Source organism: Sorghum bicolor, chromosome 4 (genome assembly GCF_000003195.3).
Source record: "Sorghum bicolor cultivar BTx623 chromosome 4, Sorghum_bicolor_NCBIv3, whole genome shotgun sequence".
NCBI classification, from domain to species: Eukaryota; Viridiplantae; Streptophyta; class Magnoliopsida; order Poales; family Poaceae; genus Sorghum; species Sorghum bicolor.
In genome coordinates, this window is record NC_012873.2 from 47,063,592 (window position 1) to 47,135,680 (window position 72,089).

At 42.2% G+C, this 72,089-nt stretch overlaps 1 protein-coding gene and 1 long non-coding RNA gene across 4 annotated transcripts; both read right to left on the bottom strand.

Moving 5' to 3' along the window:
- LOC8056049 (protein ROS1) lies at positions 12,718 to 28,729 on the bottom strand. Of its 3 annotated transcripts, none has more exons than XM_021460038.1 (18): positions 28,384 to 28,729; positions 22,860 to 25,667; positions 22,348 to 22,438; positions 20,820 to 22,257; positions 20,607 to 20,686; positions 20,144 to 20,228; positions 19,970 to 20,061; positions 19,812 to 19,880; positions 19,701 to 19,737; positions 19,531 to 19,613; positions 18,043 to 18,489; positions 17,879 to 17,915; positions 17,738 to 17,795; positions 17,535 to 17,674; positions 17,364 to 17,429; positions 17,150 to 17,264; positions 16,063 to 16,101; positions 12,718 to 13,311 (listed from the first exon to the last, which is right to left on the bottom strand). In XM_021460038.1, exons 2-18 carry the CDS (start codon positions 25,597 to 25,599, stop codon positions 13,184 to 13,186), a joined length of 5,745 nt encoding a protein of 1,914 aa, XP_021315713.1. In that variant the 5' UTR covers positions 25,600 to 25,667; positions 28,384 to 28,729; the 3' UTR covers positions 12,718 to 13,183. The 3 variants fall into 3 exon arrangements, with proteins under 3 accessions (XP_021315713.1, XP_021315715.1, XP_021315714.1); XM_021460040.1 differs by having other exon boundaries at positions 28,343 to 28,729; XM_021460039.1 differs by having other exon boundaries at positions 28,327 to 28,729.
- Positions 54,209 to 56,721, bottom strand: LOC110435149. The gene is made up of 3 exons (XR_002452827.1): positions 56,571 to 56,721; positions 55,820 to 55,888; positions 54,209 to 54,439 (listed from the first exon to the last, which is right to left on the bottom strand). It is a non-coding gene; the product is annotated as an uncharacterized LOC110435149 (long non-coding RNA).

Here is a 72,089-nt window from a genome sequence, read left to right on the forward strand (position 1 = left end):
GGGGAGTCCTTTCCCCTCCTCTCCTCTCCAGCCACAAGGATAAATAGGAGACTCTCATCTCTTTGGTACAAGAAGAAGAGAGAACACACTCAGATCACAGTTTCGTTGCAAAGTTGGAATTCTCATCTCGTAACTCCGCGCGCACTGAGGAGCGAGAGGGCAGGTGCCTCCGAAACCCTTGCCGTTCAAGACCTTGCTCGGAGGATCGGCAATTAGGTTTTTGGTGAGCGTCTACGTGACTGCCCAACTCCATTGCTGTTGTTCATCTTCTTCCCAGAGGTCTCTTGGTGTTGCCGGTCGCCGTCTTCTCCTTTCCGGTGATTGGTTCGTCGTCTTCACCTTCGTCTCTACTCCATGGCGATCAAGGAAGGACAAGGTTCTGGAAATCTGAATGCGCGATTCTCAGGGTATGATCTGTTCGTCTTCCCTCAGTTTTACGTCGCTCTATTTCTGTTTGTTTCCGTAGCTCTGTCGTGTAGGTTCAGTGGTTGTGCCATACCTATTTCCGTAAGTCTATTTAGTTATTTCGGAAGATATCTGTTGTCTGTTCCTATTATGTTTAAGTTCTGTATATATGCCTCTGTTCTACAGTTCTGTTGTTTCGCTAGTATCTGTTTTTCTGTTTCAGTACATATGTTTATCTGTTTCGATAGCTATATCATGTTTGGTGCTGTTACACAGAGTTATATACCATGTCATGTTTTGATGTTTGATATGCTTTATGGATCATATTTACATGTCATAATTATTATTCATGTCATGTTTATATTTATCAATAATATCATATATTTCATCATCATACTGTTAATTTATGGAATTAAAATGACATAAAATTGTCTAATATTCTAACAATCCAAAAACCTAAATATAGGTATTTTTCTTCAGAGGTTTTGCTGCCGTGTTGAAACCTGATCCTTGTTCTGTAAAGCTAATATGGAATTGTGGCTAACCGCTATGTCATGTTATCATGCCGTTGAGGGCAAGCCTGGTAATTTACCTCCTGCGGATGAGGCTAAGTTTAAGGCTGATGACAACCTCTTTCGAGGTGCAGTGACTAGCGCACTTGATCCAAAATTCTAGAAAAGCTACATAATTCTTCCAAGTGGGAAAGAATTATGGGATGCTCTTGTGGCTAAGTTTAGAGTTACTGACGCTGGTACTGAGCTGTATCTTATGGAGCAGTTGTATGACTACAAGATGGTTGAGAACCGTTCTGTAGTGGAACAAGCTCATGAGATTCAGGCACTGGCTAAGGAACTTGAACTTTTCCCTTGTCCCCTGCCTGACAAGTTTGTAGCTGGCGATATTATCGCCAAGTTACCACCTTCTTGGAAGGAATTTTCTACTTCTCTCAAACACAAGAGGCAAGAGTTCAATGTTGAGGAACTCATTGGTACTCTTGATGTTGATGAGAGGGCGAGAGCAAAAGATAATGGGCAAGGTGTTGAACCTTCTACTACCAATGTGGTGCAGAAGAAATTCCACAAGTTTAACAAGAAGAAAAACCAGAAAAAGAAAGAGAACAATCATAAGCCCAATCAGTCCACTCAATTCAAGAAAACTACCAATAATAACAAGAAGAAGGGAGGATGCTTTGTTTGTGGCAGTGAGGAACACTGGGCAAGTGAGTGCCCAGATCGCAAGTTCTTCCAAGGGAAGAAATCAGCTAATGTTGTAACCACTAAGACTGTAGGAACATCTGGGTATGGTAATTCTTTGCCATATGTTCTTTCAGTTTGTAATTCACCTGAGTGGTGGATCGATAGTGGTGTAAATATACATGTGTGTGCTGATGTTTCCTTGTTTGCCACTTACCAGGTCGGGAGGTCTGACGCCTTGTTGATGGGAAATGGGTTGCGTGCTCATGTTCTTGGTGTTGGTACGGTCATTTTGAAGTTTACTTCGGGGATGATGCTGCCATTGAAGGGCGTGCAGCATGTGCCCTCTATCAAGAAAAATCTTGTTAGTGCTTCTATGCTATGTCGAGATGGTTATAGAGTTGTCCCTGAATCGAACAAATGTGTTGTGTCGAAACATGGATCCTTTGTTGGTAAAGGATATGATTGTGGAGGTTTGTTCCACTTATCTCTACATGATGTGTGTAATAAGCTAGTGAATTCTGTTGATATTTCTGATGAGTTGGATTTATGGCATTCACGGTTTTGTCACGCAAGTTATGGCTGTCTTATGTGGTTAGCGAATCTGAATTTAATTTCTAAATTTAACTTAGTCAGTAAATCTAAGTGTCATGTATGCGTTGAATCAAAACAACCCTGCAAGCCTCATAAGGCTGCTGAGGCGAGGAACTTGGCACCTCTAGAACTTATTCATTCCGATTTGTGCGAAATGAATGGTATTTTGACTAAAGGCGGTAAAAGATACCTTATCACATTTATAGATGACTCCACTAGATTTTGCTATGTGTATCTCTTAAAAACAAAAGATGAAGTGCTCCATTATTTTAAGGCCTATAAAGCTGAAGTTGAAAACCAACTAGAGAGAAAAATAAAACATTTAAGGTCTGATAGAGGTGGAGAATATTTCTCAAATGATTTTGAAGAATTTTGTGTGGAATACGGTATTATTCATGAGAGGACATTGCCATTCTCACCACAATCCAATGGGATTGCTGAAAGGAAAAACCACACTTTAACAAGTTGGTGAATGCCATGTTAAATACAGCGGGATTATCCAAGGAATGGTGGGGTGAGGAAATTTTGACCGCGTGTCATGTCCTAAATAGAGTTCCTACTAAAAACAAAGAGATCACTACATTCAAGGAATGGGAAAAGAAGAGAATAAATCTTTCATATTTACGCACCTAGGGTTGTTTGGCAAAGGTGAATGTGCCAATCAACAAGAAGCGTAAATTAGGACCTAAAACTGTTGATTGTGTTTTCCTTGGTTATGCTTTCCACAGCGTTGGATATAGGTTCTTAATTATAAAATCTGATGTGCCTGATATGTATGTTGATACTATCATGGAATCGAGAGATGCTACATTTTTTGAGAATGAGTTTCCCATGAAAAAAACACCTAGTAAAAAAAGTCATGAGACTATAATACCCTATGAGCAAGAATTGTCTATTCCTATAGATCATGCTGAGGAGACTCACATGCACATCCCTGAGGTGGATGACACTATAGTCACTCGAAAGAGCAAGAGATAGAGGATTGCAAAATCCTTTGGTGATGACTTTATAGTATACCTTGTGGAAGACACGCCAACCACTATTGTTGAGGCATATTCCTCTCCTGATGCCAACTTATGGAAGGAGACAGTAAGGAGTGAGATGGAATCTATTATGTCCAATGGAACATGGGAGGTCATTGACCGTCCCTATGGCTATCAACCTATAGGCTGCAAATGGATCTTCAAAAAAAAGCTTAGGCCTGATGGTACAATTGAGAGGTACAAGGCAAGGGTGGTGGCCAAAGGATATACCCAAAAAGAGGGGGAAGATTTCTTTGACACCTATTCACCGATCGCTCGATTGACTACAATTCGCACTTTGATTGTCGTGGCAGCTTCATACGGTCTTATCAGTCATCAGATGGATGTTAAGACGGCTTTCCTTAATGGAGAGTTAGATGAGGAGATCTATATGGATCAGCCAGAAGGGTTCATTGCGGATGGTCAAGAAAGCAAGGTGTGTAGGCTGTTAAAATCATTATATGGCCTAAAGCAAGCACCTAAGCAATGGCATGAAAAGTTTGATAGTACACTTATAACTGCTGGCTTTGTTGTGAATGAAGCTGACACTTGTGTGTATTATCGATATGGTGGGGGTGAGGCTGTAATGCTATGCCTTTATGTTGATGACATTTTGATCTTCGGATCTAATCTCAATGTGATTGAGGAAGTAAAGAAACTTGTATCGAGTAATTTCAATATGAAATATTTGGGAGAAGCTGATGTCATTCTTAACATCAAGCTTATTAGAGAAGGTGATAGTGGGGTAACTTTGTTACAATCCCATTATGTGGAAAATGTATTAAGTCGCTTTGGGTTTAGTGACTGTGATCTTGCTCCCACGCCTTATGACCCTAGTGTGCTATTGAGGAAAAATCGAAGAATAGCAAGGGATCAATTAACATACTCCCAGATCATTGGCTCGCTTATGTACCTTGCGAGTGCAATGAGACCTGATATTTCATATGCTGTGAGCAAGTTGAGTCAGTTCGTGTCAAAACCGGGCGATGATCACTGGCATGCTCTTGAGAGAGTGTTGTGTGACCTGAAAGGGACTATGTCCTACGGTATCACTATACCGGAAACCCTAGAGTGTTGGAAGGCTATTGTGATGCCAACTGGATCTCTGATGCTGATGAGCTTTATGCCACGAGCGGATATGTGTTCCTGCTTGGAGGTGGTGCTGTTTCCTAGAAGTCTTGCAAGCAGACTATCTTAACAAAGTCTACAATGGAAGCAGAACTCACAACGTTAGACACTGCTAGGGCTAAGGTCGAGTGGCTTCGTGAACTCCTGATAGATTTATCTATAGTTGAAAAACCGATACCGACTATCTCCATGAACTGTGACAACCAAACTATGATTACTAAAGTCAACAGTTCTAGGAATAACATGAACTCTACAAGGCATGTTAAGAGATGATTAAAATCTGTTAGAAAGTTAAAAACCTCCAGAGTTATAACGGTGGACTATGTCCATACGTCAAATAATCTGGCAGATCAATTCACTAAGGGACTGTCACGTAATATGATAGAAAGTGCATCGAGAGAGATGGGTATGAGACCCACAAGTTAATCTACTATAGTGGTGACCTGGTCTATGTGATCGGAGATCCCGTGAAGTAGAGTGGTGAAACAAGCTATGAGTAGATTGAGAGGAAAGTTCCCTTTTGAACCTATCTCTGATGTACAACTTTCCTTCTGTAAGGAAGGTTGGTATTTATTTTAATGTATTCCAAGAGTCTTATATAGATGAGATATTGCCTATATGCAGAGGATGGCTGCTGGTTCAAATACGTAACTTGTATTTCCAAGATATTTATTTTTTTAGTTTTTTTAGTAATAGATAAACAGAGTATATGGCGTCATCATAACATCATGGCTCCAGAGCAGAGCACACCGTGCATGACTGATGACTCGGCCGGCGATTCAGCACGGGGCCGCGCGGCCGCGAGCGCGCCGCGTGTCGGTGTCGGGCCATCTGGCATCACTATCCTGCTCCACACCGGTGCCGGAGAGTCCGCGTTTTGCGGAGCACAGCCGCCGCTCGTCCCATGCCCAGAGCCACATGACCGGCGTCGCGTCGAGCTCCAGCGCCATGGGCGGCGCGCTCCTCTATTGCATAGAATATCCATGACTTTTATTATGATTAAAAAAAAACACATATATATATATATACTGAACACAATTCAGTATCATTTTAGTATCCGTATTTTAGTACTGTTCAGTATTTTCGTGGTCCTCGGTGTAGTACACGAACGATGATACTGAACGCTGTTCAGTATTGCTCAGTATTTTTTCTCCTCAATTTTGACTAGCGGTATAGAATAATATTCTACACCTAGGGTGTAGAATAGCGCTTATATATATATATATATACGGTAGCGCTATTCTACACCCTAGTATTCTACACCGCAAGTCAAAACTGAGTAGAAAAAATACTGAGCAGTACTGAACAACCTTCAGTATCATCTCATACTACACTTAGGACCAAGAAATACTGAAACACGAATACTGAATGATTGTAGAATAGTATTCTACACCTAGGGTGTATATATATATATATATCCTAGGTGTAGAATACTATTCTACGTCGAACTGTTATACTGAGCAAAATTTACTATCGTTCAGTATTTATATTTCGGTAATGTTCAGTATTTCTTAGTCCTGGGTGTTGGACGGGATGATACTGAAGGTTCTCCAGTATTGCTCAGTATTTTTTCTACTCAATTTTGACTTGCGGTGCACCTAGGGTGTAGAATAGCGCTGTCGTGTATATATATATATATATATTTGAAAAGCATCTGGGCTCCTAATGAGTTTTTTGATTAATGACAGTGTTGATTACTGTGACTAACGTGTGTTTTGCAGAGGCAAAGTCATTAGTGTTAGGTCATGGTAACAGGTACTCGATGGACAAGGACGTTCATGTCTACTTAATAGTGGAAATCGTTTCGGTTTTCAAAGGATGGTTGGACATTGTCAAGACTAGACTAGGTCTAAGTGCCATATCTCTACTATAATTCACCTAACAAAATTATGCTTGATCCACCCAAAGAAATCGCCCCCGCTGAGAGCCTCAACACCATTGTGTACCCAAAAAAACGTATATAGAATTTTATCTCCATCAAAATCAATGTCTCAAAAACAATCAAAACTAAATCCAATGGCTGTAGAGAAAAGTTTGAAGCCCTACATCAAACTCAGCCTCTGGCACTCCTTCCCCTCACACGATGCCCGGCTCCCACGTCGTCTCACGTTCCAAGCCCTTTGGGTTCAATCATTTTTTTAATTTAAGGAGGCGCACGCCCCCAACCCTGCACACGAGAGCTCAATCCACTCCCCTCTGCATGCTCCCCGTCGTGCCTGCGCATTGTCCACGTGACACGCAAAGCAAGAAAAAATAAAATACTTCATATTTTTTTGAATTCCTATAGATTATGAACGGTATATTTGTTTTCTATTCCGTTTATACCGGTGTGTTCTACGTAATAAAATGAACATAACTAGACCCCATTTGTCTACGTTTTAGAAAAAAATTTAGTAATAATTTAAGTGTAAATATATGTTAGGAAATTAATATTAAAGTTGTTATTGAAAATATACTGAAGTTTTTATATAGTACTTCCTTCGTACTTAAAAAAAAGTCGTTTAGGACAACGACACGATCTCCAAAGCCTAACTTTGACTTCCTATTTTTATGAAAATATTTATCAAAAAGTGGTACATGTATATTTTTATGAAAGTATTTTTCAAGATAAATCTATTCATACGGTTTTCACATTTTCAAACTCAACAACTTAAAAGTTATTCATGGTTTATATTCTCAATATTTGACTCAAATCTTGTCTAAAATGTCTTTACGGAGGGAATATATGCATATCAATTGTTATCGTGGGATATAATAAAATTGTTATATAGTATTTGTAAACTACTAAAGAGAATAGTGGTCAAGATAAGTTGCTATTTAAAGGTGTAATTATTAAAAATAAGCATTATATATTGTCTATGTTTTAGAAAAAAAATAGTAATAATTTATGTGTAAATATGTGTTAGGAGATTAATATTAAAGTTGTAATATTAAAGTTGTTATTGAAAATATACTGAAGTTTTTATATAGTACTTTCTTCATACCTAAAAAGAGTCGTTTAGGACAATGACACGATCTCCAAAGCCTAACTTTGACTCCCTATTTCTATGAAAATATTTATAAAAAGTGGTACATGTATATTTTATGAAAGTATTTTTCGAGATAAATCTATTCATATGGTTTTCACATTTTCAAACTCAACAACTTGAAAGTTATTCATGGTTTATCTTCTCAATGTTTAACTCAAATCTTGTCCAAAATGACTTTAAGGAGGGAATATATGCATATCGATTGTTATCGAGGGATATAATAAAATTGTTATATAGTATTTGTAAACTACTAAAGAGAATAGTGGTCAAGATAAGTTGCTATTTAAAGGTGTAAATTATTAAAAATAAGCATTATATATTGTCTATGTTTTAGAAAAAAAATTTAGTAATAATTTATGTGTAAATATGTGTTAGGATATTAATATTAAAGTTGTAATATTAAAGTTGTTATTGAAAATATACTGAAGTTTTTATATAGTACTTTCTTCATACTAAAAAAAGTCATTTAGGACAACGACACGATCTCCAAAGCCTAACTTTGACTCCCTATTTTTATGAAAATATTTATCAAATATGTATATTTTATGAAAGTATTTTTCAAGATAAATTTATTCATATGGTTTTCACATTTTCAAACTCAACAACTTAAAAGTTATTCATGGTTTATATTCTCAATGTTTGACTCAAATCTTGTCCAAAATGACTTTACGGAGGGAATATATGCATATCGATTGTTATCGAGGGATATAATAAAATTGTTATATAGTATTTGTAAACTACTAAAGAGAATAGTGGTCAAGATAAGTAAATTATTAAAAATAAGCATTATATAAGCTGCCAACTAGGGATAAGTTATTATACAACACATTACAAAAGTCAGGAAACATGTTTGCTGTCAACTATACACATTTATTGAAAACAAGGTATCGGTACAAAAAAAGACAAGTTGTAACCTCAAGGTAAATTATTAGAACCAACATTGCGTAAGCTGCCAACTGGAGGCAAGTTATTATATAACTCACAAAATTGTAGCAAGTTATATAATAATTACAAAATTGTAGCAAGTTATATTTATTATGTATAACAAGTTTAATTATAAAAGTTATAGCAAGTTATATTTATTGTGTGTGGAAGTTTAATTACAAGTTGTAGCAAGTTATATTTATTGTGTGTGGCAAGTCTAATTACAAAGTTATATCAAGTTATATTTATTATGTGTGACAAGTTTAATTACAAAGTTTAGGTGTGTGCGTATGTGGGTTTGGTGGTGTGTGTGGTATTTTCTCTTTTTATTAATTATTAATTCATTTGCGTGATATTTTCTTTTTGTTTTCTTTATGTTAATTATTAAATCATTATTAAAAAAACAAATTATTATGTATATCTCCACAAAAATCATGGACAAGCCAAAACATTGGGCACTTAGTCTACCTCTGTCGATGTCGCCGGCTCTACCTTGCGCGTGGGCTCTTTCCCCGACATAGGCTGCCACGTCCGCCCGCCGCCGCGGCCCTTAACGCGTGCCTCCGGCGACGACACCTGCAGCCTCATCGACCGCCACCAAGGGCATGCACGAACTACAGCATTTGCGTGAACACCCTAGGTTTTGGAGCACATGTGCTTTGTAGAAGTCGGAGGGATTTTTTTTCTATGATGGCGGTGGCAGCGGCAAACTGTGTGGATGACAAGGCCGCCTGCGCCACCGTGGAATGCGTGAGGATCAAGAAGCTGGATCCCGTTGCCTACGGATGACGACCATGTCAGTGGCGGCGATCTGTGTGGATGGGAGGCCGCCTGCACCACCGTGGAATGCGCGAGGATCGATAGGATCCCGCTGCCTAAGAATGACGAGCATGGCAGGGGTCCTCCGCCTCCTCCATCTTCTGTCGGGGCTAGAGGTGTGCCTGCGGTCCCATGCACTTACCCTCCTCTCCTCCTCGTGGTACATTCTACCTTGACTCCACGCCGCCAAGCCCAACTGCTACTGATTTCTCTACCCCAAATTCACAAGCTTTTGATTCTTTTTTAGGGCAGATAGGATGGCTCATTGTCGGCGCGAGCCTCCACGCCAAAAGCTTGTGACCTACTAGCAAGGTGCTTTCGAAGAGGGGAATACAGGTGAGGCGTTGATGATGCTACATAAGTGGTTTTGAGTTTGGTGCTCTCTAGATCATTTTGGTTTATTTTAGTTAATTTGGTTCTTGCCACTTGCTGGACAATGAGGGATAAGGCTGTGTGAGTTCCAAATGACTTGTTATTATATGGTTGAGGCGAGACAATTTGACTTGATATGTATAATTATTTTTCAGATTATATACATGATCATATACAATTATGTGAAATTTGAACTATGAAAAAAATATTTGGTTATTTTCATGTGCATCTTTGAAATAAAGCCGTAGCGTTAGCACGGGCACTATACTAGTGGTGAAGAAGGGCACTTAGAGTAGTTTAGGACTTTGTTTTCCTTTAACCGTACTATTAAGAGGGGCTTTGATCTAGTAGCTTGACTTAGGCAAGGCTTTAGGTTTAGGTGTGGTGCACACTTGGTAAACCTAGCACTAGACAGCTCAGAGATAGTCCTTAGATCGAGAGGAACAAACTTCCTTTTGGAAAGATCGCGTTTCAACAAAGTTTGGGTGCCTAAGTAGGCACCAGACGCTATGTGAGTGCGTCCGGTGAGATTGACTCGAGTCAGAGTGACTGGATACCTAGGGTTAAGCACCGGACGCTAGCACCGGACTCACCGGGTAGCGTCCGGTCCTATACCTAGGGAGTCTAAAGAAGACCAGGGCACCGGACGCTAGCACCGGACTCACCAGGTAGCGTCCGGTCCTAAACTCATGGAGGGTGTAAGTTTCACCCTCACACCGGACGGTGTCACCGGACCCTCAGAAGTAGCGTTCGGTGCTGTGTCAGAAGAGAATACAGTTAGCCGTTGAGTGTCACCGGACGCTCGGTGCAGTGCGTCGGGTGCAACATCAAGAGCGTCCGGTGCTCCCGTTTTCAGTGTATAACGGTTGGCCGGCCTTTGGACTTGATGGGGAGTATTTATACTCCTCCACCTCGTCCATGGGAGGTCTCTTGCCTATTTGATCAGTTGAGAATCACCTTGTGGTGCAAGAGAGAAGCAAGAGCCTAGAGAGGATTGAGATTTGAGAGATTTCTTGTGAGAATCCTTCTCTAGTTGAGTTCCAAGAGTCAAGTGTGCATCCACCACTCTCTAGTGCCTTGTTTGGGTCAAGTGAGAGTTCTTTGCTTGTTACTCTTGGTGATCGCCATCACCTAGACGGTTCGATGGTGATTGGAGGCACGAAGACCGCCCAGAGTTCTTGTGGGTGGCTCGTGTCAAGCTTGTGAGCGGTTGTGGGCGATTTACCGCGATGGAGTGTCGAAGAATCAGCCCGTAGAGAGCACTTGGTCCTTGTGCGGACCAAGGGGGAGCAAGACCCTTGCGCGGGTGCTCCAACGAGGACTAGTGGAGAGTGGCGACTCTCCGATACCTCGGCAAAACATCGCCGAGCCCTTTCTTGCTCTCCTCCTTTACTTTCTAGCATTTTCTTTGTGCAATTACATTGAACTTTTACTTCCTAGAATTGCCATGCTAGAATAGGATTGGAACTAGGTTGCAAAACTCTTTTACTCGGTAGCTCTCTAGATCACACTAGGCACAAGGGGTTGAATTGGAGTTTATAGGTTGCTTAAATTTTTAGAGAAGCCCAATTCACCCCCCCTCTTGGGCATCTTGATCCTTTCATATATATTCTACACCTAGGGTGTAGAATAGCGCTATGTAGCCTATAAACCCAGTAGAATAACTAGTGGCAGCAGTCCATGAACTCATTAGAAAGAGACCCTATCGACGGCATTTTATACTACCTATTTCTCTCAACATGCAAATTATCCAACTAAACAACCCACTATCACACAATTAAATATCCACTAATCCATGCAAAGTGTCCGCATCAGCAAATCACTATATTTCTCTCAACATGCAAACTATGCAACTAAGCAATGTACTATCATATACAACTAAAATCCACTAGCCATACAATTGTAATATCCACACCAACAAGACACATATAAGTATTTTATTTATCCACATCATCATGTGTACCACATAATCCACTATTCCGAATTCTCGCAACAACGCATGGGGTATTTTCCTAGTTTCTTTGGCAGTGACGGCGACGGTCAGTGGTCTTTGCAGGCTCCCCTTTGGCTCTAGCATCCAGGCGTCCGGCCCTCCCCCTCGGCGCCTCTCTCATATACGGCTTGAAGCAACAGCAAGGTGAACACAAAGACCCCACATCCATTTTTGATTCTTCAAAGTAAGATTTGAAGGTTTCGTTGTTTTTTTGTTGCGTTATGATTTTTTTGAAGAAATGTTGCATTATGTTCTTGTAACATAGATAAAGAACTTATATATACTTTGTTATTACCAGGGATGACATCAGGCTCACTTGCCTAATGCCTTGTTACTAGGGTAAACAAATATTTTACCTAGCATATATTTTAAGAAAATTATATATACTACTTGATCTGTGTACCCGAATCAATTTTGTACTATTTTTGTCTCCTATTACTATTGCACAAAGGAATACCGAGCCGTGAAATCGTGGCTCCGCCACTGTCAAGCGATATCGCGTCATCTCTGGACAAAGCAGCTCCTCGACTTCCTCCTCACCGAGACGCACGCTGCGCTGCGCATGAACGGTCGCCTTGAAATTGCTTTAACAGTTTGTTTGTCCCCCGCGCGCTGGCGGGCGAGGAGCTCACACCGCGTCCCCCGTGCCTCGATCTGCCGAGTCCGGCGCGAAAGGCCGCCGCGGCCTGCTAGACTGCTAGGCCCGAGAGGCCTCCGCGAGCTCCTGGGTAGGAGACGAGCCACGAGCAGTATAGAGGGGTATTTTGGTACTTTTAAAATAGAGTACTCTTTAAAATAAATCTGACATGGTCAACATAGCCAATTGACTTATGGATGCACCAAATAGACGGTAGTGCCATTTATGAAAGAAAATTTCAGCTCGGTGTCAGAGAAGGAAGTTCAAATTTTCTAGTGCTAAATATGAAAGACTGATTTGTTTCAGTGCTAAATACATAATTGTCTCTAGTTATATTTAGTCCAACCTTGTTCATTTCAAACTTAATCCATTGGAAATACCTCAACTTCTCTTCATTGCAAACCTGGTCACATTTTGGGGTGCTAAGAGAATTCCATCCACAAGTACATTTTTCCACCTAACAGCCCTTCACGAGCATGAGTCTAAAAAAAGAAAAAGAAAGAAATGGTTCCACATTATTTTGATATAGTCACTGTCAGATCCCCACAAGTAAGAAAAAAAACGGTAGTTTTCCATCTCAAAATAAAAGGGGAAAATAAAATAGTCTATGAACAGCATGAATTGAAAAGGCTTTTCCTTTGTTTTGAAACAATCAAATAACAGCTGATGAGGCTTACACTGTTTATACTATGATCAAAGAACATGTATGACCATTGTACAGATAGGTCCATCTTCCTGTTGTACAACAACTGATTCCACTCACAGAGGTACAATTAGAACAGCTAGACTATGCACTATTTTTTTTTCGTTTGCTATATTGAATCTCAGAGTAAAGAATATGAACTCAACAAGAAGAACAGCTAGACTGTTACCAAAGATGGAATCTAATTTAACAGGTCATGTCGCCTCAAAACATCTCCATCACAGGTCTTCAAGGTATTGCCATTCACTACAGATGCAAGTCACTGGGTTAGAACTTGGAGGTGATTCGGCGGCTTATTGGGTCAGCATCTCATTTCGGGCTATCCATCCTCTGGTTAGCTCCTCTATATTTCTTCAATGTGCTATTATTCTTCCTCTCTTGCTGCTCCAGGTTTTTTGCCTCTAACAACCTTGCTGGCAGGAAAATGCAACCTTGCATAAAGGGGCCTTGGTGCCCTCACTGTCCTATCAAAGCCCCTCACACAAACAAATCCTGACATTTCACGGCAGAAGGCAACTACGTGTAAGCAAGTTATAGCTGATAAAACAAAGTTTGTAGTTGCTAAACATTAAGCTTGCACAATTGCTCTAGGACCTGCTAGTTTTACACAAAAGAAAGAATACACTATATGCATGATGAATCATGAATGCAATTGTACAAAGTGTATGGTTTCGCAAACTGACCATGGAAATCTTAACTCAGTTGAAACTGCAAGACACAGACAAAGTGTTTGCTAGAGTAACAATCATTGTGCTCCTAGGACAACCGAAGTAAAACAAGAACCCGAAACTACCATATTCTTTCTTTTCTTTGCATATTTCTTTGTCATACATTATAATACTTTCATAGTTTTACATTGAGAAAGAGATATACTTTCATAGTTTTACATTGAGAAAGAGATATACTTTCATAGTTTTACATTGAGAAAGAGATACCAGAACTAAAAAAATGTAAAACACAATAAGCATCCCTCTTTATTTGGGAGTAGACCAAAATTAATGTAAACCGACGCATTTTACTAGGGGAGAGTTCAGCTGACCAGTAGAACATTCATTGATTCAGTTATTCCCTTAACCAAAAAAAAAGAGTAAAAGGTAGTTGCGTTATCTATGGGTGTTATGTGGCTGGTGGGGATTGAGGGAGATGGATTGGGATCGAAGGAGCGGCGGCTCATGGATTGAACAGTACCCGCGCTACAGTACCCGCGGCTGTGAGAGTGAGAGAGGCTAGGGTTCTGGGCACTAGGAACGCCAGCCGCGGGCTCTGCCCACGGCCGGCAAGAGAGAAGGGATTTCCTTCTAATCTCTTGCTTGATTTTAGATTGATACATCTCCTCTCATTATATAGAGAGGTTTGCTTAACCCCTAAGCAAGCGACTAATTAACCCTAATGGGCTAAGGCCTAATAGGCCCTTGAGTCTTCTAACAATGAGTCCCATATGCAACCAGTTGTTTCCTATACCTTGATCTTATACATTATAAATGCTCATTTGCATTAGTGGTATCCCTTCACAATTTTTTCCCTTATCTGTCAGTTCTATCCATTTGCTGTCAGTGGGTCACAATAGGGGGCAATCTATTGGGCCATACATTATCTACATTAACCTTTCCTATGAACCTGCGAGCTTGGATCACACAATAGTCCCCCACCCCCAGGAAGCAGCCACCATCCTACCACTCCTAACGATATGTCCATCTACATATTCAGAGCATCTCCAGTACCCCAATACCTCCCCGTATCTCTATGAAATTGTCAAATCGGGGGATAACTATGTTTTTTCTTACTCCAGAAGTTCTCCAATACTATCTTATTTTTGGTGGCCATCGATATTTCTCTCATCTTCCCTCAAATAAAGGGAGAGTTGTATCTCCCCAAAGGCCCAAATAGCATGGGGACCACCCCGACTACCATTTTCAACCAACTTTTTTACTACAAACATGTGAGACCCACCTTTCCTATGGGTATTGGAGGAGATATATTGGTGTTAGAGTAAATAGGAATAGCACCACATTGTGTACCCACATAAGGTGTTAGTCCTATGTACCCTATATAATCAGCCCATGAGGCCCAATGCAATATATCAAATATTCCACCAATTATATTCTCCTTCAACTGGGTACTGCTCAACTCCCCCAATATTCACAAAAACATTATTGGGCTACCCCAATACATATATATTGGGGATAGATAATTGGGCAATTGGTGGAGATGCTCTTAGCTTCCAATCTCCACAAATGGAGGTCAGCCATTCACTCTTCTTACTTTTACCCCTTACCTTTCTCCCGCTAGCTCCAAAGACTCGCAAGCTCCAAAGACGACATACAATTCGAGCTGTTGTGCCCATTAGTGTCCCCAAAAACTAAGACAGCAATGGGTAGAGGTCAAAGAGGATTTTACTGAATGATATTGGGTTATTATTATTATTATTTATTTTGACCAAACTCTCAGTCTTTTTGAACTCATGCAACAAATCAAACAAATGAATTCAGAAAATGAGTAGATAAGTAGAATATGAAAACAACTACCATCAGTAGGTTTTATACACATCAAGAATAAAGCAATTGTTAGCAATGGTTGTGCCATGAAGGAAATAGTTAACAATTGATGCTTGATATGACTGAAGGAGAAAAGATGAATAAACAAATAAAACAACCAAACCTTCCATAGTTCCATGTTAAGGCACTGAAAAATGATGGTGATTGTTGTCCGAAGTTAGGGCCATGGGGGCGGTCAACTAGATGCAAGAGTGTGTGATCTTATATGCATTAAGATCGCCACCATACTAATAGGCCTGCTGCCTAATCACAACTTGTTAAGACTAGATGTACTAGTCTACCAAGTCAAACAGTTGGGCCAGTAGTTTTTTAATCGAACACACAGGAGAGCTGTGTATCTTTACATTTTTAAAAAATGGTGCCAGATGTTAGTGGGTGTTAGATATATGTATATCTAGGGGGTTAATTGTATATTGCTTACTTGTAACTCAAGTCATTATTGACCATATAATCAAAGCCACCCAACCCAAGGGGTATGAGGTGTTTGCCATAATTCTGCAGTGGGGACTTGACTTGATGATTTAATAACGTTATTAGTGGTCCTATGATGCCAGATGTTCAATAGTAATACCATAGAAAATGGTGTTGATACCAGGATTCTTGCAAGCAATAGTATATATGTAGCACTCAACTCTAGATTTGTTCATTGTAAGCATATATCATAAAAGTAAGGAGATAAAATGGGTACCTCTCCAAAAGCATTGTTGTATCTGTTCAGTCGTTAAACCTGTCGGCAAAAACATGTAATACATAGTTAGAGCTTGGTAAACACACACACACACACACACACACACACACAATGAAATAACAACAATATCAACCAAAAAAATTCCCAACAAAGTTCACTGCATAAACCACAAGGCAGTGCCATCCTGCTCTACTGCTTACTCTGTCAGAAACTGTACTCAGATGATGGTTTAATCATGAACATAAACCTTGGTTATTGCTGTGTTCTGTCTTGCATTTTTAAGCTATATGTTCAAATTGTGCTTGCATTTTTCATTGCACACGACTTTCCCTATGAAGAAATAGCCAATTTCTATTTCGAAGAAGTCCACTAATTTTTAGAATTTTTAATTAGTTAAAGTAATCCACCTACTATGGAACATTTCAGAATGGAAAATGTGCAAGTATTATCTTGATATCGATCTTTTCTAGTTTATTAATTTTGTCTAATGATTAATTAAGAGTAAGAGGATTCATCAGGTCATTGATATGGATAATATGCAAATACCAAATACGCTCACTTTGTGATCCATGGAAAGAAAAGTCTCACTTTGTGATCCATGGAAAGAAAAGTCTTCAACTTTCATGTGCTAGAACTTTAGCTCGTAAACATAAAAGGATGGTACAAACTTTTATGCAACGATTGGGTTCGGTATTTTTAGAAGAATTTTTTACGGAAGAAGATCAAATTTTTTCTTTGATGTTCACACCAGTACTAAGGAACAAACTTTGGGAAAAGTAAGATGTTTATGCAAAGTCCAAACTCTTGGTTGTCATCTGGAGGAGCAGAAGTTTATGCTGAGGCTTTGGGAACTTGCTGGGGCCCGTAAGCTTCACGAACTAGGCCTAGGTTGTAGTGGGGGGCTTGTTTAATCAGCTGTTTGGTCAGGTCGTTCTATCCCAGGTGATTGTGTTTTTTTTCCTATTCTGTACCGCAACCCCTCTGTTCTCCTAGGTGAGTCAGAGTGGTTGCTTGTAAGGGACCAGTTTCTCCTGTCTTAATTACAAAGGTGCAGCACTCATGCATGTTTGAGGGAAAAAAAAACTACCTCTAAATATTGTAGGAACTGAGGTTCCAAAGTAAACAGTTCGTCTTGGGAGGTCCCATATCCAACTTCGTGGGACATCAATTGGATTTTGGCTTGAGTAATGGTCAGCAAATACCTGCATAATTACATTCGTACCACTGATGGATCTGATGGGCCAAGAGTCGTTTCTTCTACTGTATAGCAAAAATTATTACATATGATAACTAATGTTCACCTCATTAACTTGAAAATATGTCCCATTAAGTGGGAAGCTTCCTCTCATTGCTGTTCGGCATGGTATCTGCTTAAATTTGACCAAACAATGAGCACTTTTAGTTTATAGATATATTATATAATATATAATACCCAACACACAAAAAAATAACAAGACTCAAAGGAAACTTGCCAAAAGTGTTCCTCTGACTTTCTGAGCCTGCATTTCTCGTATACTGTTGCAACTAAAGCATGTTGAACTTCCACATAGTCTACCAGTCTCCCCTGAATCACAGAATGTCTTGGGTGCATCGGTTGATTGTGCAGTTTCACCTGTTCAATTCTTAAACATTAGAGGAATTTAGAAGAACAAAGGGTTCAAGCAAATGATCTTGCCTGGGGTCCATATGGAAAGAAGATATGGACATGGATCATCCGGTTCTCTCTGTTCGAACTGCAAAGATACAGACAAACCTAAATTTGGGACGAATATTTAACACAAAAGCAGCGTTTAGTTGATATCTCATGGGAACGTACCCCATCAAGAAGAGGGTGTGAATCCGGCAGTTCATAACTGCAAGCAGGTGAAAGTAAAAGTTAAAAAGACAGGTGTGGACCTCATCAGTGATACAGATAGTACAAGAGATGAAGGAACTCGTTATTATCAATGACAATAAATTTTGTCAAGGCCAATGTCATACACTTGGTGTTCTGTCCTCAGACGACTAATATTCTTGAGCTTTGGAGTTGGAATGGAAGCAGCATCAGGGGTGATGGCAACCAATGCCTTCGACATGTCAGCATATTCAATGTCAACATTGTTTGCTTGCATATAGTTCTTCAAGTTTTGTGTAAACTCCTCGATATTAAGATTAATGGTAGGAATTTCATCAGGGTCTTCACAAAAGAAATCCTCTATTGCACCCTCCTTTGCCTCTACATTTTCAGGTTCAGGTTCTGGACTCAGTGGTTCCTCAATTATTGGCTGATGATTACCAGAAACAGCATGCTTAGGATAATTTGCACTCCACTCAAGTTGGCCAACAGTCCCTGAATTTATGTATGTTTGGTGACAAAACTCTACAACATTTGCATCTTCCGATGTAGCCAAACGTTTTTCTTCGGGTGCGGGAAGAGCAAGCCTAGCACTGTATTCATAAAAGAGTGTTACCAAATGTCTCTCAATGTGCAGTATTAAATTGCAGCCCACAAAATTTTGAAATTGACACAAAAAAAAGACAGTATTCCAGTTAGTAGAAATGGACATTTCAAAGCACAGAAAATGCAACAAGCCAACGACTTTTTTGTTTTTTCACTAAATGCAACAGACCAGCAACTTTTTTAGTTTTTCACTAAAGTCGGTTATAACATTAATCAAAGCTCAAACTGGAGTGAACTAACGCTCGCTGGCAATGTCACAACTATGGTTAGATAGCTACATGACATTCTGGATACGAAGTGAATTTTAGCAACTGCAGAAACAGAGCAAATGACTTTACCCTGAAATGAAGCTCACTCTCTTTCATAAACTAGAAGTGAATTGAGATTTTTCTATAACAATGTAAACTTTCTTGATAGCTAAAATATTATCTGGAATGACAATATCATGCCATTCACCGTGTTGCTGAATACGTGAGACAGAGAATATCCAGTCAAGTGCTCCCATGCTCCTGCAGTAAGAATTACATCTAAAAGTGCATGAAAATATTCAACATAAATATGGGTACATAAATCATGCAATCATCTATACACATGCAAATTTTGAGCTTAAACAAAATTTTGCGCAAGGAGAAACAAAAGACAAATCAGCATGTCAACTGAGGCAGGTTGCAGATCACACATGCACAGTTCACAGGCGCAACTGCATCAACTGACATGCTGATTTGTCTTTTCTTTTTCTCCTTTCACAATGTTCAAGCCAAAAATTTTGCGTGAATATGGATGGTTGCATGATCTATACATCCTTATTATTGTTGGAAACTTTCATGCACTCTTAGATGTAATTTTATTCAGGGGAGCACAGGAACACCTAAAGAGGTGGGAGCACTGGATATTCTCTCATAACTACAGATATCAGTTCAATGCAACAACTAATAAACAGTACCCCATACATATATGTAAAGTCTAAAGAACATACTATAGCATGTCCATTAGCTGAATAACAAGGATTCTGCATTTCCTGGAATTACCTTGCGAATGCACTAGCAAAGTGCTTACATTCAGCTCTCATTGGACATGAATTGCAATTAGGCTTACTTTTTGTGCAGAAAACCTAAAAGTGGACGATAGAGAAAAGGTAAGTCAGTTCGTAGTAAACCAGGCCATGTTAGATCAATTTTTTTTGTTTCATGTTTATCACCTTTCCAAAAGTAATCATTTGGTAGTGAAGCTCATACCTGCATATTGGAAGGCGTCATTGAATCTAGCCAGCTAAATATAGTACAAGAAGTATTGATTGAACTAATCTTACAATGTACGTTGATCTAGCTTGCATAGTCGAGGCCAAAGATACTTCTGTATGTGCTCCAGCATGGGATACCTTCGGCGGTAGAATATCAGACTTATGCCACATATGCACTCTGGCTGATCATGTACATATAAAGAATTATAGGGAATAACAATACATACATTTCCAATAGGTGCAACTGAAGAGACTCTGGCAGTGGTTGAAGTGGCACCCATCCAAGCCTCACACATATCCGTCCAACATTTGTGTCCACCTAAGGAATCAACATACAGAGCTTCAGAATAAGGAATATACTTGAAAAAAAACTTTAGGAGGTTGAGCGACAAAGAACATACTGGAAAAGCCATATGATGTAGCGTCAAGAGGCGAACGCACTCAACACTTTTTAGTCCAAGCCCTCTAATGCTTAGAAGGAAATCCCTGGAAGAATTAGAAAAAATGTGTATGACATATTAAAAAATGGCAATGACACCTTGAATGAAATAGTTAACTACTGATACCATATGATTACAAAGGTGATGTGCATGAAGTTTTTAGTTTTCACTGTCCAATTTGTAATTAATACTTTGACAAGACAAGCTAAAGATTGCATTGATGACAAATTTACGGAAGCCTGAATCAGTGTCCTTTTTTCATGATTTTAATCAATATTACTTGTTGGACACTTAAACTCTTTAGATTTGGTTGTAGTGAAACAAGCAGTAGCATCAAAAATTTGTATCAGTGCTACAAAGGGTCTTATAAGATTAGGAACTCGGTAGTTCTTATAATTTTCTCAGTGTATTCCGCTAGACTTACTTGGCTTTGTCCGGTTGAACATCTCTTAGCCATTCAAGATCAATGCTTCCATGGTCTGTCACCAATCGGTTCAGGAATTCCTGCCCGCAAAGGTGGTCAAAACTTTAAAATGGTTCAAGCTAATATCATAGTGCGAATAAATATCAAATCAAAATATGGGTGCATGATTGAACAACTAGAACTTTTAGGAGAGCTTTCTTCTACTAGACTTACTTTTATCCGTTCTGCTAGCATGTTATTCATTCCTCTCTCTCTGATAGTTTCAGATATTTCCCGGACTTCTGCTTGCCTAACTGCCTCCCAATCAACAGTATCCCTTGCATCATGACTTCTTTGTTTATCCCCACCATTAGAAAGCACTTCTTTTCGTAAACTGTCCCAGTCATAAGTTTTCCTAGGTCGGCCCCGTACCTTCTTTGCTTTTGATCCATTTTGTTGAGCTTCTGGTGGCCCCTTTTGAATATCAATGAACTTCTGCGTTGAGCCTGCAGCAACTCCTTGCAAGACCTCTGAATGAGAATTCTGGTTTTCACACAAGGCTGAAGACTGATGCCTTTCATGTGATGCTGTCTGGATTCTGGCATCATTGTCCTGTTGGCCACATCCTGATTGAAATTGTTCAGCACCCATTGGATCTGTTGAGGTAGTGTACACCTCTTGAGGATTTGAATAGACAAGTGGTTCCACAGAAGGAGTTTCAGTTTTGTTCCTTGAAAAATCATTTCCACATGAAGAGTGCTCCTTGAAAAATGGCACTTTATCTGAACTATGTGGTTGGAAGTTTTGTTTAATTACTGGTGAAAAATCGCCTTGTTGCAAAGGATCAGTAGGGTAAAGACTAGCCTCAGATTGTGTAACACTGGAAAGATTCACTCTATCAGGGCCTGTGTGGAATGATTTATCCATATGGCTGAAACATGACACACCTGTGAAATCAGACTCGCTATTCTGCACATAGGGCATAGAAGTATGTAATGGCTGATATGATCTGTTTAGATCAAGCAACACGCCCTTGTTCACACCTGAAACTGGAAGAGGATTAAGTCCATAATATTCTGATAATCCGAGCATGCCTGTTGGATCTTGAATTGGCAGAAACGCTGTGTAGTCAGTTGATCTGCCAGTCCCGCTAGATATATTTCTCATGATACAGCCCTCTTCGGTGAAATTTTGCAATGAACTAGAACCTGTTGGATCGGTTCTATGAAAGAGATAATCTGAGGAATTCTGGGAAGAAACAGCAGAATTTTGAGAAGAAATAACATCCTCCAATGATCCATCTTCAGTTTCTACCACGCTTGAAAAGCCGGTAGTTGGAAAAACAGATCCTGATAGCCCATTTCCATGGGATCCAGTTAGTGACTTCCTATAAGAGACATGGCATCCTCCAGTTGCACGGTTTATTCCATACCCAGCAGAGCTTCCGATCAATTCATTACTATTACTTTCTTCATTATCTTCTGTAGTAATCAATGATCTAACGTCACTTACCTCTTCAATGAATATCTTGCCCTGTAATTTGATAGAATCACCAAACAGTCCAGAACAACTATCCTTCTGTTCAGGAGGAGTATGAGACATCTCAGCCACAGGTTTTTCAGGAACCTCTGTCTTAGCAGGAAATTTGGCAGCAACCGCCATGAAAGCAGAACTGAAAAAAGAAAAGGACTAAAATTGGTATATATATGCTAAATTGCACAACATATTCTTACTTCAATTAGGCTAGAAGTGTATATTTCACCTTGAAAGATGATCTGAAACATTCTGGGTAAGAAATACACCCACGACTGAGTCCACGACTGATCCTTTCCATCGAGAGAAACGCCTGTCCCCTGTAAACAAATTAGATTATATAAAAAATTAAGTTTTGTTGTGAATACAATGTCCTCCGCCATCTCACACACACTATGCATACAAGATCCACATCTTACAAATTATTACAGTGTCCCATGTTACATTGTTAATCACTGTTCAAATGGACTCAGATATGATCCTTTTATCACAGACTAATACGGTTTCTGTTCTTCGGAGTCTCCACAATGCACATGCGGCTAGCAAATTTCTATAACCGTATAAGCTACTATTTTTCTATTTAGTGCAAACTTGATATGATTTTTTTCACGTTACCAATCTGACAATTTTCAAAATATAGATCAACAATTAAAAAGACCTGACTGATGGAAACAAAAACCTGAGATAATGAGTACAGAATATAGAAAAGGAAGAAATATAAAATTGAAATGGTTCCCATACCCTGAACTAGATGCATACGAGCAATGAATGAATCAACCCGTCCTCTGAACACTCTTCTTTCTTCGTCAAGCCACTTCTCTTTATCCTTGTCCAACCCTTCAGCACCATCACCCATATCTGGCCCCATTAATAAGTTCCACATCATAGTGGTGACCGGATCGATGTTCACTTTGGCCCGAGAACGGCTTTTCTTTGTCTTCCCCTCAAATGCAACCAGTGCACCAAATTCACCTTCATATGGAACAAGAGCATTTTTGGGTACCTCTGCCACAATCTTGTCTGGTCCGTTTATGCTTAAGAGCTTAATCTTTTGAATTATGCCATCTAAAGGATCAACTGATGCTGCTGCAGCTTGAGGAATGACACCTCCATGAATCTCCTTATCTTGGTCAGAACTTTTCGACTCCACAGTTGACATCCTAGGAGTAATTCCAGTGGAAGGTTCAGAAGCATAAGTAATACCATTAGTTTTTAAAAAGTCGGTACATGAACCTTTTGGTGATATAGGTTTTGCATGACCAACATTTTGTTTGCCTTTAGTAACTCTTTCTTTTGGCTCCCCATTGGGGTTCACTACTTTTCTTGGGCGGCCCCTTTTTCTTGGCTTCTCAGTGGACTTTGCTTCTGCAGTTACTCTAGAAGAGTTAAGATTGTGGTTCCCATTTGTGGTTGGTTGGCTTGCTTCCTGGGTAAGGGATCTAACAACTTCATTACTTGTAGTTCTGATGTGCTCATCAGTAGTAGCAGCAGTGCAGTGGTTATGGCCCTCTTGGCTGGAAATGTTGTGTGTTTCAGATAAGACTGGCACCTTAGCCACAACGTTTTCTAAGCATTGATGTTGATGAATAGCATTACTCTGAATATAGTTTTCTGTGGATGGATTCACTGTGCTGCTCGATAACTGTGCGTTCCCTGCAGTTAAGTATCCAGGCAATTTATTTGGTAAAGCAAAATTGTTGCTAGAGTGATGTGGCCTGGATGTAGTTTCCCAAGGATGAATTTGATGCACTCCATTCCTCAAGATATCATTCTCTTCCAATTTGTTCACCGTACTGCCAGGCAATGGTATGTCCTGTGCAATGAAGCTTCGGAACTGTTTATTAGGTAAAGCAATAAATCCTTTGTCATGGTTCATGTTGTTTTGTGACGTAATAAAGTTAATCATTTGTTGTGAAGCTTGTGATTTCTCAAGGGCCATCAACCTTTGTATGTCAGCCAAGGTACCAATTCCATGGTTCATAGCTGAAACTTTATTTGTGTTCAAACCATCAGAAAATGCTAACGAGGAAGAAAATTTTCCCGTAGTTCCGTTGAGCTGATTGCTATGATCCTCTGGTCTCATCCTTTTGCATGCTTCAGGATAATAAGATGTTTGAGAGCTAGTGGAAAAGGGGTCATCACTATAGAACTTCCTTGTTCTATTTGAGTTAATAAAGTCAATGCCAAAAGAAATCTGATGACCACTGATAGCATTGTGTTCTCTTTTTTTACTCATTGCAAGAACATCCGAATAGCCTGGAGAATCATGAAAACCAAAACCTGCTCCAGTTTGGTAGTTACTATTGGTAGAAAACTTCAAGTAATCATTCTTCACAGAAAATTCGTTCAGATTTCCATTCATCACATCCCTTTCATTATGCTTGGGAGGTACAAATGGACTTTCTGGAAGTCTATAGTATTGGGCCATTTGTTTGATTATTGCACCTTCGCCTATACAAGCTTCAGGATTGAAATTGCCCCCCATTGACACCCTTTCGGTATACTGAGAAGCTGCTGTCATATTTTCTGAAATTCTATAACTACTAAGCATCTGATAATGTCTGGGTGATTTTTCTGTACAATCTTGAGATTTGCTTATGTATTGATCAAAATTGGCTGAGGGGTGTCGCATATGATCTACCGAACTGGTGAGATGAGAGACATGTCTAACTGGCAGACTAGAATTAGAATCCAGTAATTGATTTGTTTGAACTTTTTCTCTTAAACCATACTGGAAAAATTGTCCAGAGCTGTCCATTAGACTAGAATAATTGGTTGGCATCTGACTTACTCTAGAATTGTTCAGGTCAAAATTGACACTTTTAGGCATGCAGTCTGCCCGTAATCCTTGTATATCAACTATTGGGTCAACTGAACTAATAGAACTGCTTGTACCACCCCAATGGCATGATACCTGAACATTACTTCTTTCAACTCCAGATATTGATGGCTGTGTGTCCCCAGGACCAGTCTGTATCTCCGTTTCCCGGGTTTGTGATACCAGATCCAAATGTCCATGCTGGTCCTCCACATCAAAGTCCAAACATCTTTGGGCTACTCCTGGTTTAGCTGTAGTTTGTGTATCAGCACCTCCTGATGGAATTTGTTCAGCTGGTGCACTTAGTCCCTTCCTCCTGACATACTTTCTCTTTGCAGTAGGCTGATTCCCATTTTCCTTGGGAGGCTTTGGAGTTTTAGGCTTCTGCAACTTTGCTGATTGTCCTTCTTTAATGACCTTTGGCCTATGTTTTTTCCTCTTAGGTTTTTGAACCGATTTTCCATTCATGTCAGTACCTTCAAGTGCTCCAGCATCATTAACAGCTTGTGAGTTAGCAGGTAACTTTTCAGATGTTACAGGGGGGTTCACTTCTCCGGTACCCAGCTCAATAGAAGATTCCACCTGAAAGGGCACGGAAGAAGTTGCGAAGCACAGATTGATACCATGAGGTACATGCATCCTTTGCCCTAGCCCCTCCTGCATATTTCTGTAACTTATGGTGCCAGTCAAATGGTTATCCAAATGAGGTACATCATATCAGCCGAATTCACCTGTGAAAGTCATGAAGACACAATACAGTCACATAATATTCAAAAGGTCACAGTTTATATTATGAAAAAACATTACAGTGAATCAGCGCACTCGTAACAACTTGAAACATCAATGCAAGAGACTCTAAATAATATTGATGGTCCTCGAGTTTTGTTTAGCTTGGTGACAAACTCTAACTGACTGGTGTTGACATGATCACTTTGATAACATTCAGTGCTCAATGAGGTATCAGTAGGTGCCACCACCAGTTTCTTGAGAACCTTTTTATATGTGTACAAAATAGAACTGTACATATAAATTGTGAACTATCGACACCAGAAGTCAATATCAAAGTAAAGCAGATTTTCTCCACAAAATTGAGTTCTATGTATCAAAGAGAAAACTAACCGTGATTACTCAACTTGAAACCTGAATGAGCAAATCAAACCAACCAAAAATAAGGGAGAACTCGAGTGTGATTCCTCAAAAGTGAAACTGGAGAACCTAAATAACCCAGCCAAAGTGAGGCATTGGCTAAGCTTGTAACTAGATGCAGTGTGTGGTGTGCCTCATCCAAAGGCAGGTAGTTAAAGGTTCCTTGCTGCCTCACCCACCAGAGTTGAAGGGGAATGAAGCAAATGATGGCTTCTCCAGTTGTTCTTCAGATTCTCTGTGTGTGTGTGTGTGTGGGGGGGGGGGGGGGGGGAGGATGGGGGAGGATGTAACTTGAGTTTTGAATGTAAGCCATTTATCACATTCACCCACCTATAAACGTTAGCTTTAATTCATTTCACAACTATGCAGGACATTCGTGAGCTGTCAAAACACAAACCTGTCGTTTCCTTTTTTTTCAATAATAGCAGATTAATTATGTGATTTCTACAGAAAATAATGTGTCAATCTCATAGATTATTACATAAACAAAATATGGCAAACATGAGTTGAATAAGAAAAACACCTTATTTTCCAATTTTTATTTGGTACAATGAAAAATGATATCACATCAAATCAAATGTGCATGTTAGTATTTAAAAAATACATCAATACTGTACTAACTACTACACACTTAAATCTGATAAAATATGTGAAGATCTTGTTCATAATCAAAGGACCAGTGCAATCTGCATTAATTTTGAACAATTAATGAGGAAATAATAAAATAGGAAACCACATATTTATAATAGTGGTTTTCCTTAACATATTTCTTGAAGCATACCAGAAACATCATGGTTTTGTTGTGATTGTGGCCATTGGTGCAGGATTAAGCATTTTTAACGAGCCATGTCACAAACCCCCTATCATCTTAGGTAATGCAGCTTGCATAAACGTCTGGATTCAAAATGAAGCTCTAAAAGTAAATTGTGGCAAGCATGGCGCAACCAAGGCTCCTACTCCAGCAGTAGAATCAACATGGACACTCACATCATCAATGTGAAGCTAAGCTTGTTCAAAAACCATAGTAAATACAGTGCCCATGGTATTCTATAAGACTAAACTCTTCAAACTCCAAAAGTGTCAGCCACATGCCTCAAAAAAAGCTTCTACACAAATCTCTCTCATAAACCATCATCATCCAAATCATGTCCAAACCCAACTCTCCTATCAAGTAACCTATATATTACACATGGCTTCACTGGGCCCACTCTCCTTTTAAAGGCACCAAAGGCTTTGCGGGCAATGGAACTGCATGTGTTCCAAGGTCACACTTTCAATTGAATAACTCTGACTGCTTGCGACGCTTTGAAAGTAACCTTTGAACTATTTGGCAATCTGCAGAATGACCCACGCTCCATAGTCCCAATATTAAACCAGCACCACCAACAGCATGTCCATTGGGCTTCACATGCATGTTCTGGGTACCTGAACACACTCCTTGGATGCTACATTTCATTCTTCACCCAGCAAAGCTTAAAAGGCGTGCATATGTCTTTCTCTGCATGCCATGATCTATGGACCCAAACTTTGGTCAGCAATGGCTGTGGGTTGTGACAATGTATGGAAGCAGATATCCAACTCTTTGCTCAGCAATGCCAGCCGCGTGCATGGAGGATTAGTCATTAGCTTTGGAACTAAGCTTTATTTTCTCGTTTCTATTTTTATGAGAAATAGACCACAAATAATGTCACACAACAGGCATATCATAGCATGAGGACACATACGCAATAGCACCAAACTCTAGCATTTGATCACCTATGGAAACTAAGGAACTCAATCTACCTCCCGCAGTTTTTCAGGACATGTGCACCTTGGCCCACTTTTTTTTTTTGGAGAAGTGGCCCACAGATTTTGATTCTCCAATGACTAAGAATGCCTCGATACTCCAAATCCAAACAACATAGATATCGAGACTGTTTCACGCGATTAGAAGAGTAATTCATCAGAAAAATGCCTAGACAACAGCACGGCGGAGCTGCATTCGATCGGAAATCCAAAAGCCTTGGCCCCGACTCTAAACCCGACGTCTCCCCTGTTCTGACGCCTCTAAACCAATCCAACTGCGGAACTTTGGGAAACCGAACCCAAAATAGACCCCCAGGCGGACAAAAACGCGATTCGCCCACCAAAAAAACCTCCCAGACGAACCAAAACCTGTTCAGCGACTCAGAATCAGTCAATCAGAGGGGGGGAAAGGGAAAACAGGAGCGGACTCCTCTCTCTCTCCTCCACAGGCGAAATTACCCGCAACACGACCCACATTTCGGCACGCAGGAGAGCGGAACGCGAACGCAGACTAACCACCCTCCAGAAGCTCACGCCGCCGGGGGAGCAGATCGGGCGCTCCCTCCGAGTCCCGTGGTCCCCCCGATCGATCTTCGGAGAACCCGATGCAGCGGTCAGCCCCGGAACAGGGCGGCCTCCCCTCCTCCCTCTGAGCTCCTCGGCCGGAGGAACTGCCGGCACCGCCGCCCTCCGCTCCCTCCTCTTCCGCCCGCCGGAGCCGCGCGGAGGAGCGAAGGAAAGCGAGAGGGAAACGAACACCAGCGGAGGAGAGAGATAGATAGAGGGAGGCGGGAAGGAGGTTGGGTCGCTGCGACTTTGGGCGAGAGAGACACCACAGTCTATCTAGAGAGAGAAAAGAGAGAGCGGGGGGGAGAGAGAGTGGGTACTAGTAGCGGTACGAGCTGTACAGATATGAGCCTCCGACTCCGACTGCCGTGTGGGCCCTCCACTCGTACAGGGCGCGTGCGATGCGATTGCGATGGCTTTCACCGGCAACGGCAAGGCGACGAGGCCACGGCCAGCCGGCAAGCCCGGCACGTGTTTTTTACCTCGCACCGAGGAGGGGGGCCCACTGGCAGAAGCTGGAACCGCGTGCGGTTGAGGACGGCCTGGCGGGCGGCCGCGCGCCACCACCTGTCGCCTCGCGCATGCCTTTATTTGCCTGCCCGATTCGCCGCCCGCGGCCGTTCAAGGCCTTCCGCTTCTGCGCCCGCCTCGCGGGTGGCAGGAAGTGATGGCGCGCCTCGCGGATCGGACGGCTGGGCAGGACCCGAATTCGGTGGGTGGCAGCGAATCTTGGAGCGTTATGCAAGTCAGGGGTTTGGTAGGGTCCGCGGGGGTTTTTACAGCAGGTACGGCACTGCGGCTGCACAGATCGATACGAATCTTCCACTTTTAAACTCGTACAAAGAAAAGACAGACCTGAAACATCGATTCAAGGGGAGTGGGGTCGACACTCAGAGCAGTGTTGTACTATTTTCGACTCAACAAGGTTCTAGTCTCTATTTCACTGTCGAATAGTTTGACAGCAAACACTGAAAGATAGAAAAAAGTCTATATTGCCTTCTTTTATTATTATACCTTATATCATTAATATTAGTGTATGTATATCACTATCTACACTGAAGGTCAAATATCTCAAACGTATTTATTATAGTAGGCACCTTTCAATACGACTGGCAAGTTTAAAGCATATATTACTCTTTGCTCACTTAAGATGCCTTCATTGTTTCATCATATCACTTATGTCCATCGCTATGCTATGAGGTGCTCACTACCTTACGCTGCTCTACATCTTGCTTGTGCAGTCCATCACATGCAAAATCCTACTACTACCGCTCTGACAAATGCTTGTCGCCTCTACACCCTCCAGTGACCGCCTATAAGAATATGCATGCACTCGCCGCCATGTTATACTTAGTCCCTACCAACACTCTTTGCTTCATGCCCACACACTTTGTCGCACGAAAGAAGTCTACCACCACCACTTCGACCACTGCATTGACCACCTCTATCCTACCTGCAACCCATCTAAGAAGGCGCTCATGTTCATCGCCACTACTTTCTCTCTATGTTGTCTACCTCAATCATTTGTACTCATGTCTCATTGCATGCTCATTTTCCACATGTTATCAAAGTAGTCACGTAGGAGTGTGCGGATGGAACGCTATAGCGGAGCTATTTGATCTGAAGAACAATTGGCTAGAGGGTACAGACAATTGGATGGGCCAAATATCATAGAAACGTGCCAAACGACATATGGAAGAATCCTTCCTAATTTAATATTAAGTGTAGATATAGATTGATACCACCAGATCTTGACATATTTTGATATTAAAACTCCTCTTGGCAAAATTAGCTACCAACATGAACAAAAACTTGACGATGATTGAGATATAAGGTGCACATAGAAGTTTAGGTGTACCTAAAATTGAAGGTATAATGAATGTTAAACTCTTTAAACGAGTTAGATATTTAGAGAAAATATTGGTCACGCTAATTTAGTAAAGATTCATAGCTAAATCCCATTAATTATAGAGTATCAGAATGTTAAATAATGATGACTATAGCCTTCAATGTAGTTAGTATACATATGAAAGTTGTGATGGTACAATTTCCAACAAATAATATTAGATAAGGAGTCTAGAGCCATTATGTTTGCATACAACTGCTTGCATTAGGTAGGCTTGTGCATTGCATTTTACCTGTCATTGAGCCCTTTGGGCTGCACAGATCTATCGGATGTCCCACATTTAACTCATATAAGGAAAAGACAGGAGAGATAGGGTACAATGCAGCGATATAGGAGACCCCAAACATCCATTCAAAGCTAGTGGGCTAATTATGACATTTAACTGTCATGGAGCTACTCTTGGATATGTATTTTTGACTTAATAAGGTTGTCGCCTTTATTTCAATGTCAAATGGTTCGACGACTAATATTTGAAAATGAAAAAGTCTATATTACCCACTTTTATTGTCGTAGTTATAAAATATCAAAATGTACACATGCTTTTAGTATAAACTAGCTAGCTATTATGTACATATTCATACATACAACAGTGAAGAGAGACCTAGCATGCCTAAGACTAATAATGAGCCTAAAACATAAATTTATGATAATTGCAAGTCATTTTGTTAATAATGTTTATCCGTATATATTTATAATGTCTCTTATCAATGCATAAGCCATCGCCCCACCTTGCTGCAGTAACCTCATAGCAATGCACCGCTATCCCCAACTACATTGGAGGTTGAATGTCGAGAACCCATTTACCATAGTGGTACCTTCAATGTGACTAGTAAGCCTGAAGTATAGGACACTCTCTGCTCACCTTAGATGCATTCACCATTTCATTGTATCACCCATATTTGTCGCTATGCTGCCCACTTCAGGTGCTCACTATGTTGCGCTACTCTTATATCTTCCTTGCGTAGTCCATCGCATGCTTCCCTACTACTCTTGCCTCAAACGTGCCTGCTACCTCTACACCCTCTAGTGACCTCCTACAAGAATATGCATGCACCCATCGCCATGTCATCCCTATCAACACTCCCTGCTTCATGCCCACATACTTTGTCGCACGATGAGTCTACAACCACCACTTTGACCATTGTATTGACAACCTCTATCTTGCCGACAACCCATCTAAGGAGGCACTTATGTTCGCCGTCATTACTTCCTCATGTTTTCTACTTCATTTCTACTCATGTCTAATTGCATGATGCCTTATCAAAGTAGCCAGGTAGGAATGTGCTGATGGAGCACCTACAATGAAGCTATTTAGAATGTGATCTAAAGAACAATTGGCTAGAGGGTGCGCACAACTAGATGACCCAATATCATAGAAATGTGCCAAACGACATATGGAAGAATCCTTCCTAATTTAATTTTAAGTGTAGATATAGATTGATACCATCAGATCTTGACACATTTTGATATTAAAACTCGTATCGGCAAAATTAGCTGCCAACATGAAAAATTAGACAATGATTGAGATGTAAGGTGGACATCAAATTTTGGGTGTAGCTAAAGTTGGAGGTATAATGATCTTAAGCTCTTTATACGAGTTAGATAATTAGAGAAAATGTTGATCATTCTAATTGAGTGAAGGTTCATAGCTATATCCCATTATAGAGTATTAAAATTCTAAATTATGATGATTATAGCTTTCATGTAGTTAGTATACACATGAAAGTTGTGATGGTACAATTTCTAACAAATAATATTAGACAAGGTAGTCTAGAGTCATTATGGTTGCATATGGCTACTTGCATTAGATAGGCTTGTGCATTGCATTTTACTAGTGTTTGATTGCCAGAGAGGCGTGTATGAAAGCTTCCATGATGCTCAAAGCAATTCAAGTGATACCTTAGCTAGTAGGCAATATTTGATCGTATGAGGCAACGTAGGTCTGCACAAGCTAATGGGGGCCATGAAAATGGGATCTCCTCACTTGACCCACCTATACTAGAATATGGAGGTGATCATGTACAACAAAATATAAGCAAACAAACACAATCTTAAAGAACGTGCATATGTGCACCACAACAAATATGAACACATTGCATATGCTTAATTATGTTGGCTTAGTGTTGTCTTAGGTTATGTTGCATATGGGCTAGTGCAAGCAGCTAATTGTTGCATATGAATAGGAGAAAAACCAGATTAATATGGGCATTGACATAAATTTGTCTAGTACTATTTGATAAGAACTAGCAAATACCTAGCACACTATGACATGTTGTGATGGGGCTTTCATAATGAATTCTAGTAGGATGATTCAATATGATTCCATCAAGCATTGAATTCTCTTTATGGAGACAAGTATATTTGAATCAATTTGGAAAATATATGGCCTTAAGCGCATGAACAACAATTTTATATCTAAGGAGGCCTATGTGGGACTATAGGTTTACTGCTGAGTTGCCATTACCAAAGGGATTTTTTGGAATTCATTGGGAACAAAATGGAACTACAATGGGATAGGCAAACTCCTAGGAATCAAAGTTATATATATGCTAATGACTGGAGTCAGTGGCGGAGCCAGAAATTTTATAGAGCCTGGGCGAGATATAACCAATGACAAAACCACCATCTATTATGCTATACATCCACTTAAAATAATAAGATGTTTTAGCATTTATAAATAGTATTTGTTATGCACTTAGATACACACGATCTCTTTGCATGCTCATACAACTAATGTATCAGCAGCAAACAGCAGAAGGAGCCCGGCCACCTGCCTAGGGTGGTCGGGCCTTGGCTCCGCCAATGACTGGAGTTGAGTTTACGGGATCTCTACTTGTAAATTGAATTCACATCTTAGTAAATTAATCTTTTTTCAATCCTATAGTACTGTAACACCCTAAAAATTTATCTGCAAATTAGTAAATTGGCATAATTATAGGAATTATTTAACAACTTGATTAGGCAAAATAATAATTTTTGAATTATCTAAAATAAACTATAAGGTCTAGAAACATGAAATGTTGCATTCATGCTGGTGCATATTATTTTGTTTGATTGTAGGACTAGGTTGTTTGATTTTGAAATTCAATTGGTTGAAATTTTATCCAAATTTACAGCTCTGAAAATTTAAAAGAGTTTTCTCTTTTGTATCCACCCCTACACCCAGATCTGGACTAGCACAAACCCTGGCCAAGCTCCCCCCCACGCTCGGCCCTTGGCCTTGGGCTGTTGGCGGCCCAGCTCCCTCTCCCGCAGCACGCGCGTGGCCCAGTGGCGTGGCGCGCTCAGCCGCGGTTAGCCCGCACGCACCCTCCCCCTTCTCCCCTCTCTCTGCGCTGTAGGGCCCACTTGTCGGCGCTCTTCCACTCCCTCCCTCTCTCGCCGCGCCATGGGGTCCGCCCGTCAGCGTCTCCCCCTTTCTTCCCCGCCAAGCCGTGAACGCCGGAGCGAGCATTCATACCCCTTCTTCAACACCGATTGATGGATGCCATCAATCGGGGCGTCATCAAGCCTCTTGACGCCGAGCTTAATCGCCTGCATGCGTGCCCCCTCAACGCCCCTGCTCGCCCTATAAAACCCCAGGTCGAGCCCCTCTTGCTGCCCCTAGCCACCACCGGAGCACGGCATCCCCCCCTACCTCGGTTCTTCTTGCTCGAGTGGCCCAGAGCTGCCGAAGAGCGCCTCAGAGCATTGTCGGGCCACGCCGCAGCCGTTGGCCCCTATCTCCCCTTCGTTTTGGTCTTGGTTACCATGATTTCAAGCTCACCGACGTGTTTTTCTCTTCCCAGTCCGCCTCGTCCGTGGCCACACTGCTCGGAGCCTCCCCAGACGCTGCGAGCACCTTCAACGGAACCGCGGTACCTCCCCGATGCTCCCCATACCTTTAATCGCGAGCTTAGGGTATTATAATGCCGAATTCGAAGCTTCCCGAGGGCGCGGCAATGGCGCCGCTGCGGGGCTGTCGTTCTGATGTGCTCCCCACCTTTTCTTTTTACTCTATCGCGTTCGTCTCGTCGCGCTCGTCACCCTGGTATCCTTCTTTTGATCTGGCGTGGCCGGGAACGCGATTCCGGCGAGCGCCGTGGAGCTCACCTCGTCGGTAGCAATGGCGCCGCCGCAGACGGCCCTGGTGAAAGCCCTAGTTTTGTTTTGGATAATTGATGAAACCCTAGTAGTAACCTCTATACTAAGTGTGTGTAGACTTAATGAGGATGGTACATGCCAAGTGATGGAGCAAGTGATGATCATTGTGATGATGGTGATGACCACAAGATGATCAAGTGCTCAACTTGAAAAGAAGAAAGAGAAAAACAAAACCCAATGGAGATCAAGGCAAAGGTATTGCTTAGGGTTTTGGTTTTGGTGATCAAGACACCATAGAGGGTGTGATCACATTTAGGATAGATAGCCGTATTATAAAGAGGGGAATTCTTTGGCAAAGCGGTTATCAAGTGCCACTAGGTGTCATTGTTCATGTGCATGCATTTAGAACCTAGTGAGCTAACTTAACCCCTTTGAAGAAAATGATTGTGAAAATGCTAACACACGTGCACATGTTGGTTCACACTTTGTGGTGTTAGCACACTTTGAGAAGAAGGTGGAGTTTGAAGGGTAGAGAGAGGATGGGTTCCTCGCTCCCCTCCCGCCGAGCTTGCGAGGCAGGATTTGGCGCTTTTTGAGAAAATGAAGTGCATATTTTCTATTGCACCGGTGGAAAATTGGAGAAGTCGTGGGAGTGTTTCTCACTCACCGGACGCTGGCCGTGGAAGCACCGGACGCTGAGCCTACACGTCTGGTATACTGTGGTGCTTGGCTCGGCTAGGGTTAAGCATCGGACAATGAGCACCGGACGCAGGGTAGCTCCTGTTCATGCGTCCAGTGCTATCTGACTTCTACGAGTAAAACCTGACTGAGAGCACCGGACGCTAAAGGTGCGTTCGGTGGGGTGCGTCCAGTGTCCACGCGTTTTGCAAACCTCTCTGGGTATGAGTCCGGTGAGCACTAGACGGTCCGGTGCTCAGCGTCCGGTGACCCCGTGAGTTTGCAGTTCTTCCTGAGTTTAAGTCCGTTGAGGACCGGATGAGTCTGGTGTGGACTCACTGTGAGTCTGGTGCTGTGATCACAGGGAGACTCACGTTGGCTGCAACGGTCAGATTTCAAATGGTCGATTTGTTCAAGGCACCGGACGCTGTCTCATTAGGCACCGGACGCGTCCGGTGTAACATGAAGAGCGTCCGGTGGCCCCTTTTTAGCCTAGTGAAAGAGCCAACGACTCTATTTGTTTGAGGGGTCTATAAATAGTTGTTGGCCGGCTTGGGACTCAGACTCTTGGCATTCTAGCATACTTGACATCCTTGTGAGCCTAAGCAAACATCTCCCACTCATCTTCTTCATAGATTATTCATCTTTGTGAGATTGGTAGTGATTCCAAGTGCATTTGCTTGAGTGATTGCATCTAGTGGCACTTGGGGATCGATTTGGCTGTGGTTTTCTTGTTACTCTTGGTGGTTGCCGCCACCTAGAGGGCTTGGAGCAGCGGAGGAGCATTGGCACGAGTTGGTGATTGTTCGTGTCCATCTCCCGGTGATTGTGAGGGGTCATGTAGCTTCCCCGGCGGAGAGCCGAAAGGTAACTCTAGTGGATTGCTCGTGTCATTGAGGTACCTCACTTGTGGGTAGGTTCTTGCGGTGTCCTAGTGAGGACGAGGTTCGTGCTACACCTCTTAGCCGCCGAACCACCAAGTGTTGGTCGACACAACGGGGACGTAGCGTGCCGGCAAGCACGTGAACCTCGGGAGAAAATTGTGTGTCTCCATTGTGATTGTTCATTGGATTTCTCCTAGTGATTGGACTTCATATTATTGATTGGTTCATTCCCTCTATGCGGCGGTATAAAGATCAAACCCTCTCTCTTACATTCCCGCAATCTAGAGTAGCTTCCTTACTTGTATAGAAACTTTAGATAGCTCTCTAGTGTAAGTAGTAACATAGCTCTTGTGTGCCTAGTGATCATATCAACTAAAATTGTTGGATAGGTGGCTTGCAAACACCCCGTTAGAGCTAGAGCAAATAGCTTCGCTTTGTTATTTACTAACCTCTTGCTCTAGTGAGTTTGTAGAATTTTTAAATAGGCTATTCACCCCCCTCTAGCCATATTAGGACCTTTCACCTAGCTCAGGGGCGTTCCCCCTCCTTTCTCCCCAGAGCCGTTCGATCTGGTTCTAACGACCCAGATTACATACCCCTTTGGGGTTATGTAACCAGTCCACAGTGGATGCGGTCCACAGCCGCTCTGTCAGCCGGTCCACACGCACCGCGGTGGACCGAGCCAACCCCAACCTGCCACGTGGCCCCCTGTCGGCTAGCGACGCGGTCAGCCGTGGACCGCTGAGCGGTTTTGCACTTTAACCCCCCTGTTTCAAGTAAATTAACCCACAGTCCAACCTAGTTCAAAAGTATTTCTTTTTAATCTTGTTTTCTTTTGTTTTAAACCCTACACTTTTCTATAATAGTGAGCACAGTCCAGAACTATTAGAAAACTCGGTTTTAATTCTTTTAAATTCGTTTTTGATTCAGTTTATTCATAGAAATGCCATTCAACTTGTTTTATGCATAACTTTCACGTTTTAAGTCCGATTAGAGTTATTCTTTCGCTCATGTGTTCGTAGAAATGCGTAGAATAGATTTATATATTTCTCAGTCACTGTTTTTACTGGTTGGTGTACTATTCTAATAGAACTCTATTTGTATGCATGTGATGACTGGATTGGATGCTTGATTGGTGTTTTGATCATGAATAGAAGGAGATCAGGTTGGGGTTGTTGAGGAGCAGTTTGTTGAAGTCTACCAGGAGGAAACTTTTGAGGAAGGCAAGTGTAACAAAGGCTACCTTGTACCTATGAATATTATTTAATTCATACATATGCATGTGTCTAAATTGAAATGCCTATAAGGACTTTACCTAGATAATTTTGTACCATATATCCTTGATACCCATGGGAAGGTGTGCATTTATTTAGATAGCTGCTGCTACGGGAAAACCTAGGTTAATAAATTAACCTGATTAATTGGTATATGAAGTATGATAAAATATGTTCTAGTAACTTGGTTTAGGGGGCTAGAGCTTGGGTTTTGAATGCTCTAGATTCCTCTCCATAAGGACTTAATCCTGAAGCGGCCACCCAGGAGGTCACGTACAATCTCGAGAGTTAAATGGCTCTGACCTTAATCATATAACCAGTATGTCTCTAGCAAATTAGTAGTTACCGAAAGGCGCTAGAGGGGGTGCCTTGTGGTGTATAGGTGTCTCTCCTACCATGGTGTGTACAGTGTCGTGACCACATGTGCCTCTTGAAGGAGGTCATCTATGCACACTTGCCACTGAAACCTCGCGGCTACTATTTTGTTAGGGTGACTAGTGAAAGGTTAAGTAGTGAAACCCTTTCACACTTCCTCGGGAGAAGTGGTGTGGGCCTTGCAAACGCCGACTCTAGGGAATCACGGCTCGGGGGTAAAGTTGCACAATTTCTGCAGAAATCTAAAACCTATTATAACAGTCGAGCTCTCGGTCATGAGCGGCCTGGATCCTTCTTGGTTAGCAGTTACTTGGTCTCACTGAGGAAAAGTATTAATTTTGATTAAAACTTATGCAACCAGGGCTGGATTATCATTAAAAGTAGAAAGTCTTGGGTAATAAAATATGACCAACTAAAAATGCTAACCGCTGTTAAATTGAGTCAAGCCTTTGAGCCTTCATATACCCCTATGTTATACTTGCTAAGCATGGTGCGCTTACACTTGTTTATATTTCAATGAAAATCCTGGATGGGTAACAGATGTTTGTTATGAGGAGTTCCCTGAAGATGTCCAGGACTTCTAGAGTGCTGGAGTTCACCAGTTGGTGTCCCTGTGGCAACAAGGGCTTAGCTTTCCGCTTTGTGTAATAATGTTGCCTGTGAGCAAGACTATATGAGATGTTATGATGATTATGTGATGTAATAAAGTACTTTACTTTGATATATTTACAATTTGTGATAATATGTGTGTTTGGACATCCTGGGCGCACATATTTGAGTGCTTGGTTTTGTTATCAAAACTAGGTGCGACAAATACAATGCTTGCCCAAGGATGCTAAGTTTATCAAAATGTTAAAACATGCCCCTTTACAAATGATATAATCAGAAATATAAAACTAGAACAAACAAATAAGAAATCATAGTGTCATTACCCGTAATTAGAGGATGGAAATCGATGCTATCCTATAAAGAATAGGAGGCTCCACAAACATATTCATGGTAGTACCAAAGTACATCTCTCATACAAGTATAGGAGATGCCACCAATGGATTCTCATAGTTTGAAGTTGTTGTCTAGCTCTCAAAACCTACACATGAAATTCAAATTAGAACCAATGTTGTGATTTATGTAGGACATGAAGGAAATAAAGCATGGAGGATAGAGTATACATGATGGAGGAAGAGAGAAGGCTAGGGGTGTGGGCAAAGCATCACACAGACCAAGCCTGTGTCATTTGCCTATCATGAAAACATAATTGAGGCTTCGTTTGGATAGGGCGGGTTAGGTGTGGATTGGGGGCCAAACCCGGCCATTGGTGGATCCTATCCTCGCTGGGAGGACAACCCACGCGAGTGCAAAATTCGCATTTGGGAAGACGTGGATGGGAGCGAATCCAACTCTATCCCCCTCAAACCGCGTGGGTCTCGCGCATCTCCACTCGTGGCCGGGAACGTCTCCACGTGAGTCCGTGTCGGTCTCGCGTCGCTCCTCTCCCAGAAGGCGGCACCAACGCTGACGCTCCGCTCCGCTCCGCGACCGAGACCAGCAGCGGCCAGTGGATCAGGTGCGCCTCCACCAGCCCACGTCCTCCATCTCCTCCTTCCAATCCCTTTCCCTTTTCCTCATCTCTTTTCTTCCTAGGATTGGAGTCAGATCGAGACGATGGCAAGATTCTGGGGTCTCCAAGATCGTGTGGTGACCGACACGGAGTGCATCCATGAGTTCGTGCCCTACGAGGGTGACACCGTGTCCAGAAACTTCGCCGTCGTCAACCACAACATCTTCTCGAGCTCCGACCTCCTACGCATCGATCTCACGGTACGCACCAGATCCCTTGCCCCCAGCCATACTCCAATATAGCTTGGTTAAATTTGATGGGTGGATTGGTGTTCGGTTGGATTTGTGGGTTGTTTTGATGGGGATGCGGCCATCAGGTGGATGAATTGGGGATCGGTGCTGTAGGTGCCTTGCGAGTAGTCTGGTTTGGATGATAATGTGCTATTTTGCTGCAGGTTAGGTCCCCTACAGTTGTTTGGATTTTTGGTTTTGTGGGAAGGATTATTTTTTGGGGTGAAATTTGACGTCAATTTCACTTCTTCCCAATTAAAAATAGTGAAAGTATTAGTTTCATTCAGGAAGTTCAGTCCGGGTTCAGAAGCTTCAGAGTTTCAGAAGCTAGTGTTATTTTTAGCTAATAAAACTGAACCAGTCCGTACACCAGAATCGCACTTTGTTCGCTGTGCGGCAAGTCACGTAGTTGTAGTTTCTTTCTTTTTCGTTGAGTTTGCTCACTGCATTGTATATATTTCAATCAATAGAGTCAAAAAAAGCTGTGTTGTTGCAGCACCAAAGTCCACTCGCGTTCGTGTGTGTTTCTCTGTTTGTGGTGTGCAGTTAGTGTGTACGATCCTGCCTCTGGCGAGGGGCGCCGGCAGGGTCACGGGTTACCAACAGAAAGACCCATCTTTACTCCCATATTCAGTTGCTATGTTGTTGTCTCTCTTTGTTGGTTTCTTCTGCAATTGATGCTAATAAATGTTTAACTTTCTAGTCTGTCTTGAGTTACACTATCGTGGATGCTACAATTGATTCATATACCTCCTGGTCCTGTCTAGATAAGCTGACAGTTGTGCCTTCCTAATAGTTTGGACATTTGTTCATATACCATTTATCTCTCTGATTTTAAAGTTAGCATATCGTTTTTGTAGAAGGTACACTCTATTTGGGAACATTTTAGTCTCAAATATTTGTTTGAGAGGAAGCAATGTTTTGATGTCTTAGAAAATTTTTGTCAATTACACTGAATGAAACCTAATGCACTTGGGAAAAATAATGGGTTTCACTTATGGAAAATAATGCTCAAGGTTATCTTTTATCCATCTTAAAATTTCAGATGTGTGATAACTTGTTTCTATACATGTGTTTTGGTAGATTATCGGTAGCTTCTCCTTTCTCCTTTTTTGTGATGCCTTCTTTCAGAATCATAGATTCAGTTTCCTTCTTGTGTGATGCCTTCTAATGAACTACATGGTTTCATCATTGTATTAGTTATGGATGCTCTAGCTAAGAAAAGAAGGAATGATGATGATGATGAGATTATGCTTTTCCTTCTACCTGCTTTATATCTATTGGGTAGTACAAGGGAGCCCCGACAAAAAATACCTAGGCATACATCAAGGTTGTTCGGAAAGGAGCGTCTAAGAAGTACTCAATGGACATGTGAAAGTGTTGACACCATTTTTGGGCACGTGTCCAGGATGGCAGGATAGGGTGGCAGTACGATGCGGGTTGCTGATGAGGATGGTTGCCGATGAGGGAGAGGTTGGATGTGACTAAGTCCACAGGTAGTAATATGGTGCCGATGGCTGAGTAAAAAGGGCTGCCGATGACTATGGCAAAGGGATTGCCGATGACGCGAAGGAGGAGTCCGGAAGCTGCCAGTTGTCATCTGGAGGAGTTTCGGTTTGTCACGAAGGATAGTTTTATTATTCCTTAGTTATTTGCATCGTTTTGTATACGGATTCCGTGTAATTTGGAATTCGAATTCTAATCGTGTCTGGTCGTAGCTCTTTGAGCAGGGTATAAATATAAACCCTAGGACCTTGTAATCAAGATATCAAGAAATCAATCAAACACACGTTTTACTCATATTCCAGCATCTACTTTTTCGACGACTTCGTCATACTTTTTTCTTTTTATTACGAGTTCTTAGGAATTCGTCGACTTAAGCTCGGCGTGTTCTCGAGTTCCGCGTGAGTACCTCTTAGCCGTGACATCCGGGCGCATCGCTGTTGTCAGGACTAAAGTATTCGAGTTATCACCTTTGCCGATAGCAAGGTCAAATCGGCTGGCACGCCTTAACGTTTGAATCGGGTATTAGCCCTTTGTGTTTGCAGATCAGTTTTGCATCAACACATCTTTTGGCACGCCCAGTGGGACAGATTCAAGATCAAGATCAACATGTCGATCTCTGACCTCGATCAAGAGAACGTCATCCCTGTGACGGAAGCCAACCTCAAGGATGAGCAGAAGCAAGCTATTGCCCAAGCCATGGAAGAGTTCAAGCAGCAATGCCTGAAGTCTTTCAGCATAAACAGGAGCGGCGAAGTGGTCCAGAAAGATGCACTGCCAGCACCACGGCAGGTCACCTTCGACGCCAATCCTGGCAAGCTTCAAGATATGGTTGACAATGCCATCAATCGAGCGTTGATTAACCAAGCTGGTGTACTGTCTAATACGGTTTTCAACGCCGTGGCAAGAACCTTCAAGGAAGGACAAATCCCGCCGGATTATGTGGGCCCCTCCCATCATCAACCCACGGCACCAGAGGTCACGGCTCCATCGGCTGCCTTGACGAGTGCAAGTGCACAGTCTGCCGTCCCTCCAAGTACATTGGGGACTGCTGGTGCACTATCTATGCCGATGGCAACCAACCCGCAAATTTCAGTTGGGCAGCATAAACTGACAATAGATATGTTGGCATCGGCAATGTCAGGGTTAACGCTTCCTCCCAACTGGTGGGGTTATGGTATGCCTCCAGAGTTGACGCCGGGAACATCATAGATAACTGACATGAGGGGCAAAACTCCTATGACATCGGCACCTTCCAATGTGCCGGTGAATCAGAGTCCTCGGTATACCACAACTACTACTGCAAGGCCTCACACTGGAAATCCTCAAGATTCAATGTTCCAGATGCCCAACGCATCGGCAGAGTCAATGCTGATGCAGCAGAGGCCTATGGCCCAGTCGGGGTATGTCAATTCAACGACGGTACCCAATTACCAATCATCGGCAGTACCTATGCCGATGAACGCTAATAATGGATGGCTTGGACAGCAAGCCTTTCCACAGTCGCCCCAGCAAGGTTATCAGATTACGGGGTTCCCGCAGGGGCAGGTTTATCCCGGGTTCCAAGGTGAGGGACTTCCCAACCAGCCAATAAATTTTGGACAGCAACCCGGAGGACAGCCAATCGGTGGACAGCAGTTTGGTAGTCCGCAGATTGGAGGACAGGTGACCAATACGATGTTCCATACAGGTCACGTCCCGAACAGACATGTGGAGGTTCGCCACCAAATGCCAGATCCGCAGCCGCCTCATCGGCAAGATGCCGATGCGTATTGGGCCGATAAGATTGCTGAAGTAATGAGGGAACAATTTGGGATAAAACCCAAAGTCAACACTTATTCTTATCGGACACCGTATCCTCCAGCGTATGATTTGATCCCGCTTCCACATCGGTACAAGGTACCGGATTTTACGAAGTTTTCCGGACAGGATGACACGTCAACCATGGAGCATGTCAACAGGTTCATTATTCAATGTGGAGAGGCTGGTAACAGGGACGAATTGAGGGTTCATCTATTTTCATCATCATTGTCTGGATCGGCCTTTACTTGGTTCATATCATTACCTCCCAACTCAGTAATTACTTGGGCCGATCTAGAGAAGCAATTCCACAGATACTTCTTCTCGGGGGTTCATGAGAAGAAGATCACCGACTTGGTCAAGTTGAGGCAACGTAATGATGAGTCGGTTGAGGGATTTGTGCAGAGGATACGAGAGGTCAAGAATAAATGCTATAGCCTGGTTCTGGATGATCGGCAGCTAGCCGATTGGGCTTTCCAGGGTTTGTTGCCACATATCAGGGATAAGTATGCCTCTCAGGAATTCGAAAGTTTAAGTCACTTGGTGCAGAGGATATCTGATCAAGACATCAAGCCTTTCGAACCTAAGAGGGCATGGAATAAGAAAGTCTCATTTGTTGATGAAGCAACAAGCTCAGATTCCGACGAGGAACCAGTAATCGGTTTGGCAGAGTGGGTAAAAAACAAGAAGCCGATGTCTTGTCCTTTCGGGCAGAAGGAACCAGAGAAGTTCGCCTTTGACACCGCCAAGGCCGATAGGATTTTTGACTTTCTACTTCAGGAAGGTCAAATCAAACTGTCACCTAACCACGTGATCCCGTCGGCAGAAGAATTGAAGAGGATGAGATATTGCAAGTGGCATAATGCAACTTCACATGACACCAACGAGTGCAAAGTGTTCACACAGCAGCTGCAATCGGCTATAGAGTCAGGGAGAATCAAGTTCGACAGTTCCAAAGCCCAGAAGCCGATGAAGATAGACCAGCATCCTTTCCCGACAAATATGTTGGATGCTAAGGGGAAGGCTAAGGTCTTAACGTCGGAGACAGCTGAGAAGAGTGCATCGGTAGATCCTCAGCATCAAGTTACTACCGCCGATGCAAGAAGTAAGGGCTTGGTCCAGGAAGGAGCTAGCTCAGGAAGACTTCCTCGATCTGGTATCGTCATAACTCATAGAAGGCCTCGAGAGAGATGGCAACAACGGGAAGATCGGTATCGGCGCCAGCAGGAAGATTATCAACGGGAAGAAGAAAGACGCCGACAGGAGTGGAATCGGCACAGGGATCATTGGAATTGCCCATTCTTCATCCATTGTTGGGAGGAAAATATCAAGCTTCCTACTGTCAGAGACTGCCCTGAATGCAACGGTTATGATCGGTACGATAGGAACGATCGGCGTTATCATGATGATGAACGGCGATTTAATGGGCCAATCAGAGGAAGGGCGTCAGTTCATGATCGGCTGGGGGGCAGGCTTAGCGTTCGCGATCGGCTCGGTGACCGTGTCCAGTATTTTCCCAGGAACCAGGAAGAGCTCGAGGAGATGGCTAATGCGCGGGTTCCCGATGAGTTCATATTTTGCAGAGATGCTAACACACATCGTATGGAGTCAAGGGAGAACCAACGCCCGATGGCAAGACAAAGGCCACTTCCTCCATGGTGCCCTCAAGGATTAACCAAGACACAGAAAAGGAGATTGCAATGAGAAAGGCAAGAGGAGCTAAACAAGGGAGAGAACTCTGGAAGTCGGCAGCCGTCAGACACTAAGAGGGAAGGTCCATCGGCAGGCGTCAACATGGTCTTCATGTTGCCGATGGAATTTCTTGCACCAGCCAGTGACGATGACCTGGAATTTTCTGATCAGATAGCTCAGTTGGCTTTGGATCCGATGACGGCTATCTTTGAGAAACCTGCCGATGACGAGAGGCAGCATCTTAAAGCCTTGTTCCTCAAAGGAAGGGTTGATGGGCAGCCAATGACTAAGATCCTAGTTGATGGTGGAGCTGCTATTAACATTATGCCGTATGCAGTATATCGGAAGCTTGGGAAAGGGGATCAAGATTTGACCGAGACCGATATGATGCTCAAAGACTTTGAAGGAAACGTGTCTCCAGTCAAGGGGGCGATATGCGCAGAGCTGACCATCGGCAGCAAAACCTTGCCGACAACTTTTTTCGTGATTAGCGGAAAAGGTGCTTACAATTTATTATTGGGGAGAGATTGGATCCATGCTAATTGTTGTGTCCCATCTACAATGCACCAGTGCTTGGTTCAGTGGGTAGGTGACAAGATTGAGATCGTCCCAGGGGATTCTTCTTATATTATCGCATCGGCAGAAGCAGATACTTATGAAAAGACTAGGTGCATTTCAGGAGAAGTTTGGGAGAAAGATTTTCTCAAAGTTGCCGATTATGAGATTCCACCGATCCAAGCAGTCGGTTCTGACGACGGTTTTTAATGGATAGATTCGCCGATGATGGAAAATTAGGCCAGGGATTCACATCGGCCGATGATTTGGTAGAAGTAGATATAGGTAGTGGTGATAAGCCTAGGCCTACTTATATTAGTGCTAAATTAGATCCTGAGTGTAAACGGCAGTTAACTAGTTTGTTAAAGGAATATAAAGATTGCTTTGCTTGGGATTATACAGAGATGCCTGGTTTAGACCGATCAATTGTAGAACATCGGTTACCCATCAAGTCTGGATTTCGGCCGCATCAGCAACCAGCCCGCCGATGTAATCCTAACATTCTACCTGATATTAAGGCAGAAATCACTAAACTTATTGAAGCTAAGTTTATTCGGCAGTGTCGGTATGCCGAATGGATTTCCAATGTTGTTCCGGTTTACAAAAAGAACGGGAAGCTTCGGGTGTGCATTGATTTCAGGAATCTCAATAAAGCTACGCCGATGGATGGATACCCAATGCCTGTCGCCGATCTACTGGTTGATGCTGCGGCTGGCCATCGGGTCATCAGCTTCATGGATGGTAATGCGGGTTACAATCAAATATTCATGGCAGAGGAGGATATTCCAAAAACCGCATTCAGGTGTCCTGGTCATGTTGGACTATTTGAATGGATAGTCATGACTTTTGGGTTAAAGAATGCTGGTGCTACTTATCAAAGGGCTATGAATTTTATATTTCATGAGTTCATCGGCAAGATCGTAGAAATTTATATTGATGATGTGGTGGTTAAGTCTGGAGATTTCTCAAAGCATCTTGCCGATCTACGAAAAGTGTTGGAGTGCACCAGGAAACATGGATTGAAGATGAACCCCAACAAGTGTGCATTTGGCGTATCGGCAGGGCAGTTTCTTGGTTTTATGGTACATCAGAGGGGTATTGAAATTAGTCGAAGATCTATTGATGCCATCAATAAAATAGTGGCCCCTACCAATAAAACCGAGCTCCAATCCTTGATCGGCAAGGTGAATTTTATCAGAAGATTTATATCAAATTTATCTGGGAGAATTCGTGCTTTCAGTCCTCTTCTTAAATTGAAAGCCGATCAGGAGTTTGTTTGGGGAGAAGAACAGCAGTTGGCTCTGGATGAGATCAAAAGGTATCTAGTAAATCCTCCAGTTTTAGTTCCACCTCAACAAGGGAAACCCTTCAAATTATATTTATCTACCGATGGATCGGTTATCGGTTCAGCTTTAGTTCAAGAATTTGAAGGGAAAGAGAGAGTAATTTATTATTTGAGTAGGAGGTTGATTGATGCTGAAACCAGGTATTCGGCCGTGGAGAAGCTGTGCTTATGCTTATATTTTTCATGTATCAAGCTAAGACATTACCTGTTGTCGGCCGAATGTGCTATTGTTTGCAAAGATGACGTGGTCCGATACATGCTATCTATGCCGATTATGAGTGGTAGGATCGGTAAATGGATTTTGGCGCTGTCGGAGTTCGATTTGCGTTACGAATCGGCTAAGGCGGTCAAAGGGCAGGTTATGGCCGATTTTGTGACTCAGCATTACGGTCTAGTGGAAACCTTGGAAATTGCACCCTGGACGCTCTTCTTTGATGGATCTACCTGTGACCGGGGAGCAGGAATCGGCATTGTATTAGTTTCTCCTAAGGGGAGGAAGTATGAGTTTTCCTTGTCGATTGTTGCTACATCAACAAATAATCAGGCTGAGTATCAAGCTCTGATCAAGGGATTGGAGTTGTTAAGAGAAGTTCGTGCTGATGCTGTTGAAGTATTCGGGGATTCCATGTTGGTTATAAATCAATTGGCCAGAAGCTATGAATGCCGAAGTGAAGTTCTCATAACCTATTTCGAGAGAAGTATGCAACTGTTAAAGGAATTCAAGAACTTCCGATTGGAGCATGTTCCCCGATTGCATAATGAAGACGCTAATCGGTTAGCCCAGCATGCCTCGGGATATCAGCCAATGATTAATGCGACATCGGCAGTCAGTGCCGGTGATTGGAGGAAAGAAATTATTGATTATCTAAAAGATCCATCCAAAAAAGTTGAAAGACGGGTTCGATTTCAAGCAACCAAGTATGTGCTCCTTGAGAATGAATTGTATTATTGAACTATCGACGAAATTCTTCTCCGATGCTTGGGTGATGATGAAGCCAAAAGTTTGATGGGAGAAATCCATGAAGGAGTGTGTGGAGCGCATCAGTCAGCTTTTAAGATGAAGTGGATGATTCGAAGGAATGGATATTTTTGGCCAACCATACTTGAAGATTGTTTTAAATATTTCAAGGGATGTCAAGGTTGTCAAAAGTTCGGTAATGTCCAGAGAGCACCCGCATCGGCTATGAATCCTATAATAAAACCTTGGCCGTTCCGGGGGTGGGCCATCGATCTGATCGGCCAGATTTATCCGCCATCTAGCAAAGGGCATAAGTTCATTCTAGTTGCCACTGACTATTTCACTAAGTGGGTCGAAGCTGTTCCTTTGAAGAAAGTCACATCGGCCAATATGATTGATTTTGTGAAGGAGCATATTATTTACCGATTTGGGATTCCCCAAACGATTACTACCGATCAGGGCACCATGTTCACGTCGGGGGAGTTCGATGAATTCGCAATCGGTATGGGAATTAAAGTGTTGAATTCTTCTCCTTACTATGCTCAAGCCAATGGGCAGGCCGAAGCGTCCAACAAAGGAATTATCAAGCTTATTAAACGAAAGATTGAAGAGAATCCTAGGCGGTGGCATACATTGTTAAATGAAGCACTGTGGTCTTATCGGATGGCTTGTCATGGATCAACCAAGGTGTCACCCTATCAATTGGTGTATGGACATGATGCAGTTTTGCCTTGGGAGATTAAAGCTGGATCTAGGCGATTATCTTTTCAAGATCAATTGGCTGCCGATGATTATGCCACTTTGATGACCGATGAGTTAGATGATTTAGCAGGGCATCGGTTAAAGGCTTTAATGAGTATAGAAGAAAATAAGAAGAGAGTTGCTAGATGGTATGATAAAAAAGTAAAGGCTAAGGAGTTTGCCGATGGGGATTTGGTATGGAAGTTGATTTTGCCAGTCGGGACTAAGAGTTCGAAGTTTGGGAAGTGGTCTCCTAATTGGGAAGGTCCTTATCGGATAAGACACTCAGCTCCTGGTAATGCCTATATTCTAGAAACTCTCGAAGGAGTTGAATTTCCCCGAGCGTTAAATGACAAATATTTAAAGAAGTACTACCCCAGCATATGGATCGACGCATAAAAGTTTAAGTGCCGATAACACTCCTATCGGCTGGATTTAAATGTTCGGGGGCAGACTTAATGTTTCAAAAGGTGCCGATAACAGTCTTATCGGCTAGACTAAAAGCTAAAAGCGGAAAAACAAAGGTGTGTTGCCGATGAAAGCTTCAGATGTTCAGCAGCGCTTGGATTGCTGATATGGCGCGCAGCCGAATCTGATTGGCTATCTCTATCTCTTTGATATCATCATCGGCAGAACCTTCTATCGGCTTCAGCTTCCTCTTCAGCTGCAGCGCTTTGCGACCATGGACGTTTCGTTCTTGTTCAAGGTGCTTGATGGTCTCCGGCAGTCGACTCTCCTCTTGCTGGGCTTGGGACAGAGCGTCCTCTACTTGCTTGAGTTCGGCCAGTAGAGCTTCTCTTTTTGCCGATAGATCAGACACTTTCTGCTTCAGTGCATCACCTGAGGACTTTAAGGTGCTGATGTTCTTATGTTTCTCATTGGCTAAGAGTTTTTCTTTCATCATCTCCTCAGAGAGCTGGATTTGAGCGGCTCTATCGGCAAGGCGTCGAGTGGCTCTCTGGTACTGTAGCTGGCGGCTTTCTAGGTGTGCGGCATGGAAGAGTGTCTCTTCAGCATCGGCAGGAATTTGGCCTCTAAGAGTCTTGAACAGGGCTTTGGCTGGGTCAGAATCGTTGACCAGTTGAGTTGTGTCTTGATGGAGTATGGCCGATAGCTCTTCCAGCTTAGCTCTGGTTTCTGCCGATACAGTTCCAACTGCCCGAGAGGAGCTTGCTTCCTCGCCTTCTTCTTCGAAGATATCAATGGCGAAGGAGAATAAGCTGTTGGGAGAATCTTGTTCCTGAAAATGAAGATGAAATAAGTCAGTTTTATGGTCAAAACTTCGGCAGATGGTACTGGTGGAAAATTGGATGACTTACTTGCTTCAAGGCAATTTCTTGCCTTTGACTCAAAGATGCCGATGGAGCTACAGGTTGATCGGCAAATGTTGCCGATGGAACAATATCGCCTGAAAGAAGACAGGAAGGATTATGAGACTAAATGAGAATAAGTTTATCAGCGGAAGTATTGTTGAGATATGTTACCTGGAGGAGAGAGAACAGCTGCCTGAGTCGGGGAAACCGCCGATGATATAACTGGACCTGCCGGACCAGTTGTTTGTTCACCTACGTCAGCTGATGTACCTGCCGTTTGAGGTTCTTCTGGCTGGGGTTCTTCCATCTGTGGTGCTTCCTGTATTGGTTGGGGATTTCGAGGAATCTGCGGAGGATTTGGATCAGAGTTGTCCAGATTGAGGTTGTCGGTTACCAGATTAGGGGCATTAATTGCGGAGGAGACATCATTACTGCAGAGAATTTTGGAGCATTAATAGTTTTATACTCCGAAACTGGGGGGCATGTGTTGACACCATTTTTGGGCACGTGTCCAGGATGGCAGGATAGGGTGGCAGTACGATGCGGGTTGCTGATGAGGATGGTTGCCGATGAGGGAGAGGTTGGATGTGACTAAGTCCACAGGTAGTAATATGGTGCCGATGGCTGAGTAAAAAGGGCTGCCGATGACTATGGCAAAGGGATTGCCGATGACGCGAAGGAGGAGTCCGGAAGCTGCCAGTTGTCGTCTGGAGGAGTTTCGGTTTGTCACGAAGGATAGTTTTATTATTCCTTAGTTATTTGCATCGTTTTGTATACGGATTCCGTGTAATTTGGAATTCGAATTCTAATCGTGTCTGGTCGTAGCTCTTTGAGCAGGGTATAAATATAAACCCTAGGACCTTGTAATCAAGATATCAAGAAATCAATCAAACACACGTTTTACTCATATTCCAGCATCTACTTTTTCGACGACTTCGTCATACTTTTTTCTTTTTATTACGAGTTCTTAGGAATTCGTCGACTTAAGCTCGGCATGTTCTCGAGTTCCGCGTGAGTACCTCTTAGCCATGACATCCGGGCGCATCGCTGTTGTCAGGACTAAAGTATTCGAGTTATCACCTTTGCCGATAGCAAGGTCAAATCGGCTGGCACGCCTTAACGTTTGAATCGGGTATTAGCCCTTTGTGTTTGCAGATCAGTTTTGCATCAACAGAAAGATTGTGGTGTTGCCTTTCGGATGGAGCCTAACATCTTCAGAGCCATTGCAACCTATCTTAGAGATGAGCATTTGTTACGGGACACTAGGGGTATTAGAGTCGAGGAGCAGTTTGTGTTCTTCATGTATATGCTGTCTCACAATGCAAGCTATGAGGATATGCAGTATCAATTCAAACATAGTGGAGAAACCATCCATCGGCACATTAAGTCAATCTTCAACATAATCCAAAATCTTACTTGTAAGTTTGTGAAACCTATAGTGGCAACTGAAACTCATTGGAAAATCAGCACAGACCCTAGGTTCTTCCCTTACTTTAAGGTGAATCAATTATGACTCTCTACTTTGCCATATACACCTCTTTTCCTTACTTATATATATAGCTAACATACACACTTCACTCTTTCAGAATTGCCTCGGTGCCATTGATGGGACCCATATTCCTATTACCATCTCTCAAGACAAGCAAGCTCCATATAGGAATAGAAAGGGCACACTTAGCCAAAATATCATGTTGGCTTGTGATTTCGATTTGAACTTCACCTTCATCTCATCAGGTTGGGAAGGGTCTGCAACTGATGCAAGGGTCCTTAGGTCTGCTTTGCTTCATGGTTTTCGTGTACCTGAGGGCAAATTTTTCCTCGTCGATGGTGGCTATGCTAACACTCCATCATTCATTGCTCCTTATCGTGGTGTAAGGTACCACTTGAAGGAGTTTGGGCGTGGTCACCAACAACCAAGAAATTACAAGGAACTGTTTAATCATCGTCATGCTGTTTTGAGGAATCATATAGAGAGAGCAATTGGAATTCTAAAGAAGCGTTTTCCTATTTTAAAAGTAGGAACCTTACATCCTATCAAGAACCAAGTGAAGATACCAGCTGCTGCTGTGGTGTTCCATAATCTTATCCGTATGCACAATGGAGATAAAGGGTGGTTGACGAACCAGCCGGATAACATCCTTCCTAGTAGTTTTATCGATGTCCCTGAAGGGGACAATACATACAATAATGATGTGCCATCATTTAGTAGCCAAATAGAAAATGGAAATTCCCAAAGAGATGCAATTGCATTGAGTATGTGGGCAGATTATACCCACAACCACTCATGATGCGTATGTAATTTTATTTCAGCCCTATGTAAGAGTTTCTCATGTGTAATAATGGATGCCTGTTTCATTCATTTGTATGGATGATTATGTAATGGTTTATTTGTCCACCTATTTAATTTTCATCTTGTCTGTAAGCTGTTGTTGTTGTGATGCCATCTGCTTGTGTAATGGTCTATATACTCTCACTCAACTAAAGCAGGAATCAAAGCTATGCTTGGAAGGGGCTCTCCTAAGTTGCATCTAATGCAAGCTGCATCTTTAAAGAAGAAGAGACCATCACCTAAAGCAAGTGGAAAAGGTAATTAGCCATATAGTTTAGTTGAGATTGTTGCACTGTCTTGCATGCACCTTTTGTAATATCTTCATGTAAAGTGATGACCTTGTACATGTGCAGTGGACCGCTCAAGAGCGCATTGGAATTTAGGACTTGAAAAAGCATTGGTTGAGTTGCTCCATGACTACAACAATGATTGCTATAGGGGGCAAAATATGGTCTACAGATGCATGGAATAGAATAGTGAAATCTTTCCATCAGAAATTCAAGCATGTCTCATTTTCCAGGCAACAGATTCAGGACAAGGAGAAGGAACTTAAGAGGGAATATCGGATGCTCAAAGAAGCGAGGCAGCAAAGTGGGGCATCATGGGATGATAAGCTGTGCATGATTGTGGCTGATGCACCTGTCTGGGCAAACATCATCACAGTAATTTCTAAAAATACTTTTCTGTTACCTCCGAATTATGTTACTGCTGCTGTTATTTTGCCACTTATATCTCTAAAATATGTTGAATTTCAATTTTAACAGTCACATCTAAAGGCTGCCAAGTTCCAGTCCAAGCCTTTTCCTCTGTTTGAGAGATTAGGAGAGTTATATGATGGCCACACAGCTGAGGGATCATTGAACATGACATCTCTTGCTGACCCAACACCATCTGAGCCAAGTATCACACAAATGAGTGGTGGTGACGGATTAGAAGCTGAAGAATTTGAATCCCCACTGGTGCCTCTTCATGATGAGGATGAGGATGATGTGATGATATTACACCAGCCCAGTAGTCCTACTGCAACAAGAAAAGCAAATGTTCCTGCTGTCCCTAATGGAGGAAATAAGGTTCAGAAAAGGCAGAAGTAAGCTGCTATCTCTCATGGAGGAAATAAGGTTCCGAAAAGGTAGAAGGAAGCTGAAGTAGCTCACATGATGGAGAAGTATCTGGAAGTAAAAACTAAGCATGTTGAAGGTGAGGTTGCAGAGAAATCAAGGGCAGGATCAGGAGCGGATGAGTACTCCATCAAGCATTGCATTAGTGTCATCAGCACCATGGTAGAACTCACCGGCGAAGAAAAGGCTAAAGCTTTTGATGTTTTCAAAGATGCTCAGAACCGGGAAATCTTCATGAATGCAGATTCACCAACACGTCTGATTTGGATAAGGAAGAAATGGTTAGTTTTTTAGTTGTCTTTGAGTTTGCTGACATCTTTTAATTACTTTCAAGAACTCACTAGAAAACTTTTGCTTTGAACCAGTATGCAGACATGAGGGAAACAATACTGAGTTTTGAGTGAGAGGTTAGTCTTTGTTTTTATCCAGTAAGAGCTTAGACAGTTAAGACATTATTTTTATGAATTATTGTGAGATGTTTAACCACTGAATTTCTAAGCTATCCAAATCCAAATAGTTCATATATTGTTGATAGCAGTAGGTTGAGATGTCTCCTATCTTGCAAGCTGTTGCACTAAATATATTATTGATAGTGTAACGTCCCGCCTCCAAGAGACCGGGTCCACTTACATCTGGCAGCTTCTCTAAGACATAGTCAGTCCCCACAGACCAACACTAGTCTTTTCTGCACACTTTGTCCTCACTCGTGCGCACCCGGGAAGTACTTCCCGGTCGATCACCCATCCCTAAATTTCTCCAGGCCAAGAGTTCTTCGGAGATGGGCTTCCGGAAAAGAAGTTACAACTTATTGGTATGAGTCTCCTATTAATCCTATTAAGCCCTGGGCCGGGTGTTACATCCTCACCCCCTTAAGAGATCGACGTCCTCGTCGATCAACCTCAAGCCAGGAACGTCCCCTCTTGGCCACGTCCGTGCATCCAGTGCTAGCGCATATGCCATGCTGTGTGACCACTCCGGATCCACACCAGCCATGCACACCATGCCTGCGCAACTGCGACACACGCGCCCGTGAAACCACGAGGGTCGGCTCTGATACCATTCTGTAACGTCCCGCCTCCACGAGGCCGGGCCCACTTACATCTGGCAGCTTTTCTAAGACATAGTCTTTTCTGCACACTTTGTCCTCACTCGTGCGCACCCGGGAAGTACTTCCCGGTGGGTCACCCATCCCTAAATTTCTCCAGGCCAAGCACGCTTAACTTTAGAGTTCTTCAGAAATGGGCTTCCGGAAAAGAAGTTACAACTTATTGGTATGAGTCTCCTATTAATCCTATTAAGCCCTGGGCCGGGTGTTACATCAATAACTGAAACGACCTGATTTTCCACGAAGGGAAAATCCACATAGTCGAAGTGTAAAATGACCATTTAAATCAAATTACCCAATTCCAGTTGATAATCATCATCCATACATCGTACAAAGCATTAAGAATAGAGAGTATTACATTATTACATTGCCACATGGCGGAAACAAAATCTAAGTTATCAACCGGAACAGCTCGATAAGTGCGGAAGGTAGAATCTCCATCGACTTGAGCGAAGGCACGAATCCCCTAGTCGCTATATCCCTCTGAATCGTAAGAACCTGTATGCCAAAGTATCAGTACGATTTGTACTGGCCACTCCCACCCTATGCGCTTGCTTTGTGGAATTGGATGCAATAAAGGTAAATTGAAAAAGGCCTAAATGGGGCTCTAGTTTTCCTATGCAATAGTAATCAAGTTTTAATATAGTAATAGTCAAGTTTTAACACAACTCAATCCCATACACCATCCATCACCCTCCATTCCATACCATCCCAAACCATCCCATATCCATCTCCATCACCAACACCAACATAATCCACACTCAGGTCGACATGCCGACTCCCACTCGGCGTGTCTCAGCGGCCCGCAGCCCTCAACCTATGGCTCGCGGCCGGAAGTATCTCTCGGGGAAGATAGAACACTCCTCTCTCTAGTCTAGTGAAAGCAGAACACAGGAAAGGTCCATAGCCGAAAGGGCGGCATATGTATCGATCGATCAACCATACACTCTGCAGAGGTTTTACTAATCCACCAGATCCTCCTTCATCGCTGGCCGTCACCAACTAGGCTGATTCCGGGCGCCTGTCGGCCTAGGACAATGCCACTCTACCTCTCAACCCTGGAACACCCCGCCTGGAGTGGCTGAAACTGTGAAGTCATGTCCCCTGTCCCGAATAGGGAGCCATGATCGTCTCGGGAGGGTGTGAGACCAACCTGCCCGTACCTCCCTAACACATCCTCGCCTAGTAGTAGTGGCATCACCCTACCCGGTGGTTCGGCCGTCTCCCCCCATGGGAAGCGAGTGGAAAGTAAGGATTCCTATGATCCGGTTACTAGCACTGTCAGTCCTTAAGTTTGACCAAGCTGGAATATCTTCATCAGGGTTTCCATTTAACGTGCCACCACAGCACCTCCACCCGAAGCTCCTTCCGCCGGAGACTTATACCGGGTTCACCTCACACATATCTCCACCGCATAATTACCCGCCACAGGTATATCCAACAGGAATGTCCAGTTCATTCCACGGCATGACTCGCCCCACTGGCTCGTCGTAGATCTTAGCCTGGTCGACTCAACCCTCACCCTTCACACACCCAAGACACACGCCAAGACCACCACACATCCTCACCATAAGCCCCAGATCCAACACAATCACTCGGCTCGACTTCCCAAGCCAAACCATCCCCTTAGGTTCACCATCGGCGTCACATCATCGATATAAGCCGAAGAATATAAATATAGTAGAAATATAATAAAAGCGCGTGTCTAATCTATCAGCGGGTGAGCAGGGTGATAGGTAAAACAAGGTAGGGTACAAGAATAGTAAATCTACTATGCAACCCTATAGCAGCAGTTATATCAACAGAAATATAAAGCACTAGCAATTCTAATATTTGCAATGCGTAATGGGATCTACGAAGGTGGGTGGGACGTGGCACCTTCGAAGTAGTCGTCGCCTAACTCCTCCCGATACTCACGGTCCTCGTCAGTCCGATCCTCCTCCGACTCTGCACGTGGATTATTGGTCGCGGAAGCGACCCCTATAGATGAGCACAAAGAACGAATAACAGCGAAAAGATCCAAATGCACACAAGAAGTTTATCATCAGTAGAAAATTTATTTTATATAAATTTTGATGTTTGTGTAACATTCGGAGTTCGTATGATCGAGATATGAATTTTCTACGATATTTGGCATTTGTCTAATGTATTAAATAAAACCTTAAAATTAATTAATGAAAAGCTGGTGGACTATAGCTCTATTGTGTAGATCCTGTCGAGACGAACCCGACGCAAGTTGAATCGCCTGAATCAGAGTTAAATCGAGAAAGTTATGCATCCTCAAAGTTTATTCCAATTTATTAAAAGAAAACCATTTTCTTTCTCTCCTGACGTGCGTGGGCCAAAACTAGGCAAAGCCCGCTTGGCTGCTCTCCTCTCGGGCCAGCGCTGCGGGCGACCTCGTGGGCCGAAAGGGGGGTCAAGGCTCATGCGGCTTCTCCCCTCGTCCCAGCGAGGCAGGAGCGACGGCGGCGTTCGTGGCGTGCACGGGAGCAGAGGTCGCGGCTGTGCGCGGCGCGACGGCGGCGGTGTTCGGCGCGCGCGCGGCGTGCGGCGAGTGCAGCATGGCGCAGCTGTGCGCGGCGCGACGGCGGCGGTGTGGATCAGGGGGTGAAACGCGGCGGCTTACCAGCGGTGCACGGCGCTGCGTCGAGGTCCGGAGCGGGGCGCGGGGACGACGGCAGCAGGGAACGACGGCGTCGGTGTTGTGGCGAGGTGGCGCGGCGCGTCGACGGGGATCGCGGCGACGGTGCGGCGTTCGGCGGCGCGCTCGGCGCGGCAGCGGCGGTCGGCGCGGAGGCGGAGTGGCGTGGTGCGCGTGGTGGAGCGGACGGCGATGCGGCCTCGGTGGGGGCTCTTTATGGAGCTTGAGGATGCTCTCCCGTGGATGAGCTTGGTCCTCGCATGGCGTGGGCGCGAGCGGTGGAGCTCGGTCCTGCATGCGTGGGCGCGAGCGGTGGAGCTCGGTCTTGCATGCGTGGGCGCGAGCGGTGGAGCTCGGTCCTGCATGTGTTGCGGGCGCGGTGGACGCAGGGTGTGGTCGCGAGCGGTGGAGCTTGTTCCTGCATGCGTGGGCGCGAGCGGTGGAGCTCGGTCTTGCGTGCGTGGGCGCGAGCGGTGGAGCTCGGTCTTGCATGTGTCGCGAGCTCGGTCTTGCGTGCGTGGGCGTGAGCGGTGGAGCTTTCTTCCCCTTTTTCTATTTTATTTTCTCTTCCTTCTTTTACCTAATTAAGTTTAGGTATGTAATTAGGAATCATTTCAGATTTAATATTTATTTGTTAGTTGTCAATTATTCATTTATTATTACTCTTTCATTATTATTCCTATTTGCCCTTCCTAATCTATATCCCTTTTTACTTAATCAAACCTTAGGTAGGTTTAATAATTTTAGTGTTAATTATGATTACTATTAAGCCATGTATCATTATATTAAACAATTAGTTGTTTAAGCAATTTAATAATAATTGAACAACAATACAAAGTCCAAATAAAAATCCAAATCACCAATATGACATATAATGCAATAAGTAAATATGCATGCAATGACAAACCTAGGGTGAACAATATAACAAAAATAAATGCAATGTGGTGAGGCTTGCTACATGTCACTCATCAAACATGGGGCATTTTTAGAAAAAAATTTTGTAGCTGGGATTTTTGTGTCAGGTAATTTCTAGGGTTATTACAGATAGTTCCCATGTCCTTGATCTGTTTTGTAGTAGTTCAAAGTTTAGACCAATTCTTGTAGAGTTTCAGGGCAAGATTGCCCCGGCCATTGCATTTGTTTTGTAGTAGTTCATCTCAGTGGCAGTAGATGATTACTATTTCACCTACTAGCTAATTTCAGTCTCTAATGAAATTGATGAGATCTGTCTAAGCATTCAGCCAGATGGTTTCCCAAAGTTTATATTTTGTACTAATATATTATAGGTTTCTAGGTGTTGTGCCAATTCGACCAAGATCACTTGAAATGTTAGGCTTGAATCTATAAAATGCATCAGTACTTGAAATGTTCTGGCTCAGATTACATATTTTTGTGCAATCTATTTCGGAGCACTCATTTAGCATTACTGCTGGTACATCATGACTAGCTACTGCACAAAAATTTCTAGAATTATTTAAGGATCTGTTTGCATGTACTAGTCTACTGTTACTTGAATTTTCTGTCTTTTTTGTATCAAGTACTAACTCTTGGCTGATATCTCTTCTCTGTTTGCTCTCATGGCTTAGGCTCTTAGCAACTAATCTATTTTTGGACCCTTCTTTAATATAGAACATTAGTGCATATTTGATTTTTTTATGATGATAAAATGGCTTAGTAGTTGACATTGACATATATCCATTGGCAGTTCCTCACACATATGTTCACTGTGACTTTACAGGTCTGAGGAGGTGGAGTTATGAAAGACACCCTGCAACATTTACCCATGAAAAAAATAGTTGAATGTTCAATCTTGTAGTTTTTAGTTTTAAATTTCTAGAATATTTGATAATGATATTGGAGAGAGATAATGATATGCATATAGTCTAGCACGTTAAAACTATTATTTTATATCCAGATAAAAGAACATGTGCGCTGCATGTATCCGACATGGACCGGCATGATAAGTTGTTCTATATCTAGATGTTTCTTGTTGGATTGGATTAAATGGAGCTTATCCAACACATTTCAGATTAGTAATTTGTTTTTTTTTCTGAATTTTCTGATGATTTTTTTGTTGTTTTGAGAATTTTTTTCATCTTTCAGTTTTTCTAATATTTTTTGTGATTTTAGAGATGAATTTTAGAATCATAGTTAGCGCTCTTAGTTTTCATGTCTTCAAATTTGTTTGCTTCAGCTTGTTATTGCTCTAAAAAGACATCAGGCCTAGTTTTTTCTAGCCAACAGATGAAAACCCTATCAATCCACTGTCTTCATCCAAATAGTCAATTAACCATTGGGGGTTCAAACCTCCGCATACACTGGATCGGGTGGCGCCCTTGGATCAATCCCACCCACTTGGGGGTGAGGTCTACCTTGGGTCGGCTCCACCAGTTGCCAAACGAAGCCTTAGGGGGTAAATAATGGCTAATGGAGGTGAGGGTTGTATGTTGTAGAAGGTGCAAGCATGATGCTAGCAACCAACACTATTATAGATTGACTCTTCACTATCGAAATTTCACTACCATAGTTATTAAAATGTCAGTGTGATACTTCCACCGTTAATTGTACCAATATGGCATCCTCCTAAGGAAAACCATCCATGTGCAATGGTAGTGTGGTTGAATTCCACCATTATTTTGAACACTGAGCCAACTAGGATAGGCATTATTGTTGTCAGCCCAACACGACCGTCTAGTGAACGGGCCATAAATATAGAAGATGAGTTATTTCTCAACTACCCACAACACAAAAAGAAGAGAAGCCCTCCACCCCACCTCCCCTAGTGTCAAGTTCCCTTGTTGGCATGACAAGCTACACGAAGACATGCCAGGACCGAGACAGAGGGACCTGGAGTGCATCAAGATCCTTCTTCATGGATTGTATGCAGAAACTTTAGCAAGTGCCTATTTTTTGTGTGCTAAATCTGATCTGCTAGGGGTTGCCTTTGGAGATGAACTTGTCCCTTTATCTGGCTATGTTGATCGTTGTGCACACAGAAACTGCCAAGGGCAATACCCTAGGCCATTGGAGGTGGTTCATAACTTGAGCTATTTTTGGATGACGAGCAGTGCCTAGCCCTATGGGAGGTGGAGGTGTTCCCCGATGACCGTCAATTGTACCTCCACAGGGGATGGAAGCACTTCGCTTGTGTCCTTGACCTCAGATATGGGTTCTCTCTTGTATTGCGGTATGACTACCAATCACAGATTAACGTCAAGGTCTTTGACCATACCACTTGTCACAAGAAATACCCACATAAGTTCGAGGCTGGTGGTAGTCAACTCTCCTAGCACATCATAGAGCCGAGGAGTTTTGTAGGGATCCTAAAGAAGTACCACTTTAGGGTGAAGTATCTGGTGACCAATCGCGCGAGACGCAGAATGTACTGATGTCACAAGTTATCATGTTATCTTTCTCATCAATCTTTTTTGTGTGAGGCAAAGATGTGCTAGTGGACTTCGAGGTAGCACACAGCTACTAGGACTAGGATGTCATCAAGTTGTAGATGGTAGGGGATTCCTAGTTCATGTCCTTGTAGAGGACCCCCATGAACAACAAAATACGCACCTCATTCATGAATAGGTGGTACGAGTTCATTCAAGCCAACCACATCAACATCGACGCCACCTTCCACATGGCCAGTGCATTGTTCCTCTCTGCATTGCACACCTTTGTTAATGGTACATAACTCTCATTTTAAACCATCAACTAAACATAAGAATGGACTTAAAAGCAATTGTCACATAGATATAGGGGTATATTAATAGAATTCCATGAGTTTTGGTGAATGCCTATTTCTATAGGGTGTCGCTAAAAAGAGCTGAGGAAGGCCCACATGTCAGGTTTATATAGAGATAAAAAGGCCTTATCACAAAATTGGGTTCTAGAAGACTCGATAGGCTCTAAACCAAAGGAGAGGCCAAGCCGCCATGGAGGTAGGACGCCCGCCCTAGCCCTACAGCCAATTTGGGCTCATATTGCTGATTGTGCTTCCACCACCATGGAGATCCAATATCAATTGTTGATCAAGGTCAGTTTGATCTGAGAGCTATGGTTCATCTTATGGGGCTATATAAGCAAGGACATGGCCCTTGGGGCAAAGCATCCTCAATCTTCAATTCATAATTCATATTTTCTAGTCAGGATCAAGAGAGCGGTGTCCCATAGAAGGATGACCTCATCTCTAGAGCTAGCATTCAAGAGAGATTAGTCGTGTAGTCCTCCAAGATTAGGGCTAGTCTTCTAGATATAGAGAGATAGAGTGGAGGAAAGAGTTGGAGGAAGTATTGGCCTATCGGTATCTCCTCTCTGGCTTGTACCTATAGGATTGAGATTTTTGTGGGGCTTGCTTCTGAGATTCTTTGGTTATTCAACTTCTAATACTAGTAAGTATGTTGCTATTATTGTTCTTTGGTTCATGACTCCTTTGAGTGCTTTAATCCTTGTAGCTCTTGGGTTGAAGTAGTAATTTGTGTGTAAGCGTGGTGCTTAGATGCATTTGCTCGTAGATATCCTCCTACTTTTTGGATAGATGGTATATAGCCTCATGTTGATATTAGTTACGCACACGAAAGAATCAAAGAGAAATAATCTGCAAGTATATGGATATCGGTGAGCACTTCACCTCGGAGATAAGTCCAGAGTATCGTATTTATTTTTTACCACTAGGAGAAAGTGTGCAAAATACTAACCTTTTGTCCTACCTACTACCCATGGGTTGCAAGACAAGATAGCGAGAATTAAGCGATATAGAGAGAACTCTGTCTTTAGTCTTCTTTTAACCTATGGTAAGTGTGTAGATATCATTCTAAGGGGAGTAACTAGAGAAAAGAGAAACCTCAGAGAGTGTTTAACCCTAGTACCATATACCCTACCTTACCCCCTAACGGGACGTGGATTACTAAGACCCAAGAGGATTGTCACTTCTCCCAAAAGGCGACCACAAATCCGGCCAAGCAGGGAGTATCTACGAGTATTCCTAGCCCAAGCACCATGCTTACGCTACGAATAATTACTCTATTCCCTACGCTAAGCGAATAAAGTGAACTCATAAACCAAAGAACAATAACTTACTAGTATCAGAAGTTGAATTACCGAACAATTCTAGAACCAAGCCTCGGGTTAGGAGACTTGACCCCAAAGATACGAGGAAGAAGGCACTGACAGGCCGGGCTTCCTCAACTCCTACCTTCACCCCATTGTTGGCAAATCTTAACGCACACCAGCTAGATTAAGATGTGACAGGTATCTAGAAATGGTGGCGCCTAACTGAAAGCCCTAGTTTGGTTTTGGATAATTGATGAAACCTATGTGTACTAACCTTTGTCATGAGTGAAATACAAAGATAGGTTGGTGTTGACGGTTCTTAAGTATCAATTTTAATTATCAAATAAACAAGAGAAAGGACCAATATGCAACCAACACCTAGAATTAGGGTTTGATCTGACAGAATTCCACGAGTTTTGTTGTTTATCTATTTCTGCAGGGGGTTATTAGGAAATAAGGAAGAAAGGCCCACATGTCAGGATTACATAGAGATATCAACGCACCGCGCAATTTTACATCATCTAGAAGACTCCAGAAGCCACGAGACCGAAGCGGAGGCGAAGCTGGGCCAGGCCCAGGGCGCCCGCCCTGGTAGCCTGGGCGCCCGCCCCCCTGCTGGAGCCAATTCAGGACTCCTTCGCTCGGGATATTCCACCGACCTATTGGATCAAGAAAAACATAGTACCACCTCGGCTATCGACCCAAAAACGCATAGAAGGGGAGGACTATATAAGCGAGGCCCCCCTGGCCCCTGGAGAAGACATGAAGAAATTATCATAGAGACTGAGGGGTGCCCTCGAAGGAAAACCTCTTCTCTAATTAATATTTCTTTTTAGGCTTAGCAATCAATGTAAGGTAGAAATAGATCTTCTAGTTTCTACTAGATTGAGAGAGATAGAGTGGTGGTGTAGAGTGGAGGAAGCCCGGCCTGTCGGTGTCTACTCCAAGCTTGTACCTGCGGGATCAAGTTCTCCTAACCCGAAGCTTGCTCCTAGGATTCTTCAGTAATTCGACTTCTAAATTCTAGTAAGTTCTTGTTTTATTGTTCTTATGGTTTATGAGTTTACTTTAATCTCTTCGCGTAGAGTTTAGAGTAATCATTGCTGGCATAAACATGGTGTTTAGGCTAGGGTACTCATAGATATTCCCTGACTAGCTGGACCGTGGTAGTAGTGAGGAACGTGACAATTCCGAGTTACCTTTGTAGATCACATCTCGTTAGCAGGAAGGATAGGGTTTATAGGTGCGGGTCGAACATCCTTTGTGGTGTCTAGATTCCGTTAGCTTCCCCATTAGAACAGTAGATCATCCTTACCAAGGTTAGAAGGAGACTACGGTTGCAGTCTTCTCTATTTATCACTCACATCGAAAGACATTCTTTGTGCCTAAAGAGATAGTAGCAATAGATTTGGTTAGTCAGATGCACCCTTTCTCCCAGTGGTAAAAATATAAATACGATAACTCTGGATAACCTCCCGGGTGAAATGCTCACCGATATCCGTGCGCTTGCGGATCATTTTCTAATTGCGTTACCAAATATCAACAAGCATTTCTGGCGCCGTTGCCGGGGAGAAAGACTGTTTGCTGAGATAACTTTGAGTCTTGCTATTATCTTGTATTATACTTTTATACTTTTATTCTTTTATCTTTTTATCTTTATGGATATCTCAAATTCCATAACTATTATTAAATTCTTTGCACCTTCGGAGACCAGCCATAGACCATGGGAGTCAACACGTCCTGCCCCTAATTATGATCTGTGTCCGGAGTTGATTGCAATAGGTCAAAACCAACCCTTTTCTATAGCCGAGGTCCTATCTTTTAATCAAGAAGATAATGCACTTTTAGCTACACCTAGGGAATCTGTTAATCTTTCTATAAATTCTGGTTTAGACCTAGCCTTGCAAGACCATGTTTTTCCTAGATATTTTCACATTGGTCTTAATCATATAACCTTTGGTAGAGTCCTTCTTTCTTTATCAGGTAGTAACGGAAGGTATGTCTTCATTCGTGGACATCCTTCTTGTACTAGTCTTCATAGAAAAATCATAGAGATAGAGAAGGAATCATCTCCCATACAAGGAGAGGAAGTTTCAATAGCCGATTTCCAAACTTTCCAATCCCATGATTCGGCTATCCAACCCATCCTTGAGCCTAATAATCTCTACTATGCTCTTTCTCTTGAACCTCCCGATAATCCTATGAATCTCTCTAGACATCCCATGCATAAGAAGGAGGATCGAGGAGAGCAACATCAATGGCTATAGGGCATTAAAAATTCATGTGCTATCACCACATTTGAGATCTCCAACCCTCTCTTCTTTTCTATTTATAAAAACATTAAAAGAGCGGTTGTCGATGCATATGTTTATAATAAATATTGCAGATCTCGTCGAGTTAATTGATGGTTTCCCAAGGACAAGCTTAGTGTCCTAAAACAAGCACTTATCAGATTGTAACATGAACTTCTAATTACTTGCAACATTACCTTGTGTATTGAGCATATAAGATAATTGTAGAAATATTCCTTCGGGTATTCTTGTCACTAACCTTTCTAGTATTGGAGCAAGAAGACCGGATGAATGACAAGCGCAAGGTATGCCCAACCAATCAACATGCAACATTGAATTAAATTCATCCAATCTTGAATTTTGCAAAATTCAAGCTTAGGGGAGTACTTCACATAAAAACATCCTTTGCCATGTTGCTATGTTGGTTGTCCTTACCTTTGAGACATGCTCAATTTGTTAAATACTAATCACACTACTTCATCTCCACTTAAGTAGATCTCTATAAATGCCATCACGCTACCTTTGTTTATCCTAGTGAGTGTTAGTTTGGAAGTACTGCACATACTTCTATTGGCTTTTAAATTAAGCATGGTGCTTAGGTTAAACAGCCTTCCTTAATCTGATTAGACATGGAGTCTAGTTCGGTTATCGAACTAAAAATTGCTTGTGTAGACATTGGTATATTTTGTGGGACTAACCCCTGCAGGAAAACTTTCAATATCAACCTGGGAAGTCCTGAGATAAACTCACATTGGAGATAAAGAAAGTGACACATGAAGTTTAACAATTTGCACAAGAAAGACATAGCTCATAAGAGATGATCCATGGAGGGAGCCACAAACACGATGCACAACCGCTAGAAAGGAAAGCTTCTACAAGGTGATACTATACAATCACTCTTCAATTAAGGTAACATCTTAAAGTACTTGGCTATCACTTTTATAAGTTTCACCTTGGTTCTGGCATTCACATAAAATAAAGAGACAAACATGTATGATTTGTAGCTCCAAATTAACCAACCCAATTAATTCAACATATTTAGTCCTTTAATATTTGTTCTTAGTACTACCTTCGTAATCCCACGCTCCTAAACATATAAGCTAATATGTTGCACATTCAATCTTTGGAAGATAAAAACAAAACATAAATATAGATAGATTATCTTTCCATTAGGTTGAGCCATCTGATCTAACAAATGTTTTAAATGCTACACTCATGATCCATCAACTTTGTCTTGCTCACTATGCTTAAGGTTAGAAAAGAACAAATACACTTTTGGTTCTGTTGGTGTTTTCCACCAACAGAGCCCATGCACTTGATCTCTGCCTTGTCTCTATGAGCAGGACACATTTTGAGAAACGTGAAGGCGTTTTACAACTCCCAGATTCTATTAAGTGAAGAACCGGGATCTACGAGCACAAACACAATGGAGATCAGACACTTAGTTTCCCAAAGGAAATATTAAAGAACCTCTGTGTCCAAGTTGGTACCTTGTACGCTCTAGCAAACTTCGTGGTGGTAGAGACTGGTACTGAGGAGAGGGCACCCATTATCTTATGGAGGCCATTCCTAAACACCAGAGCTGTCATCTACGCTAATGCTGCCAAGATCAGTCTCTACGTCAAGGGGAAGAAGGAGACTTTCCTTCAAAAACAAGACTACATAAACTTCAGAGCAATCCCAACATGAACCAAGGAAAAGGACCAACAGGAGGAACAGGAACAAGCAAATGTGGACCGAGTCAGCTAAGATGGTCACTGCAGCTCAAGGAGGTCAAGATCGTCGACTCAAGTCACCTTTCTTGATCAAGAAGGACGACCCTGGTGTTCCAATCATCGAGTGCACAACCAATAGATACTCTTTTTAGAAAACACTCTACGACACCGGATCTACGTCAACATAATGGCCGCAGTCACTTATCAGCTCCTGCATGGAACCATGCCCCTACAACCAATATATATTTAGCTCCAGATGATTTTCAGAACATTGATATGGGAGAAGACGAGTACGATCCACCCATCATCCTTGGAAGACCATTCCTCAACACTATCCAAGTTATCATCTACATTGGAACCGGAGAAGTCCACGTGTATTTCCCCTCTGAGAAGGTACGCCATTACTTTAATGATTCTAACTATATAGTTGAAGATTCTAAGCAGGTCACGACAAGAAGAAGACAACGCAACCGCAACCAGAGGAGGCAAATCATCAAGGACGGATGGGCAGACTACGAAGGAAAAGTTGTAAGGTCAGAAGACGTTGAGTTTAAACAGAATTATCCAGAGGAGACCGAAGCACCAAGTCAGGTGTGGAAAATGAAGATAACTATACATGAAGAGGAGGCGCTGCCGGAAGTACCGACTACGCCACCCAACGAACCTCAGGATAATTGAGAAGGAGGAGAGTCCCGTTCGGAGGACTTAAAAACACCGAACGCCTTGCCAAGAGGTAAACTTGGTAGTTATCCTTTCCCTTTCAATTATTTCAAGTAGTTCACTTAGTTAATTAAGTTCTAAACAGAAAGTAAAAATGTGAAAAACAGTAAGCCCCATGTGAGGATACGAGTGGCATAAAACCCATAAGTACATTCACTGTGGTGGCATAAAAATAAAATAAAAATATTTTTCTCCTTATAAAATAAAAATATAAAAACAGGGAGTAATAATTATTAAGGAGTCTCAACATGATAAAGGCTAGATATTTATGCTAACACTTAATCAGTTCCACAAGCTTTGTTGTCTATTTGAGCTCCACAGAATCTAAGAATCAAGAAGACTGGCAGACGGAGGATATTCTAATCGCTGTCACAATGCTGCTGACTTTCAAATACACCTCTGCCACCTCCTAGCTACATCAAGAGAAATTACGTCAAAATTCAGCTTGGGGGAGAGCACCCCCATTTATCTCGATAAGTATTTCTATCTATCTTTATACTTATATTATTTTAGAATATAAATATACATAACTATGAAAAACCAAATAAAGATTTTATGCTTATATATATATGTCTTTTGCTTAGTGTGTTTAATAAATAAATAAAGTGGCTATGCTAATCTGTATCTAAATAAAACTCAAGCATGGAAATGATGAATAGTTGCTCTGCCTAATTTGCACATTTTAAGTTCTCTCTCAAGTTTAGACATAACTGTTATAATTTAAAGCTTGCTCTAGACCTAAACTTGTGGGATGAAAACTTGATCTGAAATCTAAGTTGTTAACGGATATGATATGGGAAGTTTGAGCTGCTGTTTATCTGTTTCTAGAGATGCTAGAAATTCTGGAGAATTTTATCTTTGGAAATCTTTAAAATGTTGCATGATGAGTTCCTGTATGATGAGAGTTTAAATTCCTACCACAGCCATATATACATGCTTGCTAGACTTCGAGCCACACATTTACTTTTTACTGCTTATGAGCATTGAGTATGGTCAAGCTGTGTAGACCCTTAGGAGCTTGTCATGTGGTTAAATTAAGATTCACTTGCACGTTCACTCACACATGCTACTTCTACTCCGGAAGTACCATCCACATATATCCATACATTTCCATCTTCAGAATCACCCAAAAATATTCTACTCCTAATCCGGGAGAGAATATCCAAAAATAATTTTGTTCTTCCTTGTGTAATAAATGCCTCAAGATCAATAAAGAGTATTATTATTATGTCTTGTGTGTCTCTACTTTATTTTTGTGCAAGAAAGCAGAAAACAAGTATGGGAGAGATCCCTCGACATGCTAAACACACTCCGACTACACCACTCCACGATTCAGGTACACACTCTGCACACTTTACTTTACACATATATATATTTTAGATTATGCAGAATATTGTTCCCGACATGATAAAATAAAAAGATTAAAATATTTCTAATCATGATTAATCTCAATCTGTGATATTTCCTAAAAACTTGCAAATTATTATAAAATCATTTTAAAACCTGTGTTACTTAAGTCAATATGGAATATATGATGGTAGAGTATGAGTTTCTTATTCTTGATATCATTGTTGCTTGGAGAATTTATTTCAAAATATTCAAATTCCTAGCTACCATCCTCAGTGTTTTATATGCCTGATAAAACTGAAATATTAAATATGATTATAAAAGCTATCTGCTCTGTATTGAGTTTGTTCAAAATGAGTTAGACCCTTGTTGAGAGATTTATCATGCTTCTAAGATCAAGACATTATTTCAGTAAGATTCACTCTTCCGAAGTATTATTGCATTAGAGGCATGGGCTATGCAAAAATAGAAGATATTTCGAGGAAATAAAAAGGAGCAAGTGCTCGACAACCTCGCAGAAAAAATGGACAAGTGTCCGGCAGTAGAATTAGGGGTACCTCGGTATCCACTTAAAAAAAAGAGAAAAAAAAATGATAGCCCATGGTCCCTCTAATAAGCAATATGCCAGCAAGAGTTGACAAAATTTTTAATTTCCAAAGTCTTTGATCTAAGAGTATGACATTTCCCTCCTCGGATCCCGTTTTGATCAGGCAATAAATCCAAAGTAAGTATGCTTGAGAATTTTTGCAAAATAAAACAGCCTCAGTGAGATATATATATATATAAAAGATAATGAGTGATCTGAGAGAACCTATGAGGATCAAAAAGGTATGCTAACTTTCTTTCAAAAAATATACAAAAACTCCAAGTGACAGGAATGAAAAGAAAGAATCTTTACTCTTAACCATATACTTCCCTGACTACAGTACACAGTGGAATTTTAACACCCTGCAAATTATATAGAGAATGTTTTAAATATTTATCCCAGATATTGTTCTTAACCATCCTTTTCTCGAGGACGAGTAAAAGCCTAAGTATGGGGGTATTTGTTGACGGTTCTTAAGTATCAATTTTAATTATCAAATAAACAAGAGAAAGGACCAATATGCAACCAACACCTAGAATTAGGGTTTGATCTGACAGAATTCCACGAGTTTTGTTGTTTATCTATTTCTGCAGGGGGTTATCAGGAAATAAGGAAGAAAGGCCCACATGTCAGGATTACATAGAGATATCAACGCACCGCGCAATTTTACATCATCTAGAAGACTCCAGAAGCCACGAGACCGAAGCGGAGGCGAAGCTGGGCCAGGCCCAGGGCGCCCGCCCTGGTAGCCTGGGCGCCCGCTCCCCTGCTGGAGCCAATTCAGGACTCCTTCACTCGGGATATTCCACCGACCTATTGGATCAAGATAAACATAGTACCACCTCGGCTATCGACCCAAAAACGCATAGAAGGGGAGGACTATATAAGCGAGGCCCCCCTGGCCCCTGGAGAAGACATGAAGAAATTATCATAGAGACTGAGGGGTGCCCTCGAAGGAAAACCTCTTCTCTAATTAATATTTCTTTTTAGGCTTAGCAATCAATGTAAGGTAGAAATAGATCTTCTAGTTTCTACTAGATTGAGAGAGATAGAGTGGAGGTGTAGAGTGGAGGAAGCCCGGCCTGTCGGTGTCTACTCCAAGCTTGTACCTACGGGATCAAGTTCTCCTAACCCGAAGCTTGCTCCTAGGATTCTTCAGTAATTCGACTTCTAAATTCTAGTAAGTTCTTGTTTTATTGTTCTTATGGTTTATGAGTTTACTTTAATCTCTTCGCGTAGAGTTTAGAGTAATCATTGCTGGCATAAACGTGGTGTTTAGGCTGGGGTACTCATAGATATTCCCTGACTAGCTGGACCGTGGTAGTAGTGAGGAACGTGACAATTCCGAGTTACCTTTGTAGATCACATCTCGTTAGCAGGAAGGATAGGGTTTATAGGTGCGGGTCGAACATCCTTTGTGGTGTCTAGATTCCGTTAGCTTCCCCATTAGAACAGTAGATCATCCTTACCAAGGTTAGAAGGAGACTACGGTTGCAGTCTTCTCTATTTATCACTCACATCGAAAGACATTCTTTGTGCCTAAAGAGATAGTAGCAATAGATTTGGTTAGTCAGATGCACCCTTTCTCCCAGTGGTAAAAATATAAATACGATAACTCTGGATAACCTCCCGGATGAAATGCTCACCGATATCCGTGCGCTTGCGGATCATTTTCTAATTGCGTTACCAAATATCAACAGTTGGTACACACCAAGTGATGGAGCTAGATGATGGTCATGGTGATGGAGATGACCAAAATATGATATTCAAGTGCTCCAACTTTGAAAAGAAGAAAGAGAAAACAAAATGGGCTCAAGGCAAAGGTATTTTTAATAGGGCCATTTTGTTTTGCCACTCAAGACACCTAGAGGGTGTGAGTGGATTTAGGATAGATAACCGTACTATAAAGAGGGGAAATCTTTAATTGCAATGGTTATCTAGTGCCACTAAGTGTGAGTCTTTTTTTGCATATGCATTGCGCTTAGTGACGTGGTGAGAATACTTGAGAAAGCCCTAAAAATTATTTGTGAAAATGCTAACCTAAGTGCTCAATTGTTTTTGGTACTTCATGGGAAAGTTAGCACCTTAAAAAAGGGGTTTTGAGTTGGAAAACCGAGCTAGTAGTCATGCCCAAACAGCAAGGGGTCGATCGGAGTTATTCTCTACCCTACCTGGATATTCTGGTATTTGTGCTTGCAACAGAGAGGGGTCGGTTGGAATTTTAGCTGCCCCGCACTGGAAATTTTTTAGTACTGGAGTTCACCCACGCCAATGGTCAAAAGTGTGTGCGCCTGGAATTATTTCCTACCCGCACTGGATTTTCTCGCGAGATTGGGCTGCTGCAACGGTCGGATGAGTGGCTGGCAGAGGATAAGGTCGGGTTTCACCCCTTCCTTTCTTCCTCCTCAATCCATTCCCCATTCTTGCTCTCTTGAAGAACTCCAAGAAAAGAAAAGCTCTCCCCTTCTCCTCTCTCACTCCCAAGGATTTGTGCTCCATTCAAGTGAGAGATCAAGCTCTAGAGATCGATTTGAGAGCTCCAAGAGGATCTCTTCCCTCTCCTCTCCATTCCCATGGTTGGTACTCTTTGGTGAGAGGAGTTGAGAAACCCTAGTTTTATGCATTTGTGATTCATATTTGTGGCACTAGTTGATTATTGGAATTGTGGATTTCTTGTTACTCTTGGTGATTGCCGTCACCTAGACGGTTGGTGTTGGATTGATTGGTGAGGGGATTTGGTGATTGTGTCCGCCCCCAATCAAGGTGATATTTGTGAGGGGTTGTTGTGGTTCCCCGACGGAGTGCTAAATTCCAACTCTAGTGGATTGCTCGTGTCATTGAGTTACTGCACTTGAGAGTGGGGTCTTGCGGTTTCCTTGCGAGGGTGGCTTGCAAGACACACCGAAGAACCATCTAGGTGTTGGTCGACACAACGGGGACTAGATTACTGGCAAGTAAGTGAACCTCGGGAGAAAAATATTTGTGTCATCTCTTGTTTCCTGGTGAATTGGATTGATTGATACATATATAGTTGGAATTAATTATTTTGTGATTGGCAACATCCTCTACTCTTCATCATCGGTATAAAAGTCAAATTCCCTTCTCTTTCATACTTGCAATTTATCTTGTTAGCTCTCTAATTAGTTAGAGTAGAGACCTAGCCGTTTGAGTGCATAGAGATTATAATTACTAGAATTGCAATAGGTGGCTTGCCTAACAATTAGAGCTAAAGCAAACAACATTTATTGCCATTTGTGTTACTAACAATTTGCTCTAGTGTTTTATAGATTTTTTAATAGGCTAATCACCCCCTCTAGCCATCTAGGACCTTACACGTGGTATCGGAGCTAGGTCGCCGTTCTAATCAAGGCTTAACATCCTTCGGTGTTAAAAGATGGCTCATGTTGTGTTCAATCATGTTGGGGGTAAACCACCTTTCTTTGATAGCATTAGTTCTTTTGATCATTGGAAGAGAAAGATGTCCATGCGCCTCGGCTCCATTCATGAGAGAGTGTTGGAGGTCACCGAACATGATTATGCCATCATTGACCCTGACAATCTCATCGATGAAGATAGAGCAAATAGAACATGCAATAGAATGGCACTCAACATAATCTATGAAGGCATTGACACCAAGATTTTTGAGGGCATCAAGGACTTAGAAACGGCACATGAAGTGTGGACAAGGTTGAGTGAAACATATGAGGGTACCAAGGTTGTCAAAAGTGCCAAGCTTTATGGTCTCAAGAAAGAATTTGAGAACTTCAATATGAAGAATGATGAAACAATCCTCAAAGCG

Bases quoted from the DNA above. Each gene is read 5' to 3' on its own strand.
- LOC8056049 (XM_021460038.1), bottom strand. From the start codon at position 25,599: ATGCAGGAGGGGCTAGGGCAAAGGATGCATGTACCTCATGGTATCAAT. The intron at 20,229-20,606 runs GTAAGTCTAGCG...TAATTCTTCCAG, and splicing joins GTTCAACCGGACAAAGCCAA to GGATTTCCTTCTAAGCATTA. The intron at 17,675-17,737 runs GCAAGATCATTT...AGAATTGAACAG, and splicing joins TCTTTCCATATGGACCCCAG to GTGAAACTGCACAATCAACC.